This window comes from Helianthus annuus, chromosome 5 (assembly GCF_002127325.2).
Source record: "Helianthus annuus cultivar XRQ/B chromosome 5, HanXRQr2.0-SUNRISE, whole genome shotgun sequence".
NCBI classification, from domain to species: domain Eukaryota; kingdom Viridiplantae; phylum Streptophyta; class Magnoliopsida; order Asterales; family Asteraceae; genus Helianthus; species Helianthus annuus.
This window is the reverse complement of record NC_035437.2, coordinates 139654502-139726369: the sequence shown is the minus strand read 5'-3', so window position 1 is coordinate 139726369 and position 71868 is coordinate 139654502. Positions and strand designations below refer to the sequence as shown.

The 71868-nt window shown below is 39.7% G+C and overlaps 4 protein-coding genes and 1 non-coding gene across 5 annotated transcripts; 3 read left to right on the top strand and 2 right to left on the bottom strand.

Moving 5' to 3' along the window:
• Nucleotides 1-11529: 11529 nt before the first annotated feature.
• On the top strand, nt 11530-11635 carry LOC118492729. The gene has a single exon (XR_004894731.1). It is a non-coding gene; the product is annotated as a small nucleolar RNA R71 (small nucleolar RNA).
• Nucleotides 11636-28877: 17242 nt separating this feature from the next.
• On the top strand, nt 28878-29693 carry LOC110914450 (heat shock cognate 70 kDa protein). The gene is made up of 3 exons (XM_035989996.1): nt 28878-29088; nt 29207-29636; nt 29681-29693. Exons 1-3 carry the CDS (start codon nt 28878-28880, stop codon nt 29691-29693), a joined length of 654 nt encoding a protein of 217 aa, XP_035845889.1.
• Nucleotides 29694-29727: 34 nt separating this feature from the next.
• LOC118492176 (heat shock cognate 70 kDa protein-like) lies at nt 29728-30558 on the top strand. Its single transcript, XM_035989995.1, has one exon. It carries the CDS (start codon nt 29728-29730, stop codon nt 30556-30558), a length of 831 nt encoding a protein of 276 aa, XP_035845888.1.
• Nucleotides 30559-33777: 3219 nt separating this feature from the next.
• LOC110912843 (patatin-like protein 3) lies at nt 33778-36983 on the bottom strand. Its single transcript, XM_022157657.2, has 7 exons — nt 36772-36983; nt 36131-36312; nt 35846-36032; nt 35538-35699; nt 34612-34914; nt 34119-34294; nt 33778-34018 (listed from the first exon to the last, which is right to left on the bottom strand). Exons 1-7 carry the CDS (start codon nt 36898-36900, stop codon nt 33940-33942), a joined length of 1218 nt encoding a protein of 405 aa, XP_022013349.1. The 5' UTR covers nt 36901-36983; the 3' UTR covers nt 33778-33939.
• A 1389-nt stretch (nt 36984-38372) lies between these two features.
• On the bottom strand, nt 38373-40032 carry LOC118492175 (leucine-rich repeat extensin-like protein 3). The gene is made up of 2 exons (XM_035989994.1): nt 39372-40032; nt 38373-38464 (listed from the first exon to the last, which is right to left on the bottom strand). Exons 1-2 carry the CDS (start codon nt 40030-40032, stop codon nt 38373-38375), a joined length of 753 nt encoding a protein of 250 aa, XP_035845887.1.
• Nucleotides 40033-71868: the final 31836 nt, after the last annotated feature.

Here is a 71868-nt window from a genome sequence, read left to right as displayed (position 1 = left end):
TGTAAATTCTTTATTTTATTTTATTTCATCCCATAAAAACGTCACACCAGTTATCACACGGAATCCCAAGTAAAGTTTTTATATTTCTTTTATTGAAACTCTGACTTCTGCCTATAATAAGTTAACTCTCGTGTTTCTACTTCTTCTAATAAGCATTATACCATGAGGATTTCTTTCATAGTAGCAAATTTTAATCTATTACATTTCTTGGTAAATCCACACGTTCATTATGCATATGGTTCATTCAAATTATGAAGACCATAGAAGAACATTATTCCAAATGTTGTTTTATCAAAAACTTCGTTTTACAAAGCAATGACTCTTTAATATTAAATCAATGAATTTCTTGAAAAACCCAATTTTCCATGGTTTCTATTGTAATTATGTCCGAACTTCCTTATTACAACTCGTTTTATTCAAACCCAGTTAAATTGCTCACAATCCGTATTCAATTCAAAGTTCCCTATATTTTAAGCCCTCATATTCAAATCCAAAATAATCCCAACAAGCACTTTGAGTCTCTTGAACTATAACATGTTTTTGGCCTCCGATTTCACTAAAATGTTTCTTTGAACACAATCACCCTATGGTAACATTTTCACAAAAATCTGAAAATTGCGCTAATCTTGGATTTAACCATTTAATTATTTATATTAAATTTGCCTTGTTCATTTATTCTATATAAGCAATCTTAAAACAATCATATGCTCAGATAATGATACACAAATTCACCTCATATTCCGATAAACTCTCACTTAAATTTATATTATTTGTAATAATATATCAGTATTTTAATACTCTGGTTATTGTCAGGAACAGATATTGAGTAGCCTAGCCTTAGTTAGGCATGGACTGATCACCTATGCTTAAACAAGGCAGCACTAACCAATATCCAATCATAATAATAACCACTTAATATATATAAATTAAGTCATCATAATTATTTAATAAATTTTATAAAAAAAATATATATATAAATACTTTGTAGGCACTTCTTCTCTTACTTACAATATTTCAAGTTGGATGAGTATCATAGTACGTCATCCTTCCCTGAAACCTTATCGATTAGCACCTACTGAAATGCTAAGAATTGAAAAAGCAGTTAGATGAATTACTAAGCAAAGGATTCATACAACCTAGTTCATCCCCTTGGGATGCACCAGTGTTGTTTGTGAAAAAGAAAGATGGGTCGATGAGAATATGTGACGTGATGTCGTGGTCACGCAAATTTAATCCCCAAAACAACTATAGATAGTGGTAAGAGGGTATCGAACTCAGGGAGTATGTGGAAGGTATATCGGTTGTATAGCTTTGTACTTAAACTACTATTAAACTAAAATTTCAGAATTTAAAATTCAAGAGTTTGGATTGTTGTTTTAGAAAACTAAATTAAAAACTAATTTCAAATCAAATGTTGGTTGTAAAACAGATTAAGAGAGAACAATGACCATCTTAGGTTTCAGTTTCTTTAAACAATTGTGTGTAATTCCAACTAGAAAGAGTTACATAGACATAACTCGTGTATAGATAATTGAAGTGATAAAAGCGAACAAAGTACTCGGATTAAATAAACGCGAGGTTGTTTCCCGATGACCAATTAATCAATAACCGACCCTAACCCTTCCCGTGATATCTCGATTGCCAACGGCACCAAGAACGTACGATTAAGACTAGAAATTGCAATATCGATTAACAAGTTACAAGCAATCAAACATACACCATGATATTCAAGCAATGCAAGTTATCATTCTAGAAATTCAGAAATAAACACACAAAAGTTCAAAAGAAACCTTCACCTAAGATGATCACCGAAAAGTTTAGCCGGACATAGTTTGGTGAATCATCATACCAACAAATCTAATGTTCATAGGAATCATAAACACAAACCGAATGTTAGAAATTGTTCAAAACCAAGCAAGCACAGCCAAATTCGCCCCTAGTGAGTTCCAAAACCGTCCAATGATGAGGAATGATGAAAAGACCCCATCAAAACTAATAAAAGTGGCAGTTACACTTTTCCCGTCAGGCTCCACCGTAAATTACGGTATCACCGTAATTTACGGTGAACATAAAAGTTTTACGGTGATTTGAAACTGATTTACGGTGAGCTCCAGATGAAATCCAGGTCCACCGTAAATTACGATAGGACCGTAATTTACGGTGGTGAGCTGATATGTCTTCTTTGTTTCGTCTCTTGTTCCATGCTCGACCCGTTCATCTCCAAACTCTCCAAAGCTGCATTTAATCCATCTTTTAACTCCTGAACCGCACCTGAAACATAAGCAACGGTAGTTATCTAATTCAAGATAATTACACGATTAAGTGAAGGATTATTTCGTCCTTTAACATGATTAAGGGTTGTCCAACGGACCACCCGTCACATCCCCACACTTAACCGTTGCTTGTCCCAAGCAACTCATCAAATCAATTACAAAACAAGTGATCAAATTAAACCAAGAAAAACAAGCAATCCTTTTACTAACCCCTTTTCAACACCCAACCAATGCACCCCTCTCTAAATCTCTCCTCTCGGCTACAAGTGAAAACTAGCAAAGATAAGCTAGATACACACTAGGCAAACGGGTGGTTGCACAATCATAGGCTTGTACCTAAATCGATCATTCTCCTAAAATGTGTCAAACATAAATGCAAATCAAAGGGACTTTCAAGGTTGTAACGCGGCTAGGTGTATAGGTAGGAAATGGAATATATATGAAGTAGCGAAAACTTGACCCGATCTTTTATTACAAAAATAAACAAACAAACAACTATCAAACTTAACTACTATATACAAGATAACTAACATCACTTTTTTTTTCTATTTTTCATTGCTTTTTCTTTTTCTTTTTTTTTTCATTTTTTTTTTTTTGCAAACAACAATACAATAACGCATTAACCATATCTACTTCAAACTAGCAAAACTACTAATACTATCACTAACACTATAAGACCGGGTCAAATTTGGGTAAATTTTTAAGTAAGTAGCTAGGGGTAACAAATGATAAGCTTTTAAGGCACAAAATGGGCAACTAAATGTCCAAACCCCCGCCCCTCTCACTACCATGCTCATATATATAACTTATGAGGTCCAACCCCCCAAATCCCACACTCGCTCACACCAACGACGAGGCTACCTAAATGCCCTTATCCTTTTTGCATTCATGTCTAACTAAGGACTCAAATCGCATTCAAGCACAAGTTCTAATGCACCCCCTCCCGTAGCCTACTCTCATCAAAGATAAGTATTATTTATGTACAAGTGTGGCTACAACTCTCACCAAGACTGAAAAAAAAAATATCAAGGGTTGCCGGTGCACCAACTTGGGGTTAATCTAGGGTGTTCAAATTTTCACATCGTTTCGCTTGACTCAAAATTTTTCAAAATCTTTAAAATTTCCCCCCATCCCCACACTTGGGATACATTGACCCCAATGTATGGTTTTAGGAGGCTTTGATCACTAAACTCATTCAACATCAATATAAGCTTCTCCACTCAAACCACAAATTTATTTTTGTATTTTTTTCATTTTATATTTTTTTTATGCTTTTCTTCTTTTTAACACACAACACCACCAACAAGCACCAACCCAACAAACGACACAATCATACACCACCCAACCGCCCAACCATAAACAAAATAAAACTAAAACTATGCACAAATTATACAAAAGAGAGAACACCACCTGACTAATAGTAGCGCGGTCCTGGAGGTCCAAAAATGGATGACATCATGTCATTCCATTCTCCGAATCAAACGCGCCGCTGCTACTCCCTCCTTGTTGTTGGGCTCCCTCTTGCTGCCTCGGGTCAAGCCATTGAGAATGGTGAAGTGGTGGAGTAGGATATGAGACACTACCGTCATAAGGCGGTAATGAGGCATAATCCACATGTTGTGGATCCTCAACAACCGGCCTTCCGGCATGCCAATCTGCATGCATCCTCCTCGCTTGATCGTCATGATATCTATTATTAGTTTCCACCTCTCGGGAATACACCAATGTGCGGTTCCACGACTCATGGCGATCAAAGCTATGTTTTAACGACCGCTCTATACTTGCACTATTCCTCGTGTTTTGATCGTACAACGTCCTCTCCGACCCCGACCATGTATCAAAAATAGATGCCGGAGGACGTTGACTTTCAATCACTTCTTGCATTGTACCATGATAGGCCCAACCCGGCTCATAAGTTTGTTGCGCATAGTCGTAAAACATACCACCGTGACCTCCACCATAACCCCCTTGACCAACATTTTCACCACCATGCGGCTCGTCCGCATAGTCCTCATCTCCACTCGGAACTGCTTCTGCATCGCTTTCTGGCTCGTCCGGCTCTCCCGGTAACAAATCTCGTGCACCCAACTTTAATGCCCTCCACCTTTGACCTTCAGACTTCAACTTATGATAACGCTCTAATTGAGTATACGTCCAAACATTCCCCAACTTATCCAACGTAAAAGGCTGGTGCCTTTTTGTTGCTCCCCGATCTTCAGATGTTATCGCCTTCTGTTGTTTCATCAATCCCGTAATTATTCGACAATACGGGACGATGTCTCTTCCATACTTATTCTGGCAGATCCATAAGTGGTTCATGATAAGATAACGTATCGGGAAACGTGGAGCCCCATGCATTAACGAATAAAGAACGGGTACCTCCGGAAACCTCACCTGTTCTTTGTCTCCCCTTCTTGGAATGACATTGAGAAGACAGATTGTATGCAACAATTTAGCTTCTATCTTCAAATTCTTCCGGTATAAAATACCACTGTATCTACCGGGTAAAAACAATGCTGCCAACATATCATTCCATCGAACGTGTTTTTCCGGTTTAAGCAAGAGGTCATCGAGTGTGGGAACCATGTACTCACGAGCCGGAAGACTGTCATACTTCCCAAGCTTCTTCAGTGTGTCAAATGACATCTCCACCGGTACCCCGTGTACCTCTCCAATCAATTTCATCTGTGACGGCTTGTTAAAATTGTAACATTTCAAGGTTGCCATCCATTCTTGTATCTCCGTCATGAACAGGTTACTCTTGTCCTTATCGAAGCATTTAAGCGCCCCTTCCCAACCTAGAGCGCTAAATTTAGCAAACACCCCGAACTGGCCAAACTGAGCCTCATTAACTTCTCATTCACAAATGAAAGCGGCTGCCTTGTTCTTAAGCTTATTCATGCAGTCGTGGTAAAGTGTCGGTTGCCACTCCTCGGGTTGATCATCCAAAGAACCCGAGTTCCACACCGGCTTATCACTCGGATCTAACTCCATTTCTTCTTCGCCTTCACTTTCGCTTTCACTAACCCGACCCATATATTGCCTTTTCCTTGGTTGTTCCTTTTGTTTGCCTTTGCCTTTTGATGACGATGAACTCGATCCCGCTTGTTCTTTCGTCTTAGCCATTTCCTGCACACATTAGACAATCAACAAAAGCAAACACAAAATTAAACCCTCTTTTCCAAAACATCCCCACACTTGCTTGTTATCATGGTTGTAGATGTTAGTGAACCAAAAGTATCTCAAAAAATTTTTCAAAAATCGGGCATGGTGTCTCTACAATGTAGAAATCCCCAAAAGTTCACTACTTTAACCACAACTCCTACATCTACAACCATATCCATGTTCAAATAACCCATTTCATAATCATATCTAAGAACAAGCAAGTGGGTATGAGCAAACACCTAAATAACCTTACTTTTCACAATGTAGCATCAAAATACAACAAATAAGCTTTCATACCTTTGCTTGAAGATGCTAAAGTGCTTGTGAAACAAAAGCTCCAAAAACCCCCAAATTTTTCGAACTAGGGTTTGGGATTCGGACCCAAAAACAGTGTTTTCTCCTAAATCTCTTGTCAAAATCAGAAACTACGTGAAAAATTAGTCAAGATAGACTCCGATTTCACTTAGTTTGGACAAGGATTGAAGAAGTTATGGAGGATTGAAGGTTTGGGGAAGAAGAAGAAGTTCTTGTGGTGGGTCTTGAAAGATAATAGTGATAAATGAAGAATAGATTATGTGGCCAGGGTATACTCACGTGGTTTTGCATTTTATTATTATTTTTTTTCTATGTATAAACCGGAACCCCAAACGACGGACATGAATTTTCTTCGCACCGTAAATTACGGTCTCACCGTAATTTACGGTGAGACCTGAATCACCAATCTTCACCGTAAAACAGGAGACCTATACCGTAAAACTCAATAATTTTCATAACTCACCGTAAATTACGGTATGACCGTAATTTACGGTGAAAACTGAACATGAAATTTTACCGTAAATCAGTAGAGTTTTACCGTAAAGACCAACAACATATCCTTTCCACCGTAAATTACGGTAGAACCGTAAATTACGGTGGATACTGGGCGATCCTGATTCATGTAAAATGCTGTTTTAAGGTATCATTTTTTATGATTTTCAATTTTTTTCGATTTTTTTATGTTTTTTAATTTTTTCAAAAACTTGTAAAAATTACCCTACCCCCTCAAAAATCCCGTGTTGTCCTCAACACAATGTTAGAGTAATTCGTGACCCGAACATCCCCACACTTGTTTCAAACACGGATTTCGAGGAACTATGACAATTGTGCAAATTATACAAAACAAAACAAAACAAAATACTACTATGTACACTACCAAACCTGGGCCTCTCATGGTTGTTCCTCATCGACCGGGCGCAAGATGTAACCCGCTTCGTCCAGCTCCAAGTTGTTGATGTCATTCCCCTCCAAGTACGGCTTCAAGCGGTGACCGTTCACCGTTTGTTGTTTCAATGTTTGCTCGTCTTGGATGTCTACATCACCAAATCTCCCAACTCTCCGAATGACATACGGACCCATCCATTTGCTTTTAAGCTTGCCCGTGAACATCTTCAACCTTGAGTTATACAACCAAACTTTTTGCCCCACTTCGAATGTTTTCTTTCTCAATTTCGCATCATGCACTTTCTTGAGTTTATCTTTATAGGCCGATGCACATTCATACGCCTCATCTCGAATCTCTTCTATCTCGCTCAATTGCAACATTCTTAACTTACCCGCCTCAACATAATCCGCGTTGACCGTCTTGATCGCCCAATGTGCTCTATGCGCCAACTCCATTGGCAAGTGACAACCCTTACCATACACCATCCGGTAAGGTGTTGTGCCAATAGGAGTCTTGTAGGCCGTTCGGTATGCCCACAATGCATCGTCTAACTTGCTCGACCAATCCTTTCTATCCGTTCTTACCGTCTTCATGAGAATCTCTTTGATTTGACGGTTGGACACTTCGACTTGTCCACTTGTTTGCGGATGGTAAGGTGTGGCAACTCGGTGATTCACGCTATACCTTTTCAATAATTTCTCGAAATTGAAGTTCTTGAAATGCGAACCACCATCACTTATAATAACCCGCGGGATTCCAAAGCGAGAAAAGATGTTGGATTGAACAAATTTACAAACAACCGAATGGTCGTTCGTTCGTGTTGCAATAGCCTCAATCCACTTCGAGACATAATCCACCGCTACCAAAATGTATAAGAAGCCATTCGAATTCGGGAAGGGACCCATAAAATCTATACCCCATACATCAAATATCTCAACAACCAAGATCGGTTGTAACGGCATCTCATCCCTCTTCGATATACTACCCATTTTTTGGCAATTTATACAATTTCTGGCGAATTCAATTGCATCCTTGAAAATGGTGGGCCAATAAAACCCACATGAAAGAACCCGATAGCCTGTTTTGTGCCCACTAAAATGACCCCCACAAGCAGACGAATGGGCATGGGTCAAAATTTCCAACACTTCCGTTTCGGGCACACACCTTCGTAACTTGATCCGGTCCAATCTTGAAGTGATCCGGTTCATCCCAAATGTATTGCTTCACTTGAACCATGAATTGTTGTCGACGCTTTTTGGTCCAATGACTTGGAATGGCACCCGTGGCTAAGTAATTGACATAATGAGCATACCACGGTGCAACGAAAGTGGAAACGGCTAAAAGTTGCTCGTCGGGAAAACTTTCATTAATTTCACTCACATCATCGGTCCCTTCCACCGGAATCCGAGACAAGTGATCCGCTACTACATTCTCACTTCCTTTTTTATCTCGGATTTCTAGATCGAACTCTTGTAATAATAAGACCCACCGAATCAAACGAGGCTTCGCGTCTTTTTTCTCCATCAAGTACCGGACCGCACTATGATCCGAATAAACCACTACTTTGCTCCCCCAAATATACGAGCGAAACTTATCCAAAGCATACACCACCGCTAGTAATTCCTTCTCGGTTGTGGTGTAGTTAAGTTGCGCTTCGGATAAAGTTTTGCTTGCATAGTAAATAACCACCGGTTTCTTGTCAACCCGTTGACCCAAAACTGCACCAATAGTGGTGTCGCTCGCATCACACATTATCTCGAACGGCTTTGACCAATCTGGTGGTTGCAAGATAGGAGCTTTGACCAAGTGTTCCTTCAAAACAGTGAAAGCTTGCATACATTCGTTAGTAAAATCAAATGGGACATCTTTTAATAACAAGTTGCATAAAGGTTTGGTGATAACACTAAAACCCTTAATGAACCGTCTATAAAAACCCGCGTGTCCCAAGAATGACCTTACACCCTTAACATTTTTAGGAGGTGGCAAAGATGATATTACCCGTATTTTTGCCTTATCCACCTCCATCCCCCTTTCAGAAATCACATGACCCAACACAATGCCCTCTTGCACCATGAAATGACTTTTCTCCCAACTTAGCACTAGATTTTTCTCAACGCACCTTTTTAAAACCTTTTGTAATTCGTTGAGGCAAGCATCAAAAGTAGTGCCAAAAATGGAGAAGTCATCCATAAATACTTCGAGCGACTCTCCAACCATGTCCGAGAATATACTCATCATACATCGTTGGAAAGTTGCCGGAGCATTGCACAAGCCAAATGGCATTCGCCGAAAGGCGAAGGTGCCATATGGACAAGTGAAGGTGGTCTTGTGTTGGTCATCCGGGTGTATGGCGATTTGGTTGTAACCCGAATACCCATCCAAAAAACAGTAGTATTTTTTACCCGACAGTTTTTCAATAATTTGATCAATGAATGGTAGCGGGAAATGATCCTTAGAAGTGGCGGCATTCAATTTTCGGTAGTCAATACATACACGCCACCCGGTAACCGGTCGGGTGGCAATTTGTTCACCACTTTCATCCTTGACTACTTGAATGTCGGCCTTCCTAGGCACAACTTGGGTGGGACTCACCCAAGCACTATCCGAAATTGGATAAATAATTCCCGCATCCAACCATTTAATTACCTCCTTTTTAACTACCTCCCGTAGGTTCGGATTCAATCGCCTTTGAGCCTCTCGTGTCGGCTTTGCATCTTCAGTGGTAATGATTTTATGCATGACAATGGATGGACTAATTCCTTTGAGGTCGGCAATCGTCCATCCAATAGCTCCCTTGTTCTCTTTTAAGACCTCCATCAACGCTTGCTCTTGTACCAACTCCAAATTAGAGGCAATAATGACCGGTAAGGTGTCATTATCCCCTAAAAACACATACTTCAAGTGGCTAGGCAAGTCTTTGAGCTCCAACTTTGGCGGTTCCTCCAATGATGGTTTTGTACCCGAATCAATCTCCACCGGTAGACCTTCAAACTGGTGGGTCCATGGTGGTCGACCTTCTTTCAACGCCATCGCATCTTGCGCTTCCTCTTCAACCCGGAGTGCATAAGCATGTACCTGTTCAGAAAAATCACACAGGCAAATATCCAAACCATCCTCCTCATACTCATGCGGGTTGCATCCGTCAACTATATCTGCCATGAAACACTCATCAACACCATTAGCATTAGAATTGTTAGTAAAAACATTCAAACGCATTTTTCTATTTCCAAAAGCCATATCAACTGTACCAAATCTAAAATCAATAATAGCATGTGCGGTGCTTAAAAACGGCCGACCCAAAATTATATTTTGTTGTTGCTTAGGGTCCGCCGATGAGTAATCCAAGACTAAAAAGTCAATCGGGTAATAAAACTCATCAATTTTCACAATTACATTTTGAACCATACCCCGAGGTAACTTATGAGACAAATCGGCTAAAACAACCGTTGTCTCCACCCTTGCTAACGGACCAAAGTCATATTGATTATATAAGCCCCCCGGTAAAATACTAACTCCGGCTCCAAGATCTAGCAACGCCTTAGCCATTTGAAAATTTCCAACTTGTATATTAATCAATGGCGTGCCTGGATCTTGGAGCTTAGGAGGAAGCTCCCCATTTAAAACCGCACTCACTTGCCCGGTTAAATCCACCCGCTTAGGCACTTTCTTTTTGTTTTGCCTTTTTTGTGTACATAATTCTTTTAAGAATTTTGCATAAGCGGGGACTTGTTTTATTGCGTCGAGAAGTGGGAGATTTATTTTCACTTGTTTAAACATGTCCCACATCTCCTCTTTTTGAGGACCTCTCGACACAATAAAATTTTTCTTTCCCGGGTCAAGTAGGGCCGATGGAAACGGGACTTGACTTGGTTCACCCTCAACTTTTTCATTCTTCTCGTTTTCACCCAAACCCGGTTTTTTAACAATCATTTCTTTTGGTTTAACCGGTGAAATTTCATCATCACTTTCATTACCCGTAACATCCTCAACTACCCCCTCAACCAATTCGAGTGACAAATTGGCTTTAAATTCTTTTCCACTCCTCAAAACACTAACATGATTAATATTAACATTACCTCGTGACGAACCATGCGAAGGGTTTACCTTAGTATCGCTTGGAAGTTGACCCTTGCCTTTCTTCAACTCCGCCACATCGGTTGCTAATTGACCCATTTGGGTTGTTAGTGATTGAATGCTTTTGTCACGAACCTCATCCTTTTGCATTCGCACTTCATCAAGTTGGTTCCGTTTTTGCATCTCCATTTGCATGCTCTTTAGCATCTCCATCATCTCATTTCCACTCAAAGACCCCCTTGTTCTTGACCCGTTTGATATTGTTTTTGATATCCTTGGTTATTTCCGCCTCGGTACCCACCTTGGTTATTGTAAGATTGGCGTGAACCAAAGTTACCTTGGCTACCTTGAAAATTCGGGTTTGCTTGATTTGAAGGGTTCCCATATCTAAAATTCGGGTGGTTTCTCAACCCGGGGTGGTAGGTATTAGAGTTCATGTTGTTGTAACTCCTACCACCTCCTCCTTGACCTTGACCTTGAACCGCATGGACCTCCTCGTATTGCCCTTCCAACATCCCTTGGCAATTTTCAGCCGCATGACCTATTTCATTACACAAAGCACAAACATCATAAATTTGGTTAGTGGTTTGAACATTACCATCATCTATGGCGTGCACTTGAGGTCGGGTAGTGGTTGGTCGGGCTCTTCTTGAAGCTTGAGCTTTCCTCTTTGATGTAGTTGCCATGCTTTCCAAGAACTCCCAATCATCGTTCTCATAATTTGTTCCAAAAGTCCCACTGGTAATAGACATCAAATCACGTGCATCTTCGGCACTCAACCCCTCGTGGAAGGCATTCATCAACTCCCACAATTCAATTCCATGGTGAGGGCAATTTTTAATCATCATATTGAAACGCTCGAATGCCTCGTGAAACATCTCACCATGTTGTTGTTGGAAGCTTCTCAACCCCTTTCTTGCATCGTTGGTCTTTTGGGCGGTGTAAAACTCATCCAAGAAAGTTTGTTGCATCTCCCCCCATGTATATATGGATGCCGAAGGTAACGTGTAAAACCATTTCTTCGCCTTATCTTCCAAAGAAAATTGGAATAATACCAATTTGATATCGTCGCCTGAAAACCCTTGACTCCCAAGAGTGTTGCAAATCGAGTCATAAGCCTCTAAATAAAAGTAAGGCTCCTCTGTTGCCAACCCCTTGTACTTTGGTAAACTTTGCAAAGAGTTGGTTCTTACTTCAAATGTTCGCCCTTGATCATTATGAGGAATGACTACCGGTGAAGGGTTTTGAGTGATTACCGGCCGAAAATGTGCTTCGATGCCCCTCACATTTTCTCTAAGGTGTCTCCTTGGTACACCATACCTACCTCTTGGAATAATAGGAACATTTGGCCTTGGTACTTGCCCTTGTGGTGCGATTGGTTGTTGAAACTGTTGTTGTCGCATCGGTGGGCGTTGAGGTGGCCTTTGGAATTGTTGTTGTACATGTTGTGGCCGGACTTGTTGCAATGGGATAGGTTGTTTCATTGGTGGCCCTTGTGGTCTTGGCCGAATGTGTTGTGGTATGAGTTGTTGTTGTGGCATCCCACCAACACTTGTCATCCCTTGAGATTGACTTTGCACATACCCAAACTCCCCTTGATCACCATAACCTCCATATAAATATCCATCCTCATCGTAACCCTCAAATTCTTCAAACCCTTCATCATAACCATCTCCTTGGATTCCCGAAGTTTGCCCAAATGGAAGGGTCGAATACTGAAAACCCGATTGTTGTTGTTGTGGTCTAAAAGATGAAGTAGTATGCACAATAGTTGAATTTGGTGCAATTGTGAAAGTGGATGATGATTGACCCGTAGTTGGGGGAAAGAAGTGGGATAATGGTGGGATTGTGGTGGATGGGTTGGGTGACATTGGATGGTGTGAATTCGGCGGTGGTATTAGGTAATGTGGTGTTTGGTGATGGTTGGGTGGAAGTAGGTATAAAGGATGAGGTCGTTTGACCCGTTGTAGGTGGAATTTGTGAATCAGCCATGATGTTTCTCGGTGTGACGGGTGAAGCGGGTGAACCAATGATCTTGTTTTCTCGTACTAAAACTATGTTTTGTCTTAGCATTCTTTCAATTTCCGGATCAAACGATAGCGGTGATGACCTGTGAGAGCCCCTAGTATGCATACACCTGAAGTACCTGCACACTAAAACACAACCAGCGTAAACCCGAAAATAACAAAACAAAACTAATAAACTGACACACGTTGCGCACTACTCCCCTGCAACGGCGCCAAAATTTGACGTGATGTCGTGGTCACGCAAATTTAATCCCCAAAACAACTATAGATAGTGGTAAGAGGGTATCGAACTCAGGGAGTATGTGGAAGGTATATCGGTTGTATAGCTTTGTACTTAAACTACTATTAAACTAAAATTTCAGAATTTAAAATTCAAGAGTTTGGATTGTTGTTTTAGAAAACTAAATTAAAAACTAATTTCAAATCAAATGTTGGTTATAAAACAGATTAGGAGAGAACAATGACCATCTTAGGTTTCAGTTTCTTTAAACAATTGTGTGTAATTCCAACTAGAAAGAGTTACATAGACATAACTCGTGTATAGATAATTGAAGTGATAAAAGGGAAGAAAGTACTCGGATTAAATAAACGCGAGGTTGTTTCCCGATGACCAATTAATCAATAACCAACCCTAACCCTTCCCGTGATATCTCGATTGCCAACGGCACCAAGAACGTACGATTAAGACTAGAAATTGCAATATCGATTAACAAGTTACAAGCAATCAAACATACACCATGATATTCAAGCAATGCAAGTTATCATTCTAGAAATTCAGAAATAAAAACACAAAAGTTCAAAAGAAACCTTCACCTAAGATGATCACCGAAAAGTTTAGCCGGACATAGTTTGGTGAATCATCATACCAACAAATCTAATGTTCATAGGAATCATAAACACAAACCGAATGTTAGAAATTGTTCAAAACCAAGCAAGCACAACCAAATTCGCCCCTAGTGAGTTCCAAAACCGTCCAATGATGAGGAATGATGAAAAGACCCCATCAAAACTAATAAAAGTGGCAGTTACACTTTTCCCGTCGGGCTCCACCGTAAATTACGGTATCACCGTAATTTACGGTGAACATAAAAGTTTTACGGTGATTTGAAACTGATTTACGGTGAGCTCCAGATGAAATCCAGGTCCACCGTAAATTACGGTAGGACCGTAATTTACGGTGGTGAGCTGATATGTCTTCTTTGTTTCGTCTCTTGTTCCATGCTCGACCCGTTCATCTCCAAACTCTCCAAAGCTGCATTTAATCCATCTTTTAACTCCTGAACCGCACCTGAAACATAAGCAACGGTAGTTATCTAATTCAAGATAATTACACGATTAAGTGAAGGATTATTTCGTCCTTTAACATGATTAAGGGTTGTCCAACGGACCACCCGTCAATATGTATCGATTATAGGGAATTGAATAAGGTTACAATCAAGAATCAATACCCATTACTTAGGATTGATGATCTTTTTGATCAATTACAAGGAGCTAGGTATTTTTCTAAAATAGACTTAAAGATCCGGATACCACCAGTTGAAAGTACAAAAGGAGGACATACCTAAAACTGCTTTCAGAACTAGGTATGGCCATTATGAGTTTACAGTCATGCCCTTCGGATTAACAAATGCTCCAGCCGCATTTATGGACATCTGTAAACCATACTTGGAGAAATTTGTAATCGTGTTCATTGACGACATACTAATTTATTCTAAAAGTCAGGAAGAACATGGTGAACACCTGCATGCACTCTTAACTTTGTTAAGAAAGGAAAAGCTCTATGCCAAATTCTCGAAGTGTGAATTCTGGCCGCAGGAAGTACAATTTTTAGGTCATATGGTGAATCACGAAGGAATTCACGTAGATCCTGCTAAAATAGAAGCAATTACTAACTGGAAGGTTCCACGAACGGCTACAGAAGTTAGAAGTTTTCTAGGATTAGCTGGATACTATAGACGATTTATTAAAAAACTTCTCTAAGATAGCTGTACCTTTGATTAAGCTAACCTGTAAAGCAGTTAAGTTTGAATGGGGACCCAGATAAGAGGAAGCTTTTAGGATTCTAAAGCATAAATTGACGAACGCTCCAATCTTAGCTTTACCCGAAGGAACCAAAGATTTTAAAATATACTGTGATGCTTCAAAATTAGGATATGGATGTGTGTTGATGCAACGCAAAAAGGTAATTGCGTATGCCTCTAGGCAGTTGAAAAAGCACGAAGAAAATTATACAACTCATGACCTAGAGTTAGGAGCCATAATTTTTGCCCTTAAGATTTGGAGACATTATCTGTACGAAAGAAAGTTTACTATCTATACAGATCATAAAAGTTTAAGGTATATATTTAGGCAAAAAGAGTTAAACATGAGGCAAAGAAGGTGGATGGAAATCCTAAGTGATTACGACTGTGATATTCAATATCACGAAGGGAAAGCGAACGTAGTAGCAGATGCCTTAAGTCGTAAGTATCATGAAAAGCAAAAAAAAAAAAACGAGTCCGTGCTCTTAGGTTAAACCTACAATTAGATTTAATGGAACAATTGAAGAAAATTCAGGAAACGACAATCAAAGACGATGCCGAAGGAATGAAAGGTTACCTAAAGGAACTAGAACAAGGAGAGGATGGAATTTGGAGATTCCACAAGAAACGAATTTGGGTACCTAAGCAGGAAGAAGTAAGAAATAAGATTTTAGAAGAAGCCCATAAATCTAGGTATACTGTACATCCAGGAAACAATAAGATGTACCAAGATTTAAGAAAATAATTTCTGGTGGATAGCTATGAAAAAGGATATAGCTAGTTATGTATCTAAGTGTTTAACCTTTTCACAAGTTAAAGCCGAACCCCAGAAACCTTCAGGATTACTCCAACAATTAGAAATGCCTATATGGAAATAGGAACTCCTAACAATGGATTTTGTTACTAAGTTACCCAAAACTAGAAAAGGTAATGATGCTATTTGGGTAATTGTGGATCGATTAACCAAATCAGCTCATTTTTTTACCAATGAAGGAAACCTTTAGCGTGGAAAGGTTAGCCAAGTTGTATGTAGATGAAGTAGTATCCTTACATGGAGTCCCACTCTCCATTGTATCGGATAGAGATAGTCGTTTCACTTCCCGTTTCTGGACAAGTTTCCAAGAGGCAATGGGAACTCGACTTAATTTAAGTACTGCATATCATCCTCAAACTAACGGACAAAGTGAAAGGACAATACAAACAATGGAAGACATACTCCGAGCATGTGTAATTGACTTTGGTGGTAATTGGGATAGCCATTTACCATTAATTGAATTTTCCTATAACAATAGTTATCATTCGAGCATCGAAGCTGCTCCATTTGAAGCACTGTATGGACGCAAGTGCAGAACTCCCGTATGTTGGGCAGAAATAGGAGAAAGTCAATTATCAGGTCCAGAGATTGTGCATGAAACTACTGACAAGATATCACAAATCAAGGAAAGACTGAAGACTGCTAGAGATCGTCAGAAGAGCTATGCAGACAATCGCCGCAAGCCGTTAGAATTCCAAGTCAGAGACAAAGTACTATTAAAAGTATCTCCTTGGAAAGGAGTAGTACGATTTGGTAAGATAGGAAAACTGAGTCCCAGATATGTTGGACCATTCCCCGTGATCCAACGAATAGGACCAGTAGCTTATCGTTTACAACTACCAGAAGAATTATCTGGAGTACATGATGTGTTTCATGTATCCAATCTCAAGAAATGTCTATCAGACGAATCCCTGGTAGTACCTCTTCAAGATATAGAGGTAAATGAAAAGCTGAAATTCATTAGAGAAACCCTACAAATAGAAGATTGAAAGATTAAGTTTCTCAAACGCAAACGACTAGTGCTAGTAAAAGTCAAATGGGAATCCAAGAGAGGACCAGAGTATACTTGGGAACTGGAATCAAAGATGAAGCGAAAGTACCTTCATTTATTTAAGTAAATCTCGAGGACGAGATTTTTCTTAAGGTGGGGAGGATGTAACAACTGTCACTAAAATCAATAATTAGGACGATAATTAGTCAATAAGAAAACCCTAATTGAGACACCCAAGTAATTCTGCACTAACCCTAAAATTTTCAGAATAATCGGAATCCGGATCAGGGCCCCTAAAACTCGAGGGGGGGCAAACCCTAGTTGATAATTATCTAAAAGTTTTGTTGCTATGTTCTGATTGGCTGGATTTTTAAATCACCAAGGCTAGTCCCGAGTCTAGGCAGCCTATGAATTAGACTGCTTAGCTTACGGACCGTAAGGGGGTCAGGCATACGGTCCGTAAGGGAGACCCTAAAATTACTATAAATAGCCGACCTTGGGACTTGCACAGAGGAGTTGAAACGACGTAAATAGCTTCTGTGTACGTCGAGTTAAGGCTGTTATATCACAATTAAACACACACGATCACGAGGTGCTGCCGCAATCAGGATAATAACTCGATCGCTATTACGATTCAACGTCCGATCGACTATAACTATCCAACGATTGTCCGAGTGCTGCTCAAATTGAGCTTATACTTTGTTATTCATTGTGATTTCGACTTGAATGTTTGAGTGCTGTTCGAATTCGGACTATGCTCTGTCATTCGTTGTGAATCCATTGGATTGTTAAGTATCGCACTTGATAATAGTTGTGAGGGTTTAATCTCGTGAATTGACGTAACTGCTGAATTAGTTACCAACCCGTTTGTGTGTGTGCATTTTATTTAAAATTAGGTTAATCACAGGCAAATCAGTAAAGCTTATACTCTGCTCGTAAATCTGCAATGTGAGTCATTCTCTTTTTATCAACTGTTTTACAAAACTCCAAATTATTTTCAAAGTTATAGTTACAGTTATTAAGTCTATGTAATCACCAAGTTACAGCCGGTATGTGGGGTTTTGTATACATTACTTATTTCCCGTCAGACTTGGACAACGAGTTAGCCAAGGGGTGATCTGACCACAGTCACAGACACCACTTGGACAACGAGATAGCCAATGGATAGTCGAGTGACAAATACTGTGGGTAGTTGGTTTGATATCAGAAACATTGTAATTCCCCTTAATACTGTAAATTATAACAAATATGTTTTTGTATAAACCTGAATGAACTCACTCAGTATTTCCCACTGACAAAACCTTTTTAAAACACATTTCAGGTAATTACAGTAGATTGGAGTAAGAATTGGATCCAACACTGAAGGACTTCAAGAAGTGGCTTATTTTATTAATTAAATCAACGTATGAAATATTGTTTTTATTAAAAGCTACCTTTGTAAAACATGGAATTTATTCCATCTATTTAAATAAAATCCGGTGTTTCTAAACTCTGATATTTTTCCTAACTCACGGTCCTGATGAAATTTCTGCTGCAATGTTTTTCAAAATAATCACCGGTACCACTGGACTGCTCACGGCTTCCGATTCCGGCCAGGATGGGGTCGGGGGTCGTGACAGTTGAACCCACTGGTTTACAGTTGGACAGTGGTTACATCAATAAGACTTCATTGGAGGCAATTCCTTTTATAGCACCTCTGCCAACCACCTGTGGATTTATTTATCCTACTGGCAACATCAAAAGGTTGTCAAGTGTTGAAGGGAGAAGACCCCAGTACCAAGAAAAAGGGGCATCAGTGGTTAATGTTTGGAGTATACTCCCTACCTCTACCACTGATAAAACCACTGTTAGTGGGAAATCAGATGATCCCATTAAATTGGGTGATGATTTAAAATATCAGGATTTGACGGAACAAATTGAAAAGTTGGATACATCTGTTGCAGATCTTAAAAACATGCTACAGCAGGTGTTGAAAACTCAAAAGATGCAATCCACTGCTGTTCCACCTCAAGCACCTGCTCCACAACAGGCACCTGCTACAAATGAGCTCTGGAATCTATTTCAACCTTTTCTCCATCATCAAGCACAAATAGTAGATCAGCAACATGAAAAACATGTTCAACAGCTGAGAAATGCAATGGAGTCAAGGTTCAAGAACACTCAGGCTGATCTAAAGGCTCTCAAAACTCAGATCCTGCACACCACTGGCACTGCTCCTCCAATAGTTCTCTTCATTGATCAACTTCCCCCAGATAATGCCAAAAAGGGGGAGAAAATTCAGGAGTGGAAAAAGAAGGGAATCGAGGATGGTCTCTTCATTGAACCAGAAAATGCAAACATGACCAAACAGATCCCTTTGCCAGATGGAAGCAAGAAAATTGTTGTGACCACAAATGCACTGGCAGAAGCAGTTGCAAGTGTAAAAAGGGATAGAGAGGCCAAAAGGAAAGCCAGGGTGAATTATCCGGATCAGGGTACTTCAGGGTCAAAAGATGATGAAAATCTTGTTGATGAAAAGAAGAAGCCTACAAGAAGAGTAAGGCTACCCAAATCCATTCAAACCAGACGTTCAAAGTCTGTTCCAAAACCACCACCTAAAACAGCTGTTGTAACTCCTGTTGTACCCACTACTGTTGGTACTTCAGTGGTTTCAACATCTGCTCCCACTTCAACACATACCACTTCAACACACACTACATCCACTACCTTATCACCATCACCACTAAAAACAAAATCACCTCCTGCCAAAAGGCAGAAGACAGCAATTGTTACAACATCTGCTGTAAAGACAACAGTGGTTGGAACACCAGTTGTTTCAACAACTGTTAGTCAATCACAAATCACTGCCACTACATCCACCACCACTGTTCCATCCAAAACATCATCAGCCCCTCCTCAAACAAAGAGGAGAAGGCTAATTCTCAAAGATGATGACACTTCACCATCTCAAACATCTTCAAAATCTTTAGCTCTTGTCACAATACCAAAACCAGTTACTCTCTCTTCAGTTCGAATGCACAAGCCCTTACCTCCTGCAGTTGTTCAGTTTCCTCTTGAACTAGCAGCTGTTAGAGAAGAAATAAAATCTTTTTACTATGAGGATGACCCTGCCAAAAGGAGTTTGCCATCAATAAGAGGATATCCCTGGCCTAAAAATGTTGATGAATATTTGAAGATCAAGGCCAAGCAAGCAGAGGATATCTCAAAAAGAAGCACACAAGGGAAATCTGACAAAGAAATTTCTAGAAACTATCAATATCTGCTCACACAAGTCAGTTCCTTAGAACAATTTGCCAAAAATGTCAGTCAACAAATTTCAGAAAGAGCAGCTGAAACTTTGAAGAAAGACTACATTGAAAGCATCATGGCTCACAAGAAGTACAAAGGAGAGAGATACATGTACAAAGAGTGGACTGTTCCTGGCTTGAAAATGAAGCAGCAAGAATTCAAGACATGATAAAAAGGAAAGTCGCTCACACTCCTTCTGACTGGGCAAAGTTTAGAAAGAATGTACCTGACAAACAGGTAGAACTGAAAAGAATGAAAGAAGAACTGGTTGCTGCTGAATATGGAAACAAAAGACAAATTGCTAGATGGAAAGAAGATGTGGTCAGGATCACCTACAAAAGGTTGGAGGAATTAAGAAAGAAAGATCCAAAAGTTCCTCAAAAGCCTGACTATCCTGAAGCTGAGGTTTCAAAAAGACCATCAAAGCTGCAAATCAGGAGAGCCACTGCTCCAACTGGTGCTGCCATCTATAAAAGAAGGACACACAAACAGTTGGGAGCTGAAACCATCCAAGAGATGATAAAAGGAGATGACCTTGTAAAAGAAGGCATAAAGAAAATGATCATAGAAACTCTTGGTTTGGATCAAACTGCAAATACTGGTCAGCCAGTTATGAATAGGCCAGCCTCACCAAATACCTCTGCTAATAAACATCTCCCAAGAAACCCACCAGGCTCAAAAATACAAAAGTGGGAAACTGACAAACAGACTTGCGTATTGACTTTGCTCAGGTCTGGGGGAGAAGTGGAGAAAATATCAAGGGAACAAGCTCTTGGCCTGAGTCTTGAAGATTTGCAGGATCTCCTTGATCTTCCACTTAGCAGGGATGATGAAGACACAGATGCCCTTGACTTTGAACTACAATTTAAAGGACAGATAAGGGAACTGTTAATGAGGCAATAAATGTCCACAATAATGAAGAGTTTTGGCATTATCTGTTCCAGGGGGAGATTGTTGGGATTGAACCCTATCAGAGGAACAGATAATTAAAGCCAAAACTGGATCAGAACAGTGGATTCACAATAAGCAGATGTTTACACTAAGCTCTCCCCTTGACAGTGGTTACCTATCTGCTGATACACTCTAAACACTGCTCAGAAGAATAACTGATGAACCAAACACTGATGAAACAACTAAAGACTGCTAAAAGGCAAACGCTGAGCTCTATCTACTGTTGTCTCTTAAGTACTGCTGAAGATCCAAGCACTGCTCATTCAAAGACTGATCACCTTTTGAAGAAAGCACTGATGTTCAAGTAATCAGTGCTTAGGCTACAACAGTGGAACGTGAACAGTGTTAGACTTGTTTTGTATTGTTGATGTGCGTAAAGTGTGTTATGTTTTTAGATGTATATTTAAGCCCTTTTTACACTTTTAGCCAAGTTTTAAATTTATAAAACACGATATTCACTAACACTAAACACACATATGGGCAAGTGCACCCATCGTGGACGTAGTATAGTGTTGGTAAGATACCGAGGTCGTCCAAGGACACAAGAGCTTTTAGTACCGGTTTATCCTCAACGTCTAATCAAATCAAAAAGTTAGAAAAATGTTTTAAACTAAGAAAAATAAAAACTAACTAAATGCTAAAAATAAAAATAAAATAAAAACAGATAGACAAGATGAATCACTTGGATCCGACACGTGTATTAGTATAACCTTTGATTATTTTCGCACTTTTGCACTTGTTTAAGAGATTATCTTAGTTATTGTAGTAGGCCCCTCTTTTGAAGGCGACGTTACCCTCAACCCAGTAGTTTGAGTCAGCAAGGATACAGTCCTAAAGGGTCGGATTATTGAAAGATAATGAATTAAGTTATTAATGCAAATTATGGTAGGCCCCGCTTTTGGCGGTGACTTTACCCTCGGCTAAGTAGTCTGAGTCAGCAGGGATACAGTCCTAAATAGCCGGGTTATAGTATTAATAGTAGTTAACTTATGAGGGGGTCAAAGAGTTTGGATCCCCGCCATCCAATACCTATGGGCATTGAAGGAGATCCTACTAAATTTGACCCAGGTCCCAAGCAGGACCTCTAAACGCTGAACAAGGGCAAGACCCTTACCAAACCGTTCCCTTAACCCCCGACCAGGTAGCCAACATACCTCCATATAGACCGTGGAGATATGAATGGTGAAAATCTTTTATTTTATATAGACAGTAAAATAATGCCAAGACACCACGGACAAACGATAAGGAAAGATCACCTTCAACATAAGTAACTAGTTATTAAAGTCATTAATACAAAACCAAATAAAAAGTGCAAAAGATTAAAAATAAAAAGTATTATACTAAACACTTGTCTTCACCAAGTGATGTAAGAGACTTAGGCAAACATGGCCTTGATTGTCAAGAACTCTTACGATCAATCTTGGATCCCGAGACGACTCGCACACTCTACGATGGACAATGGATGATGGTGGTGGATGATGGTGTTATGGTGGTGGTGGGTGGTGGATGAGGTGTGAGAGAGGTGGTGTGCCAAGGGATGAGAGAGAATGAAGCCAAGCTCCTCTATTTATAGGCTGAACAGAAGGCTGGACACGGCCCCGTGTCCGCTGGACACGGCCCCGTGCCCGCCTGACACTCTCTCTCCTCATTAATTGTAATTGCGAATTACAATTAATGCGCCTGCTGTACTTTCACCACGCCCCCGTGCTCGCTGGACACGGCCCCGTGGTGGGCAATGGAAGCTTCTACTGGTTTGTCTTTTCTGCTGCTTCCTGGGCACGCCCCCGTGTTCGCTGGACACGGGGCGTGTTCAGACTCTGTTTCTTCTCTTTTGCCTTGGGAGGTGCCGTTGAGGGTCCGGGCAATCCACTTTTGTTCCTTTTTCTTGTATTTATGGTAGAATTAGTAGTCTTTTTGCTTCTTTTGTGATTTTGAGCTCATTTCATCCTGAAAATACAAAAGGAAGACAAAAACACTATTTTTCCAACATTAGTACTTAAAAAGGGTTAGTTTTATGCCTTAATTGATGTGTTTTATATGTTGCATTTTACACACATCAATTGTATTATCAATCAGTTGTTAGACATCAGTAGTTTTGTATAGATCAGTGTTTATAGGTTGTTAGGCTGTTAGATGTCACTATCATGGTGACGTCAGCTGAGGTACATCAGTAGTTTGGTTTGCCTATAAATATGACAGTACTCTATACTGTTATATTTGATTCGTTTTGAGTGAGTTCTTCTCCTCAATTCAATCCTTTCATCTTGTGCAACCAACCCTGGAGTATCAGGCTGAGGGGGAGCTTTAGTCTGTAAGCTTGCATTGTAACCTTTTGCTTTTAATGTAATCTTTCGACTCTATGAAAAAGCAATTGTTTATCAAACTATATTCTCCTTTGATTGTGTTTACAAAGTTTGTTATCCATTTCCGCTGAACTTAAAACTGCTCATATCTATTTGATTTGTTCAAACATCACAAACAAGCACAATCATGAGAGCCTCGGATCCTAACAAGTAGTTGCCGAAACTAAGTCCGTAGAGTAAAACCTAAAGAACTATGTAAGAAAGGTTTCGGGGACGAAACCTCTTTAAGGGGTAGACTTGTAACACCCCAAAACGGGTTTGGTAATCAAACCCCGTTAATTCTAAAAGACGGGTAAAGTACCGTTAGTGGTAAAAGTAACCCGGTAAATATTATGATTAAAATAAATAATCCTAATATTAACTACAACGTGAATAAAAGCTTTTAAGGAAATGCGTTTATAAGAGGCCCGAATTAACGGGACTTAAATTAAATCAAGTCATAATTTTCCTGAATTCACCAAGTAGCTAGGAATATTAACCTAGTTAAAAAGGTGTCTTAAAACAATGAAGAAAACATGGGTAATAACCCTTTTTATAAAGTTACAAACTAGAGGGGCTAAAAATGGAAGATTCGAAACTTATTTATTAAAAACAAAACACTACACACACACTAGTGCGTGTGTGTGTGTGTATATTATCAGGAGCAGAGCTCCCAATGGAGTAAACCCTAGTTCATCACAAAATTAACAAATTGAAACTCAATTCAAATCCCAAATCAATGCATGAACACATATCAATGATCACCTAGTCGTGGGGATCACAAGGTATGTTGAATTTTATGATTTGGTGATACTTTGAGATTATGATGAACAATCATAATCGAAATTCTGGAATGAATGTTGAATCTATGAGTGTTATTGTGATGAAATTTTCGTTTAGAAACAAACCCTTGTTGAAAACTTGATGAATTGTTGTCAAAACTAGGGATTTGATAATTACCCTATTATGTGTTAAGTGGGTTTTATGATAATATGATGAACACTCAGATTAGAATGTTAAATTGATGAATATTGATGTTATGATATAAGTTCTAGGTGTAGTTCATGAACACAAGACATAGAGGTTTGATTTTTTGATGTAAATCTTGGTGAAAATAACTAGTTATGAACTAGTTAGTAAATATGTAAAATTATGCACATTAGGTGTTCATTAAAATGCCTAAATGAGAACTAAAGTGTTGAAATTTGGGGTGAAACGCATATTTGAATGACATGGCAACTATGCCTAATATGAAGTGACAAAGGTTCTAAACATCATGTTGAATTAGACTCAATTGTGTAAACCGTGTGATTGAAAGTAATTAACTTTTGATAAGTTAATCTAACCAATGATGAAGTCGAATGGTAGTTTCGACATAGAGAACAAGTAGGGTGGAATGGTCACGATTGCTAATGACTAGTATAACCACCTTGTAAATGTTGACAATATTTTGACGCCTAACGAGCTAGGTGGAGGCTTGGGAAAGAAGCGGTCAAACGAATCAAGCACGAGAAGAAAAGCGTATTCGGGATGCGAGGTAAGTGAAACTTACACACTTATGTAGAATACTTGTTTATTTTATACGTTATGAATGCGATAACGATAACATCAAAAATACGGATTTCCGTTAAGAATATCTTGTAGTGTAATCTAATAATGAGGAAAAAGGGTAAAAATGGAAATTAGTCAAGTGTTGACTAATGTAAATCGAAGTTAAAAGGATACCCATGGCGTAAGCCGAAATGGGTTGAATTTGTGAGAAAAAGATTTAAGAGAAAAAGGATTTGGTAATAAAATCCGGGATGGGATGGATGTATGAATTGGAAATCAAAAACCATGTTTTTGATTAAATAGCAAACGTTCGGCATATAGGCCAAACGGGTCGAATGGTGGTGATAACACCATATGACAATATCGACTAATGTGGTTGTCGAGTCTTATGTTAACAGGAGCAATTAGCAAATCGGATAATTGCGTCGCCATAGATTGTGTGATAATTAAAGCGAGATGTAAATCGGGTCTATTTGTTGACCCGGGCCAGGTACGCTTATATGACTTTATAGTTAAAAGTGCAGTAAGGTCGAATATTTAGTGAAGTCTTTCATTGCAAAATGAAGGATTAAAAATGACCATAAAGCCCTTGATGGGTAAACCGGGTAAAACAACCTTTAGAGGTTGTTTAGAAATTATTATTATGATTTTATAATCCTTAGATGCGTATAAAATCTGAATGCATAAACTTTCAAGGGTTGAATGCCCTAAATGTGTCTTGCCGTAAAACACATTTGAGAGGTAAAAACTCGGAATAAATAGTCTATTACTTTAAATCCACCACAATCATAGTTGTGGTGGAAGCCCAATCAATATGAATGGTTGAAATTATGAGGCATACGAGAAATGGGTGTGATTTATGCTTAAAAGGACATAAAAACCCTTAATGGGTCAAAGTAAGATTATAAGTAAAATGGGTAAATAATGCGTAGGAACCCGTGGCTGGAACCTTATATGATAGACAATGTTGGAGATAAAGGGTTTGTGAAAAATGGGGGTCGAACAAACATGTTTGTTTGATAAACACATAGACGGGTCAAAATTTAGTAAAAAGATAATAAGTCGAAGGCTTAAAAATCTCAAATTTATTTAATCCAGATGTCGGATTTTAACTCCATGTGATGGAGAATTAAATTACGATCACGTAGGAAAAAGAATCGTGTAAATCGGATCAATAACGAAAGAGTTATGCTCGTTTTCGTAAAATCAAGCTTGGCTGGGAATATGCAACAACTGATGCGAACATTCTGTCAAAATGAGGCCGTGGCGTCGCGCCATGGCCAGAAGGGTTTGCCGTCGCGCGCGACGACGGACTACATTCTTGAAATTCTTGTTTATTTTGTTTATCTTGATTATTTGACCCAATTACCTTGTAGTACTTGTTATTTAACTATCAAAACTGACTTTTAAGTTGGTTTTGATCATAGGTGAATGTCGAGAGTCCCGGGTGAAGATCAAGCGACGAGCAAGAACCGAACACACGTTAAATGAAGCTTCCGCGTCAAATCTTGATTTGTTTAGTTATAAGTGAATTATGTAAACACTTATAAATATGTTTTTTTTAAATGTCGTAAACATATGGGAATGTTAGTATGAAAAGTTTTCGTAAAGTCACATTTTAGCATTAAAATGTGTATTTTATTTTTAAAATCTTGATTAATTGAGACGGTCGTTACAAGCACTGCGAAATCTGAAAGAATGTGATTTTTGTAAGGTAAGACTGGCGAACGATGAGGTTCTTGATGTGACGAGCATGGGTGACTTAGATCTGAAGACTCCAGTCGGTTCATGAACTTTGAAGGATGTCCGGGTAATTCCAAGTCTGAAGAAACAGTTGATTTCTGTTGGGCAGTTGGATGAACAAGGGCACGAGGTTAAGTTCAGGAACGGGCAGTGGAAGGTTCTAAAGGGAAACCTAGTCATAGCTCGAGGAAATAAACGGGGTTCGCTGTATATGGTCAGTGTACCGTCTGAGGGAGTAACCGTCCCAGTTCAGAAGAATACCAAGATCCGGTTCACAGAATCTCGTGGGCAGAAGAAGGTTTGTTTTGCAGGAGACAAACCCAGAGCCACAGGTCAGATTCAGATTGAACGTGCTAGGAAAGGTTCAGAGAAACCAGTCAGGGGTTTTCGTGGCAGTGGGAGCACAGGTAGTGCTTCAGTCAGAGCTCCCAGACGACAGTGGGTTAAGAGAACCTGTATTCCAGCGGTGAAAGTCTCTCCAGTGAATTACCTGCTTATGATGGAGAGTGTTAGTTCTCAGGTTTTCTCAGAATCTGGCAGTTCGTGTCAGTGGGAGCCGGTGGAGATAGAGAATGGGTCTGGGGCAGACTTAGCCATGACTGATGTGTTGAAGCTAATGAAAGCTTCAACGGGCCTTCGGGATAATTGAAGAAAAGGTCGGGTAACTAGGAAGGGGCTAAGATCAAAAGGTTTTTACAGAAATGCAGATGCACAGTTGAAGCACAGGTGAACATTATCCCGTGGCTTCAAGTGAGAGATTGTTGAGTATGAAGCCACTTGATCTAGTGGACATCAGACAAGCTTCTCTGATTACAGGATTAGAGGATAAGGGGCAGGGGCCATTATTCACGGATCTTGTTTTATTTTACTTCTTTCTCTTTCTTTAATCTCTATATAAGAGATTCATATGTATTGTAATTCCTGTACCTCTCCAAGTATTATAAACTCCTAGTTACCCATGGACGTAGGTCAGTTTAGACCGAACCACGTATATCCTTTGTGTTCTTGATTGTGGCAGATTGTGTGAGAGCGTTCGATCCTAACAACAACAACCCGTCGCCGGTCATTAATAGTTACCAATCGAAACTGGGACTCGATATGATAATTAAAACCCTTGTGTTTCCCAACTCAAAATTGAAAACTCATACCTGTGGTCCGCCGAATGTGTTGAATAATCTTGCCTCGGTTCATCTTCAATCAGTCCGCAAACAACAACCATCGACGGTGGCAGTGGGGTTGGCAATGACGGTGAAGGCAATGGCGGTGAAGGGAAACCTCACACCTCACCCTCCTTTATAACAAACTAATGAAACTGGATATAAATGGATGAAAACTTACTCGTTTGTACGGTTCGTCTTCTTCACCGGGGAGAATTAGGGTTGTTGCCATCCAATAGTCCAGGGTGAAGAATTGATTTCAATGATGTGACCGATTGTAGTAGTAATTGCACTGACGCTTTTGAGCCATCTTAGCAATGTTATTCAGGTGTAGACTTCACTGTGGGCGTAATTGAGGGGGGGGGGGCAAAATTGAGAGAAGAGGATGAAAGAATAGGGAATAAGGCATAACCTTCGTCTGCCATATTAAAATTTCAAGGGGAAATTACCTTTTAGTACAGAGGAGATATATTATATAGATTGTATAATGTATAATATAGATATAATATAGATAAACGGTTTTTCAAACAAGCTTACTCGAATTGGCTTTGAATTTAGGTCTATTTGAATAAACCCAGTTACATGAAATAAAAGTTCGAAAATCAAATATATTAAAAAAAAAAAAAAAACTAACCGAAAAGGATTTTACAAAAGAGTTGAAATAATTAAAAGGTTGTAAAAAAATATACGAAATAAATTTAAAAAAAAAACTAACCGAAAAGGATTTTACAAAAGAGTTGGAATAATTAAAAGGTTGTACAAAAAGATAAAGAAAACTATTTATTTAATTTCTGTGTGAACGGTTCACTGAAAAAAGACGGAACCGAAGAGTTGTTTCATTTTCCAAGGTGTCCCTTGGTTTTTCCTGTAGATTTAATATTTGATCACAACTTATTTATATTCATGTGCTTTCAGACTATCGACATCAAAGATGTTTGTAGGTGATTCTTGACCTATGTGGAGGGCATTTGTGAGAGGGATGGATTATTGAGTGTTGTAGAGGATGACATGGAGGGTGTTTATTCTTAAGGATTCTTGGGGAAGAATAGTGAAGAATGGGGGAATGGTGGGTCCTTTCTTTTTTTTATTTAGTTTAAATTTAATAAAATAATTATAATAAGGTTGTTTGTGGGAAGGATATATATGTTATTGTTGTGGGTAAAAAGTGTTTGTGGGAAGAATAAGTGAAAAGCTGATGTGGCATGCTGATTAGACTGTTTGTAGAAAGGATAGCCTTTCACTGATGCGGATAGTCTTACAAGTTTTTACAAGTTTGAAGATGACCAGGAAAACTGCAATTGGTATTGATCTTGGAACAACATATTCATGTGTTGCAGCCTGGTTCGATAAGCACAATCGTGTCGAGATCATCCCTAATGAACAAGGTAACAAAATTACTCCGTCATGCCTTGCATGGGATGCAATAGAAATGCTAGTAGGGGAAGCCGCTAAAAACCAAAGCATCTGGAATCCTAAAAACACTGTTTTTGGTAAGTTTCATTTGATCAATAAGTATTATTGAACTCTAGCCATTTCATGTGTGTAGTATTCATTATTATATTTGATGACATTTTTAAACTTTTTGTTGTTTAAAATAATAATATTCAGATGTTAAACGTTTAATGGGAGCTAGATTCAGTGATGGTATAGTGCAAAAAGACATTGACACAAGACCGTTTAAGGTTATTGAAGGGTCTGGGGAGAATCCAATCATTGTATTTGAACACGAGTCCTTAGAAAAGAAGTTTTCAACAGAAGAAATATCTTCAATGATTTTAAAAAATTTGAAAGAGGCTGCTGAAGCATTTCTTGGAACAACAGTTACTGATGTAGTGATCACTGTTCCTGCGTATTTTAGTGATAAGCAGCGCCAGGCAACCATGGATGCTGGTGTGTTGGCGGGCCTTAACGTCATGCGCTTGATCAATGAGCCAACGTCAGCCGCAATTGCTTATGGTTTAGATAGGAGTGCTGACATAAACTGTCCAGAAGAGAAAAATGTTTTGATATTTGATTTGGGTGGAGGAACTTTTGATGTGTCTCTTCTTAATATCACCAAGGATGGAGCCATTGCTGTTAAAGCGGTGGGTGGTGATACTTACTTGGGAGGTGAAACTTTTGACAAGTTGATGGTAAAACATTGTGTTCAACTATTTAAGAATAAACAAGAGAAGAATGTGAGTGAGAATGCAAAAGCAATGATGAGGTTGAAGATTGCTTGTGAGAAAGCAAAGAGGGAATTGTCATCAACAACTCAAACACCGATTAACATTGAGTTCTTGTATGAGGGACATGATTTCAAAACAAGGTTCAGCAGGGCAAAATTTGAGGAGATAAATGCTGGTTTTTTCAACATGTGCATGAAGCGCGTGGAAAATTGTTTGCGTGATGGAAATATGCACAAGAGTGATGTTGATGATGTGGTTATTGTTGGTGGGTCGACTCGGATTCCTAAACTACAACAAATGCTGATGGAGTTTTTTGATGGGAAACCACTTTGCAAGAGCAGTAACGCCGACGAAGCTGTTGCTTATGGTGCTGCAGTGTTGGCTGCAAACTTAAGTGGTTGTGGAAACCAAAAGGTACAAGATTTGATTCTGTTAGATGTGACCCCTCTTTCTCTTGGATTCGGAATTCGTGTGGATGATATGAATATTGTGATTCCTAGGAACACACGCATACCAACTATGAAGGAAGAGGTTTATGTTACATGTGTTGACAACCAAGTATCTGTGTTATTAGATGTATATCAGGGTGAGGGCAGAAAAATTAATGAAAATATCTTTCTTGACGAATTCACTCTTCATGATGTTCCAGCCGCTCCTAAGGGTGAACAGAAGTTCAAGGTTTGCTTTAACATAGATGTTAATGGAATTCTCCATGTTTCAGCTGAGGTTATATCCACAGGTAATAGGAAAAGTATCACAATTGCTAGGAGTGGAGTTTTAACTCAACAATGACTTCAAGAAGATGGTGGAAGTTTTTTGAGCAACGACTATGAGCAAGAAAATCAGATCATCGATGGTGTTTCTGTTTTTGAACTTTTGTATGAAGACAAAATTTTGATGTATGCTGCCTTATGAAAAACTAGAAACAACTCAATCTTGTTGAAACAATTTTATTTTGTTGCGACCTCTCTGCTTTTGTCATATTGGCTTCTGAATTTTCGTACCATCTATAATGTTATGAGCGGTGCATGGTTCGTTTTTACCAAATTACATACGCATCTAGTCATGTATCATATTAGCAACCCCTTCTTACATTCTTGTGATTAAGGGTGTAAGGGGTGCTCACCTAACAGGTGAGTCCCCCATCTTACACATAACCAATCAGATCAAGCCACGTCAACTCCCCTAATACACTCCCCTAATACCCCTTTTTGATGGCGGCACTCACCTATTAGGGGAGTTGTTTTTTTTTTTTATTCTAAAATAATGCATGTTTTATAAATTAAAAAAAGATTAGTAAAAGCTTTTCTTCATTCTCCCGTCTAAGCCTTCTTGAAACCACTCGTCATACGCTTCCACGTCACTAACAATTTTTAGGAACAACGACTTGGACATACGAAACCTGTGACGAAAAGTATCTTCACTAAATTTTGGATTTTCATCGAAATAATCGGCCATGAGTGTCTCGTGGCCCCCCACACGATCCCGACGGACATAATTTTTTTTACTAGACGATGCCGTGTCTAGTAGCTCCGCTTGCTGGATGATATTTTGGAAGAAAACTAAGCTACTATCGCTTGACGACGCATCTCCATCGTCGGGAAAGTCGGGTATGGTAGAAAGAAACGGGAACTTGGAATCCATTTTGTGTTTGAAAGATATAAATTTGAGAATTTTGGTGTGGGTTTGTTGTGAATGTGGTAAAAAAATGAATTAAGATTGGTTAGTATATATATTGTTTAAAAAAAATTGATTTTTTTTTTTTTATAAATCCGACCGTTTACCAACGGTCAATTCTCGATCAATGTGCAAAATCATTCGGCAAGCCCACACCCAAAAGCCACCCCGATTCGGGACCCCGCGGGGATGGCGGCGGTGTTCCCGATCGGGGAAAGGCTTCACCGATCGCTTCCCCGAATGCGCCCCGTACACCCTAAGTATTATATAGGGTGTTGTTAAATACACCCAAAAAAAACTTTTTTTTATTTTTCCCCACAAGTCAAGTTATTTCAGGCAACTTTTCAACTTTTTTTCACAAACCAACTTTAATAGAACAATTTTCTATAAAGCAACTTTATTTCATTTTCTTTCCATTTAATTTTTTCTTTTTTTATCGTTTTTCAGTTTTCTTTCTATTTCAATTCTTAGTGAAGCCAACTTGATTTAGTGATATTTTTTTTTTAATTTTATTTAATGTATTTTATCTGTGAAAATCTCCTGGTTTATATATTATACATGCTCAATTTCATTTAGTGATATTTTTAAGCTTGGATTTAAGTTATACGTACTAAATTTTTTGTAATATTAGTAATGGAGGCCAGAATGGTATTAACCAACCCAATGCTTCGAATTAAGCTTGACTCCACTCAATTATATACAATAATTGTGTACAACGCATACAAGTAAAAAATAACACAAGTTGGCTTCACTCGAATAAGTAACAAGTTGGCTTCACTCGAATAACTGAACAAGTTGGCTTCACTCGAATACATCCTCCCTAAAAGCTCTCTTGCAACATTTATATATGACTAATACTTGGAGAGACAGTTATTCAAAAAGAATACATCCTCCATAAAGCAACTATATTTCATTTTCTTTCCATTTAATGTTTCCTTTTTTTAATCGTTTTTTTCATTTTCTTTCCATTTAATTTTTTCCGCTTTGATAATTCTCTTATCAAAGCGGTTCTTGAGAGTCTTCCTATTTACTTTTTCTCATTGTTTAGAGCGCCGGTCAAAGTGGAATTACAAGGAGGGTACTCGATGCCTACAATCACGCCTTATTGGAATTTTCGCAACATTAGCATGTCTGCGGCTGGATGGGAGACCATGTATAGGTGGCATCTAGAATTACATACCAAGCTTTATCGTCGTGAAAGTGGTTTTGTCGATCTAGGTGATTAATTGTTTTAATATTTAAACGTTTACTGTTTTATTAGAGACTCGTTATTTATTTATGATTAACTTTTTCACTTTCGTATTTATAATAAAGTGTCTTGATTATTTATTTATTAATACTGATATTAATACTAATAATAGTATAACAAAATATAAAAAAGAAACAAAAGTATTATAAAATAAAATAAGATAAAAAACATGATTATTACTTTTGACTTTATAATAAAACATAATTATTATTTTTAACTTTATAATAAAATAATATAATAAAGTAGTTAATCATTACTAAATTTGATTTTTGGGTATATTAATCTTTATGTTGGGTATATTTATCACACCACATTATATATACGTCTTAGTCTTACGAATGATCTTATTATAAAACTAAAATCTCTGATTCTTTGCCATCTAGGTCTCCCTTTCTTTCGAGTGAGCATAAAAACAAGGTATTTGACTCACTTTTATTTCAGGCCCTTTAAAATTTATAAGTAAAAAAGCTTTTAATTGTTTATTAACCTCGATGGCTATCATAGAATTGTATTAATATACCTGTGGTAGTCAAAAGATGAAGCATTTGAATTATTTTATAAGTTTTGAGTTAATAGTCATTTACATCCCTTATTTGGATGTAATAGACACTTTAAAACTTAAGCCACTTTACATAGATCTTTTATTTTGCATTTTACATAGATTCAATTCCTCTCATGTTTAGACCACACAGTGTGGGCGTGGAAAAGTGGTGTGACCGTGGTAGCTTTTCCACGCTGGGAACACCACCCCTTTGGGTGGCGTTAAATGGTGTGGTGATGAGGGCTGAGAGTTTTGGGTGGTGGAGGCTCTTGATTGATGGGTGGATTTTTGGTATATTTTAATTGTTGATGTTTATTATTTTTTATAAAAAACGACACTAACTATGATGCTCCCGCTCCTACCTTTTTTGCACCACACCACTTTTTTGACGTGCGCTAACGTGGTAGCCACATGTCGAATAACGTTAGACTTTCATGCCCCCTTCCATATAGTCTTAGATTACATCAAATTAACACACATGAACTGTTGATACAACACATCACATAGAATCAAAGTCTATGATCAAACCATAAATGCTTTATAATTACAAAACAAACATATTATCATTGTAGAAAATACAAAAGAAATAGCAAGCCATACCAGACCTAATAATTATTTACATGTATATTATTGCTTTAGCTATTATACATGCATGTGTGTTTAAGCGTGTTTTTTATCATCTATTATATCAGGAGTTTGGAAACTTCTAAGTGAAACCATTGTATGACTTTGAAGGTGTTTTCAGTGATCGCTGCTTCTTCTCTTCCGAAAGCAATTTTGCAAATCTACATGTATGTGTGAATATAATTGTATTAGATTATTAGTTGTAAGATGATATAATTTACCAAGAGTTTTCGTGCATAATTCAAACTAAAATCTACTGACCGTTTAAGAGCTTGGGCATTGGTCTGACCATTTCCCATCGGCTCAGACAACCCAGTCTTTAGATTAACTCTTGAAGCAGGCTTTGCTAGTAGGTTTTGACCAATTTCTTCGAGTTTCAGCATGTTCTCTTTCGTTGCAACATCCACTAATGCTTCATCACCGCTTAATGTATCTTCCTGGTTAAATTCATCGGTTATTTTGTGTTTGTATGTGGTTTAGAAACGAGTCTTGTACTTTTAGGTGTTTTCTGGAACTTCTAAATGCGGTTCGCTACCTTCGGAGGCAAGCTAGCAAACTCTTTAGTTTGGTAAAAACTATATGGAGCTGGCTTGTCGAATTTTCTTACAAGGTAGAGAACCGACTAGAAGTACAAGATATTTCTGTAAAGTCGAAAACACATAGAAGTGCAAGTCTTGTTCCTGACAACCTGCTTAAGAATATTAACTCAATTATTTTATAAATTATAGCTTTTAGAAAAATACTTAAATATTACTTGAATTCGAAGGTAGTTTTGTTGGGAATGAACTGCTTGAAAGAAAACTGAAACATGGCCGTCGACCATATCTCCGCTTGCATGAGTGAATACATCGATGATAGGGTTAGAACCGTTGTGGAGCAGCCAACCTAAAAGACCCCATTTAGATGCCATTTTCGCGTTGTATGGTTTCGATTCTTTTGGTGCACCGGTGCCGATTGAGATCATGAGGAAGCGACCATAATCCACAGGGTTAACCGGAAAGAATTCTGGATCTTCTCTAGAAACTTGTTTTGTTACTTCACTTATTGCAATGAGCATCTAACATAATGAAAAATGAGATCATCTCTTTTCTCAATGAAATAATAAGAACATAAATTTCAATAGTCTCAGTTTCTATTTCCTCATAAAAAGAAGTATATCCGTACGTTTCCAACAATCAAAAACAAAACTTATATACAAATTGTTTTTCGTTATAACAAAACGAACAAAATAAATCATGTATTTTTCAATATTAAAATCTTTTAAAATATAAGCAAATCATTTATGTTCATGTATCTTTCCTTAAGATTAAGAAAAAAAAATATGAAAATATTTAATTTATCTATGAATGTGTAGATTATGTTATCTACATATAAACACACATGTAGGTAACATTTAAAAATTAAAAGAACAAGTGAACAAATTACTTCAATGGTTTATATGTATATAACATACATATTTTTGTTATGTAAGAAATAACCTTACTTTAGAAAAACGAATATTTGATAAAATAAAATTTTAAAATCCGTCTTCTTCTCCAGGACTTGAACACTTCTCAAGAGTAGCAACACATTAACTCTAATGCATTTGCCAATTGAACCTAACCACTACCCTTAAACGATTTAGGTTTGTTTTTTGTTCTCACGATAATTTTGTGTTCTATATATGTATCTATAATATACCGGATTATTAGCAGCAACACCACCATCAATTAGATTATATTCTTGATCATTTCCACCATCATCGTTGTTCTTGAAATAATAGGATGGGAAATAAGTTGGAGCTGCTGAAGTAGAAATGCATATATCTGATAACTTAGCATTGTAGCATGGATTAACTTCCGCCTGTAAGCTCATATAACATTCATTACCGCACAAGTTTCAGTACTATATAAGAAAAACGACATAGATCTAAGGTTGTTAAAGCTAGTACATAATTCAATAATATTGTCATTAGAGCATGTTATATTCAAAGTTTTTGAGATTGAGACCTCGTAAGTTGAGAAAATGGTAGGTTGTAGACGTTGGATATCGAACGTAGGGATGACAACATTGGTTAAGGTATCGTTCAAACGAGTGTTTCCTAGTTTCTCCCTAATTATCTTCCGAAGATACTTTCCATTGTACTTTGGTCCAAATAGCCTTTTAACGGTCTTGATGATTGATCCCCATATACCCCTATAAATGTAAATTAAAACCTTGTTAGATTGTATTACCACAAAGTTATAACATTAGATGAATTAATTAGCACAATTTAAAATCCGTCATAGGTTAACCATTGTTGTGGAAATATTTTTGGGCCATGTTCCATATAGAACGGTACAATATCTTTGGCTGTGTAGAGAGGTCGATTGTTTTCGTCTGGAGCGGTTAACATGGATGTCAAAAGACCGCCGGTGCTTGTTCCTGCAATGACGTCGAAGTAATCTGCAAGTCTTACATCGTTTCCATCCAGTTCCTACACGATCATCACATATATTTCGTTATGCATCGTTACATGAGTGAAATGTAGAAGTCTGGCGTTTCACGGTGGTGTAACCAGGGGTGGTTAAGAGTGTCCGATGACCCACCAGTCACTAGAATTTGGTGGATTTTTATATTTAAAATGTGAGTTCTTTAGGAAAAAATGAGTTGGACCCTTTATTTATAAATGGTATAGAAGAGATACTTATGATAGCTTACACTATACGGTTTTGGCTCACCATTTTTTTCCTTAGGTAACATGATAAACATATACCGATGACCCACCAGTCACTAGAATTTGATGGATTTTTATATTTAAAATATGAGTTCTTTAGGAAAAAATGAGTTAGACCCCTTATTTATAAATGGTATAGAAGAAAAACTTATGATAGCTTACACTATAGTACGGTTTTGGCTTACCATTTTTTTTCCTTAGGTAATGATAAACATATACCTGAAGTTGAGATTCGAGTGAAGCAAGTATAGTGCCAGGAATGATTCCTCTAATACCTCCCCCGTCGATGCTAAGAATGGTGATCAGTTTTCCTTTTGTGTGGCGTGCTTTCGCCATTGATATCTGCATAGAGCCGAAACGCCGAGAAAAGTTCAAACTATGGAAAAGACAATTCAACAAATAATGTGATTTCGTTTGTACAAGAGAAAATCATGTGTTTGGTGTTTATATAGCCATATTGCTGCTTGATGTGATGTAATCAGAGACATCCAATTTGGAGAGTGTCTTCTCATGCAACGTGAAAACACATAATTTATTAAGAGTTGTATTAATTATTTCGGGAGAATAATTCAGAGTTTACAACCTATCGATATCAATGCCAAAGAGGCGTACGGCAAGTTTCATTTTATATTTGCTACTGTATCATATACAAAACTACACTTTTATTTTAATTATCACGAAGAGATGTGGTCCTAGCATACATCTAAAAGATACACATATAGGTTTTATAATTTGTAGAGCCTAAATGTCTTATTATCTATTTAAATCACTTTTAAATTGAAATATTTCGACCGTACTCTAAAAACTTTAACTAAATAATTCAAAGAGAAATACAAATAAGTTTAACAAAATTAGACAAAGGCTTTCTATATATAGGTAGAAAACTGTCATAATTAATGTTTCAACTGGCGGTTGATAATTGTAGTTGTCGGCAATTATTCGGTAACATAAGTTGAAAACCCTCAAAATAAAACCTATAGAAAATGGTATCTTGGTGGTGGGCTAAGGCTTATGACCATTAGGTCATGGGTTCAATTCCTATAAAGGGGTTTTTCCTAAATTTATTAGGTTTCCTCCTGAATTGGTGTATAGGCATTATTGCCTAGTGGAGATGGATATGATCGGGTCATTCTGCTGGTGGCACGATGATACTCCAGTAGTCCGTCAGTGATCCAAATTTGCCGTTCAAAAAAAAAAGTTACTCGGATGAACATGCCAGGATGCACAAGCTGTTATAAGGTGTTATTAATAAATAACTAGTGGAGATGGATATGATCTGGTGGTTCCGCTGTTGCACGATAATACTCCAGTGGTCACTCAGTGATTTAAAATTGTTGTTAAAAAAACTAGTTACCAATTGTCACTTCATGTTGATTGGTAGTAACTTGCTACAATCCATCACTTGCCACTAATAAACCAAGTGGTATCTTGGTGGTGGGATAAGGCTTATGACCATTAGGTCATGGGTTCGATTCCCACAAAGAGGGGGTTTTCGCAGATTTATTGGGTTTCCTCCTGAATTGGTGTATAGGCATTATTGCCTAGTGGAGATGGATATGATCGGGTGGTTCGGCTGGTGGCACGATGATACTCCAGTGGTCCGTCAGTGATCCAAATTTACCGTTCAAAAAAAAAAAATAAATAAACCAAGTTGCCCTTGCCTCTTGGATCGCACCTAGGGTGTTGTTGCTCCTGATCCCTCACCGAGGATGGGGTAACGCAACCCATTGGACCTCCTGATCCGTTGGTTCTTAAAATTACAATAGTTTCAAATAACTATGAACCCTACACTTCCTAACATGTATTAATATGTTATACTTTCACTTTGATCTTAGTAAATCCACCGATAATAAAATGATATTCATGACAATGTTCATAGTGGTTTTCATCTTAAGTGGTGAGAGTTTTAGTCCTATAATAGACAAAGGTGTAGATATAAGAGTATAATTCATAAGTGCATGAATTTGTCGTTTAAAAAATACAAAACTTGATTAATAAAGTCTTTGGTCCTCAAGGGCATAGCTAGGCCTTAGCAAGGACTGGGTGAGCAACGAGTTAGGGTCAAAAACCTCAGGAGTCCCACAAAAATTTTAAAATATATATATATAGGATTAGAATCATGTGAGAAGTAGTAAGCTAATTGAGAAATTTGAGAAGTATTCTGTATTACACATTTTCCCTAAACAAATAAATGCAAAAAAAAAATGTATATATGGTAGAGATCCTTAGGGAAGTTCACCCTATTTGAGAAACTTGAGAAGCATTCTGTAACACACATTTCGCTAAGCTTTTCGTAATATACACATATGTATAGTTTAAAATTGACTATATATATGTATATTGTCAAATCTAGAATTATACACATATGTATATAGTCAATTTTCAACTATACATATGTGTATATTACGAAAAGCTTAGAGAAAATGTGTGGTCCATAATACTTCTCAAGTTTCTCAATTAGCACAGTGCTTCACTATTTCTCACACGATCCTAACTCTATATATATATATATATATACATATATATATATATGTATATATATAGCGATGAGTTAAAATAAGAACCACCTTGAGTTGTGAGAACCGTGAGAACTAGACCATCCAAAAAGTTTTTCCGAATTTTTTTGTCAAAAGTCTTAAAAAAATCACTTGTTTCAGCAAAAAAGATATTTAAAAAAATGCCGCATACCCACATTTACATGAGGCGTAAAAAAATATTTATCTTCGTACAAAATTTACACCAACGCGTAAAAAAACTTGCATCAGTCAAAACTACCGACTCGACAACTTTTTCTACTTTTTTTACAAGAGTCCAAGTACCATGACGCACAAGAGACGAGTACTCCTCAGCCATAGCCTTACGCCAGTTTGGGTCTGCATTAGCGACGGTAAAAGTAGTAGGTTCGGATTCGACAGTGGAGGTGTGGAAAGAGGCATTGTAAGGCTTCGTTTGCTTAGGGTTGGAACGAAGATTTGGTGGACGGGTTCTAGTGGTGGTGGAAGAAGGTGGCGGTGGAGTAGTAGATGATGGAGGGATAGGAGCAGCTTTGTTTGTAGAATATTGATCAAAGGCCGAGGTGGTGGAAGAGCGAGTGGACTTTCGTGAGTAAGTGTAGGCAGGAGGCGGCGGTGGTGGTGGTGGGGGCGGTGGTGGTGTAGGTGGTGTAGAAGTGGGTTGATTGGACGACGGTGGTGTAGAATCGGGAGGTTGTGGTGGTGAGTTGAGTGTTGGGGATGATTGTGGTGGCGGGGTAGGTTGTGTAGTTGTAGAGAGATCGGGTGTAGGATAGGCCGAGACATAGGGAGTGGGGTCGGGTACCGGGGAAGTGTTTGAAGTTTGTTTTGAAAACGGAAAAACATGTTCAATGAATCGAACATGACGGGCAATATAAATACGATCAGATTCAGGATCAAAGCACCGATACCCATGATGAGAGGTGCTGTAGCCAAGAAAGATACAAGGAGTGGATCGAAGATCCATCTTGTGTGGGTTGTATGGATGAAGATAAGGAAAGCACAAACAGCCAAAGACACGAAGGAAGGAAAAATCAGGCTTATGTTTAAAAAGGTGCTCGAAAGGAGATATGTTGGAGTTATTGCGAGAGGGCATTCGGTTAATGAGATACACGGCAGTGTCATAGGCAAAGTGCCAAAACCGTTGTGGAACATGAGCTTGAGCCATGAGAGTGAGCCCCGTTTCAACAACATGGCGGTGACGTCTCTCAACTGTTCCATTCTGTTCGCTAGTGTGCGGACAGGAGAGACGATGAATGATGCCAATGGAGGCAAAGAAGGAGGAAAGATTACGAAACTCCCCTCCCCAATCTGTTTGTACGGATTTTACCTTGGTGGAAAATTGTCTCTCGGCCATGGTAACAAAACGTTTAAAGGTTTCGAAAACCTCAGATTTCCGTTTTAGAGGAAACAACCACATGTATTTGGAAAAATGATCAACACATAAGAGAAAATAGTTATGACCATCAAAAGAGGAAACACCCGAAGGCCCCCAAACATCACAAAAAACTAATTCAAGTACATGAGAACTGTGATAATCCGAAGATAACAAATGGAGTTTGGAAGATTTTCCAACTAAACAAGAAGAACAATTAAAGTCAAAATTCTTGTCTGAAACAGGTAAATGAAAGCTAGAAAGCATAGAACTAAACAGTTGAGAATGTGGATGTCCAAGGCGTTGATGCCATGTGGTTGTCGAAGCCCGATACGTGGAGAAAGCAACTCTGGGAAGTGGTTGAGCAGAGGGAAACCGGATAGTATAAAGACCACCGTCACTTGGACCCGTGAGGAGGGTAGTGTGTGTAGACTTGTCCTTCACAGCAAAGAAAGTAGAGTGAAATTCAAAATAAACATTATTATCATGACAAAATTTTTGAACAGAAAGAAGGTGCCGTTTGATTTTTGGAACATGAAGGACATCTTTAAGATGAAAGGTTCGTGAGGGTGAAAAAATTTTGGCCGAACCAATGTGTAAAATGGGCAGAGATTTACCATCACCAACGCGCAGATTATCCTCACCAAAGTAAGGCGTAGCTGAGTCAAAACCCGACATGTCTGGTGCTACATGATTGTTGGAACCTGTGTCATTGAGCCAAGCAGGTGTGTCAGATTGGGAACGAAAATCAGCATAGTTAGCTGAAGGCTGTCGTGATCTGATGGTAGACGGATCCCGGTTTGGACACTGAGATGGCAAGTGACCAATACCACACCTGTTGCAAGTGCCATAAACTGTATTCTGATTTGAAGCCCAACTAAACTGACCTTGATTGCGGTTGTTGTTCACCTGTGAGCGATTGTTGCCGCCCCGGCCTCCACGACCACGACCCCCGCGGCCCCGATTGTTAGGACCCGATCTGTTTGTGTAAAAGGGTTGTGGCGTAGGAGCCGGAGACAAACCAGTGGTTGGTTGTAGCTGAAAACCAAGACGTCCAGCAATCTGTTGAAGAGCTTGAATAGTGTCATTTGATGCTGGAGAGGGTTGGGCTGCTGTAGTAGCCGTAAAAGCCTGAGCCGGAGAAACATCAGGAACGTGTTTCTTAATCAGGAACTCGTGATCAGCAAGAAGACCAGGAAGCTCTGAAAAGACGGCTGTAAATTCTCTAGCAAGGAGATTTTGTTTGACTCCATTGTATTCTTCACGAAGACCTGCAACAACAAGCATGATAATATCCTTTTCCGGCATTGGCTGGCCGATATTGGCAAGAGCAGTAGCATATTCATGTGCTCTGGCCAAATAAGCAGCAGAGGATTCATCCCCTTTCATTTGAATCTTCAACAATTGTGTTTTTAACGTAAATTCCCGAGACGAGGTGTGTGGGGCATAAGCACGTTCAAGGGAAAGCCAAAGGTCACGTGAAGTTGTACCTTGTACATGTTGAAAAGCAGCCTCTGAGATTGTAGAGAGAAGAAGCATACGTACATGAGCATCGTTTGCAAGCCATGCAGCATAATTAGGGTTCACAGTGGATGATGCAGGTGCCTCTTTTTCTTTTCCAGAAGCTGCGATCACAGATGGAGGGCAAGGAATTGAACCATCAATGTATCCGAACAGGCCATTAGTAACGAGGAACGGTTGAATCATGAGTTTCCAGAAGCCATAATTTGTTGGTGACAATGTGAAACCGAACTTGTGAGAATTGTGTGCAGTTTTCTCGACTTGAGTGAAGGCAATAATATCGGTTGACATGTTTGAGGATTGCCGATGATCAATTTAGGGTGGAAGAAGAGGGCGATCGGCTGTAGCCGATGAAGAAGGAAGTCGGCAGCTAGGGTTAGGGATTCTTGGCTCTGATACCAAGATAAACTTGGTAAAGACGTATTGTATTCGATTGTTGTATAATCAGAATAGGTTACAGGAATATATAAGGAATATATTTACATCTACACCCTCTAACTAATCATAATTAACTATTTGTCTAATATCGGCAATTATTCGGTAACATAAGTTGAAAACCCTCAAAATAAAACCTATAGAAAATGGTATCTTGGTGGTGGGCTAAGGCTTATGACCATTAGGTCATGGGTTCAATTCCCATAAAGGGGTTTTTCCCAAATTTATTAGGTTTCCTCCTGAATTGGTGTATAGGCATTATTGCCTAGTGGAGATGGATATGATCGGGTCATTCTGCTGGTGGCACGATGATACTCCAGTAGTCCGTCAGTGATCCAAATTTGCCGTTCAAAAAAAAAAGTTACTCGGATGAACATGCCAGGATGCACAAGCTGTTATAAGGTGTTATTAATAAATAACTAGTGGAGATGGATATGATCTGGTGGTTCCGCTGTTGCACGATAATACTCCAGTGGTCACTCAGTGATTTAAAATTGTTGTTAAAAAAACTAGTTACCAATTGTCACTTCATGTTGATTGGTAGTAACTTGCTACAATCCATCACTTGCCACTAATAAACCAAGTGGTATCTTGGTGGTGGGATAAGGCTTATGACCATTAGGTCATGGGTTCGATTCCCACGAAGAGGGGGTTTTCCCAGATTTATTGGGTTTCCTCCTGAATTGGTGTATAGGCATTATTGCCTAGTGGAGATGGATATGATCGGGTGGTTCGGCTGGTGGCACGATGATACTCCAGTGGTCCGTCAGTGATCCAAATTTGCCGTTCAAAAAAAAAATAAAAAAATAAACCAAGTTGCCCTTGCCTCTTGGATCGCACCTAGGGTGTTGTTGCTCCTGATCCCTCACCGAGGATGGGGTAACGTAACCCATTGGACCTCCTGATCCGTTGGTTCTTAAAATTACAATAGTTTCAAATAACTATGAACCCTACACTTCCTAACATGTATTAATATGTTATACTTTCACTTTGATCTTAGTAAATCCACCGATAATAAAATGATATTCATGACAATGTTCATAGTGGTTTTCATCATAAGTGGTGAGAGTTCTAGTCCTATAATAGACAAAGGTGTAGATATAAGAGTATAATTCATAAGTGCATGAATTTGTCGTTTAAAAAATACAAAACTAGATTAATAAAGTCTTTGGTCCTCAAGGGCATAGCTAGGCCTTAGCAAGGACTGGGTGAGCAACGAGTTAGGGTCAAAAACCTCAGGAGTCCCACAAAAATTTTAAAATATATATATAGGATTAGAATCATGTGAGAAGTAGTAAGCTAATTGAGAAATTTGAGAAGTATTCTGTATTACACATTTTCCCTAAACAAATAAATGCAAAAAAAAAAAAATGTATATATGGTAGAGATCCTTAGGGAAGTTCACCCTATTTGAGAAACTTGAGAAGCATTCTGTAACACACATTTCGCTAAGCTTTTCGTAATATACACATATGTATATAGTCAATTTTCAACTATACATATGTGTATATTACGAAAAGCTTAGAGAAAATGTGTGGTCCATAATACTTCTCAAGTTTCTCAATTAGCACAGTGCTTCACTGTTTCTCACACGATCCTAACTCTATATATATATATATATATATATATATATATATATATATATATATATATAGGGAGCCGCTAGAATGAGAACCACCTCGAGTTGTAAGAACCGCGAGAACTACACCCCACGGAGCGCCGTTCGCCATGATTTTTTTTTTACAAGTAGATGTGTATATTATAAACACAGCCGTAAAAAATCATGGCGAACGGCGCTCCGTGGGGTGTAGTTTTTTACACCACAAGTTTGGTGGAAAAAAAAAGAAAAAAGAAAAAAAATTAAAAAACACCAAACTTGTGGTGTAAAAAACTACACCCCACGGAGCGCCGTTCGCCATGATTTTTTACGGTTGTGTTTATAATACACACATCTACTTGTAAAAAAAAAATCATGGCGAACGGCGCTCCGTGGGGTGTAGTTCTCGCGGTTCTTACAACTCGGGGTGGTTCTCATTCTAGCAGCCCCCTATATATATATATACATATATATATATATATATATATGTATATATATAGCGATGAGTTAAAATAAGAACCACCTTGAGTTGTGAGAACCGTGAGAACTAGACCATCCAAAAAGTTTTTCCGAATTTTTTTTGTCAAAAGTCTTAAAAAAATCACTTGTTTCAGCAAAAAAGATATTTAAAAAAATGCCGCATACCCACATTTACATGAGGCGTAAAAAAATATTTATCTTCGTACAAAATTTACACCAACGCGTAAAAAAACTTGCATCAGTCAAAACTACCGACTCGACAACTTTTTCTACTTTTTTTACAGATGTGTTAATAATATTTTCATCTATGTTTGTGCAAAAAAAATTTGGTCGAACTCGCGCGGGAAGAAAAAGTTCTCACGGTTCTCACAACTCGTGGTTGCTCTACTTTGAACCGAGCCCCATATTTATATAGAAAAAGTGTAACGTACAATAGGGCTTATCGTACGCGATTGCCAAATCGCATGCTATAAAAAAACATGTTGGAAATCACATGTTGGTATTCTTGATGAAATCGCATGCTGGTATATAAAGCAATTTCGCATGTTGATTTTTTCAGCACAAATCGCATGTTCAGGAGTGAATTCGCACCAGATCGTACAGCCGGGATGATCGCGTACATTTTGTACAATAAGAGCCATTGTACATTAACCTGCCTCTATGTATGTATGTATATATATATATATATATATATATATATATATATAGAGAGAGAGAGAGAGAGAGAGAGAGAGAGGCTTCGGTTCAATTAAGAACCACCACGAGTTGTGAGATCCATAAGAACTACTTCCCGCGCGAGTTAGGCCTCAATTATTTGCATAAACATAGATGAAAATATTATAAACAAATCTGTAAAAAAAACAAAAAAAATGTCAAGTTGGTAGTTTTGCTCGATGTAAGTTTTGTTTAAGCGTTGATGCAAATTTTGTTACGACGATAAATTTTATTTTACACCTCATGTAAATATGTGCGTGCGGCATTTTTTTTTAATTTTTGAGAAATTCTTTTTTTAGAAAAACCTTTTAGAAGGCCTAGTTCTCATTAGGGACGAGCGTGATACCGTACCGAAAATACGGATACGCAAATTTGCCAAAAATGGGTTCCGGTATCGGTACCAAAATATTCGGCACGGTACAGTACCGTACCGGTATTTGAAGGTAAAATTTGGTATTTTACCGGTACCGTACCGAACCGCTACCGATACCGAAAGTACGATACTGAAAATGAAAAAAAAGTGGGTACCGGTACCAAAAAGAATTCGGTAGCGGTACCCAGTACCAGGGGCGAAGTATAGAAGGGAGGGGGCGCCCGACCCCCCGTACTTTTCGCTCAGTAGTGTTATATATGTAGTTTTCGTATAGAAATTTTTTGGTGTATACGTTTCGACCCTCCAGTTCTATAGAAATTTTTAGGTATGTACGTTTTCGACCCCTCCCCCCCCCCCCGGTCATTCGGGTCAAGCTTCGTCACTACCCAGTACCAAATGCCATCCCAAGTTCTTATAATTCTCACAACTCAAGGTGGTTCTCATTTTATTCTAACCATATATATATATATATATATATATATATATATATATATATATATATATATAGTGTCAATGTGGTTTGAAATTCATAGCTTCGAATTCAATTGGAAAACTGAATTTAGAATTTCGTGTGTGAAGATCAGAGATTAGGGCCGAAGCCTGTTACCTCAGTTAGATCTTGGTGATACGTCGAAGATCCGAACCTGCAAAATGACAAATTGCTAGGCTCGCCGAAGAGATGGGAGGACCCCTCTGCGACCACCCTCCGGTGTGAGGATAAGTATTTGATAGAGAGAGAAAGTAGGACAAAGGTTCAGAAAATCGTACTTGGGTTGTACTTAAAGGGGGTATTTATATTGGTCAACCGTGATGACGTCATCCAGCTGGACGCACCTATTAGTGGCCCGTCTGTTGGGAATTGGGGAACAGAGCTTTAGGGATGTTCGTCCCTTATGATCCGGTTCCGTCCTTATGAGGCAAGTCCGTCCTCGGATATGTATCATCAAGTCTCCCAGTTTAGCAAGTTCAGATCTGGACTTGGTAAAATTGTGTCTCGTTCTGGACGGATGGCGTAGAGGTTTTGGTGTGGTGCTGACGTGGCGTCTATGAGATAAGAATGTCTTGTCCGTCAGTCACCGACCGGTAGTTCTATCATTCCCTACCTCGAGAATGGTAAACGGTGCGTGACGTGACCCTTGATTGGACGTTACAGCTGTCACCGACTTACTTCTGCATATAAAAGGCAGTTTTCGTTTTTATTTTTCACTTTTACCTCTCTGATTTTTCCTCTTGTTACCCTCCTGGATTTCTTTTTCTTGACCATAAACCCTTCTTCTTCAACAAGGTGCGTATATTTTTACCTTTAACTGTAATGGCTCCCGGGAAGGATAACCTTTCCGAGAGCTTCAGCATTATGACGCATAAGCAATTAGACAAGTTTGTCCGAGAGTTCCATATCCCGACCGATCTTAATCTGGAGCTTCCGGCCCATAACAAACCAAAATATCCATTTTTATCTGGGAAATTTCCTCTTTATACACACGTCTGTAATTTCGCCAATTACCGCGTCCCTTCCACGAAATTCTTAGTACAGGTCCTTCAGTTTTTCTGGGTTCATCTCTGTCAGGGGAACCCGTTCAGACTTAGTCGAGTCAATCACTTTGAGATATCCTGTAGGGCTTAAGGTCAGAAGCCGGATTTGAACGTGTTTAGATATTTTTACGAATTCATCACTGCCGGAGACTGGTATACCTTTGCCCATCGGAAGGGTATTCCTAGTCCTGCCGGAGAGGAGAAGTCCTATTTGAAAAACTGGAAGGATAACTTCTTTTGGCAGGACGATCTTTGCCTTCTGTCCGATATGGCATGGAGGTTCAAGAATCAGTCCATGGACTTTGAGCTCGGAGAGAATTTTGTGTTTAATCAGAATTTGGCTCGCGATTTAATTGATAATCGGAGCCCTATCCGTCCCTTTCCCGAGCATATATTACTTTTATGACGGGTGTGACACATTTGAGCCGAGGGGATAGGGAATGGCCGGTGATCCGTAAGAGTGGTGAAAGTAAGTAACCCGGTCTATTTTCCTCCCTTCAGTACCTCGTGATTTTTGTGTTTTGCTTATATCTTTTCTTTTTTGACTTGTAGGAGACGTCAAGGACGCGTTGAAGGTGCCTAACTTGTCTACTTTGGACTTCGATTTTGACGAAATAGCTGCGGATGAAGAGCTCCTTTTTAAAGCAGATATCTTTAGCTGCTCAAGAGATCAGACCTCTAGATGAACCGGAAGCTTCTTCGGTCATTCCTTCTGGACCGGAATCTAAAGCGGAGGCGGTAGGGTCCTCGGGTGTTCAAGTTAGGGTGGATCCCCCGGAGGTGACCGAAGATAGTGATCCGGAGATAAGGGATTTAGATAAGGAGCTGCTCTACCCATCTTCCACAATAGTTGGTAAAGGCAAGGGTACTTCATCCGGTTCGGAGTTTAAAGGGTTGGTTCATAGAAAACGGAAAGCTGAATCCCTCTAGATCAGATCCAAGGATCCCCTTCCCCTTCTGAAGATGGTTAAGAAAACAAAGAAAACTCCTTCATCTTCCGCGGACAATGTTTTGATAGATCTTACCAAACACCTTTCCGGTGGGAAGTCTTCTAGGGAGGAAGCCGCAAGGGCCCGATCAGCTCCATCAACTACCTTTTCTGGCAGCTATCTTCCGGTGGATGAAGCGGAAGTCATGGAGACGGGGGAGGCAGGGGTTACAAGCAAGGATGAAGGGAAGGTTATGGGAGGAGGCAAGGTTGTGAGTTTTTCAGGTACTATTCTAGGTTCTTCTTTGGGTCCGGACTGTTTTCTGGAGGATGATGAGGATCAGGTTTCCTTTCTTCCTTCATCTTGGTTCGGACCTGAAGTAATAACCTTTTTCTGGTATGAAGATGTATTCTCTGATGAGATGGAAGTTGATCCGGCGACGACCGAGGAGAAGTTTATCCCGGACTTGGATATAAAAAATAAAGATTCGGTGATGGATGCCCTTACGGCAAAGATGTTTTTGTTCAGCATAAATACTCTGGTGGATCACTCCCGGAGTCGGAGGATGAAGAGCCAGGATCTAGGGATGGCGGTTTTAGCCAATCAGACCAATCAAATGTGTATGTGGTTGAGCTATACCGGAGGTGGGTGGAAGCGGAATCGGTTAGGGAGAACATGGAGAAGGAAATTCTTTCTATGAAGCGTAAGTTGTAGAGAACTCCCGATACCGAGAAAAAGCTAGCCCAACTTTCCCAAGACTTGGTAGCTCATAAGGAGAAGATAAAGTCCCTGTCAGCTTTGAATCAATCAGCTTAGGCTGCGGCTCCTTCGGCGTCTGAAGAGAGAGATAAGACCGCGGCCGAGCTTGCTGGCTTTGTGACTTCAATGAAAGAAAAGGATGAGGAGCATAAGTGTGTCTTGGCTAAGGTGGAGGTGGTCATTGATGCAGGCTCATGACGAATATGACCGGATGATTGCAGGTTCGGTCCTTTCCCTTATTTTCCTTATTTTTGCCTTGTATATTTTCTAACATGTTTCATAGAGAGGGATTTGTACAAATCAGGAGAGGCCGATCTGAAGGCAAGGATGGAGGAGATGAAGAAGAACCATGAAGCTGAGATTGGGGATTTAAAGCTGGAAAGTGCTGAGCTGAGTAGGAAGGTGGAGGAGCTTCGGTTGACGAAGATTTGGTTGCTAACCGAGGGAGCTCAGCTTCTGGCAAAGCACATTCATAAGGGGCCGGAGATGACCAAAGCGGTTGTCGCGTTTAATAACGCAATGAGCGTCGTTGGTGTTAATACCGGGGTTCATGGGGGTATGTTCATGCCCTAAAGAAAAAGACTCATTATAGTGAAGTCCCCCTTCTGAACCGGAATGCTGAAGCCGAATTGAATACTACCATTGCTTGCTTCGACACCCTTAGCTTCCCCCTGATTAACGGCCTTCCGAACTTGATTGACGAGCCTCTTCCCGGATTCAAGAAGCTCTTATTTTCAAGGACGAAACTGCTGATGACAAGTGAAGTTTGAAGTGGACATGCCCGGCTCCTTGGGGTATGCACCTTTGGTTTTTGATGAAGATGAACGACATAGGTGGACATATCCGGCACCTAGGGATATGCACCTTAAAATTTTAGTGTTGTTATCATTTTTCTCATTTTACTGATTGTAAATATTAATTATCCTGGTTTGAATAGTTATGTAATTTCCGGATCTTTTGAGTCCGGTTGTTTTGATGCAAACTTTTATTTTTGTAAAGTCATGCGTCCATGCTTTGTTGTGATTGCATTTTTACTGATTTTGGAACGTTCATATGCTTGTGAGGAGTCCGTCTTGATTTATAACTTAGGATAACTTTAAGTATTTCTTTTTTGAAAATAAAGGACGGACGTTTGCCAGTCCGTCTTCATTTTTTAGGGTTTGAATACCTTGATAGGCCAATAAATAATCTACGTTGCAACTTATTATGAAATAGAAAATTCATTCATTCTCTTAATCCTAAAGATATTCCGGGGCATGTCCATCCAGGTGATTACAATATCGGTAAATAAAAAGGTGCGGGCATAACCATCCGCAATACATTGAAAGATGAAAAATACTTTATTTTAAAATTCTAAGGAAACTTAGGAGATTCTTCAGATGTAGCACTTCTTAAGGTGCGTCTGTTCGGGGAACGGGAGTTCCATCTACCTTGATCAAGGTATATGCTCCATTCCTTCCGGATGTTTTTACCACGGATGGTCCTTCCCATTTCGGGGCCATTTTTCGGTACCTTCGGCCAGGCTAGCATCGTTCCTCCGCATAACTGATGTGCGTTAGGTGTAATATAATTTAGATGTATATTTTAAGCCCTTTTTACACTTTTAGCCAAGTTTTAAATTTATAAAACACGATATTCACTAACACTAAACACACATATGGGCAAGTGCACCCATCGTGGACGTAGTATAGTGTTGGTAAGATACCGAGGTCGTCCAAGGACACAAGAGCTTTTAATACCGGTTTATCCTCAACGTCTAACAAAATCAAAATGTTAGAAAAGATTTTTAAACTAAGAAAATAAAAACTAACTAAATGCTGAAAATAAAAATAAAAGTAAAAACAGATAGACAAGATAAATCACTTGAATCCGACTCGTGTATTAGTATAACCTTTGATTATTTTCGCACTTTTGCACTTGTTTAAGAGATTATCTTACTTATTGTAGTAGGCCTCTCTTTTGAAGGCGACGTTACCCTCAACCCAGTAGTTTGAGTCAGCAAGGATACAATCCTAAAGGGTCGGATTATTGAAAGATAATGAATCAAAGTTATTAATGCAAATTATGGTAGGCCCCTCTTTTGGAGGTGACGTTACCCTCGACTAAGTAGTCTGAGTCAGCAAGGATACAGTCCTAAATAGCCGGGTTATAGTATTAATAGTAGTTAACTTATGAGGGGGTCAAAGAGTTTGGATCCCCGCCATCCAATACCTATGAGTATTGAAGGAGATCCTACTAAATTTGACCCAGGTCCCTTGCGCTACCTCTAAACGCTGAACAAGGGCAAGACCCTTACCAAACCGTTCCCTTAACCCCCGACCAGGTAGCCAACATACCTCCATATAGACCGTGGAGATATGAATGGTGAAAATCTTTTATTTTATATAGACAGTAAAATAATGCCAAGACACCACGGACAAACGATAAGGAAGAATCATCTTCAACATAAGCAACTAGTTATTAAAGTCATTAATACAAAACCAAATAAAAAGTGCAAAAGATTAAAAATAAAAAGTATTATACTAAACACTTGTCTTCACAAGGTGATGTAAGAGACTTAGGCAAACATGGCCTTCATTGTCAAGAACTCTTACGATCAATCTTGGATCCCGAGACGACTCACACACTCTATGATGGACAATGGATGATGGTGGTGGATGATGGTGTTATGGTGGTGGTGGGTGGTGGATGAAATGTGGGAGAGGTGGTGTGCCAATGGATGAGTTGCAATGAAACCAAGCACTCCTATTTATAGGCTGAACAGAAGGCTGGGCATGGCCCCGTGTCCGCTGGGCATGGCCCCGTGTCCGCTGGGCACGGCCCCGTGCCTGTCTGACAGTCTCTCTCTTCATTAGTTGTAATTCGCAATTACAATTAATGCGCCTGCAGTACTTTCGCCACGCCCCCGTGTTCACTGCGCACGGCCCCGTGGTGGGCAATAGAAGCTTCTACTGGTTTGTCTTTTCTGCTGCTTCTTGGGCACGGCCCCGTGCTGGCTGAGCACGGGGCGTGTTCAGTCTTCTGCCTTCTCTGTTTTGCTTGGGAAGATGCTGTCGAGGGGTCGGGCAATCCACTTATGTTCCTTTTCTTGTATTTATGTTAGATTTAGCTGCCTTTTTTCTTCTTTTGTTAATTTGAGCTCATTTAATCCTGAAAATACAAAAGGAAGACAAAAACACTCTTTTTCCAACATTAGTACTTAAAAAGGGTTAGTTTTATGCCTCATTTGATGTAATTTATATGTTGCATTTTACACACATCAAATACCCCCACACTTGAATTTTTGCTTGTCCTCAAGCAAAACTCTTTAATATGTGGCCTTCACTCCCAAATGGAATGGGTAGAAGAGAAGGTTTTGGTTTGTCATAGAGTGTCGGGAATCCAAGATCTTTATTGGGTTTTATTTTTATTTATTTACAATCCTATTCGTTATGATTTATTTAGAACGTTTCATAAGAGGAATTACTTATTTGGGCATAGCATGCCTTTTTTTAAAATTCCATTTATATACAAGTTCACATACCTCACGGGAGAAATCACTCACACTCGGCCGAAGGTTTATTTTTTAGTGAATCACTCGAGAGCGGCATGGAACTTATTCCTACCATAGGCTTGCCAAGCAATCAATCCTCCTCCTTTTTAACTTTTTACCTTTGTAAATATCAAGAGGACTTTTTGGGTAAAGGCTTGGGCTAAAGGTGGGTAGTTGGGTTAGTGGTTAGTAAAAGGGCGAAAAGCGTAAAAAGCGTCGGTTTTCGTAAAACATTTTGTTTTAGTGACTTTTTATTCTTAATGAAGTGTTTCTTCAAACAAGCTTTTGTTTTAAGAGCTTTGTTTGTTTATTTTTAACTTCATTCATTTTTTTTAGTCACACGAAAACCGAGCTTGTTACTAAAATAAAGGAAAAATAAAAAAAAGGGTTTTTGGTGGGTAAAAAGGGTTTTGGTTAAGAAATGAAAAGGTTTAGGCTCAAAGGGGTTAACTACGGGGAGTTTTTGGGTAGGTGAAAAGAAAAATAAAAATAATGGTTTTGAAAGAAAAAGGGTTAGTCCTAATGCCTTCATCATTTACTTACTTGGGTTTAAGTTGGTAAGGACCGGGAATGAATTGTCGTGGCAAGTTCCAGAGTCGTAAGAACCAAGCGGCTATTCACACAAGAAACGAAAAATGAGCATTTAGCGTAAAGATGTATATTTGTATGCTCAATAAAGGCTCAAAACTCACTTTTTGTGGGAATGGGTTTTTCTATGTGATCAAGTATATATAATCGAATTTTAACTAAGCTTGTCATGCCGTTTCATAATTTTCTTATGTTGGTTCTTTTTATCACGACGCTATCGGTTGTAAATTTGTAAAAATATAACCTTGTTAGTCTTAGAATTCCCAACTTAAACTTTAGACAAGTAAAAAAAATGAAAATTTTTGAAAAAATTTGGGGTGATTAGCGGTTCCAATAGAGTTTTGTGTAAAGCTTGTTATTAGCACTTGCAAAATTCAAGGTTTTAGCATCCCCCCACACTTAAATTATACATTGTCCTCAATGTGTCCCAAAAATAAATTTTTAGGTTGATTGAATGTGTAACATGGTGTTAAAAGCAAAAATTTATGTTACTGGCAGTCTGGACACGGCCCCGTGGGGACCGGGCACGACCCCGTGTTCAGGTGCCAGTAACGATAATTAAAGAAAAGAAACAGAAGCCTGGACACTGGGGCGTGTCTGGTGAACACGGCCCGTGTCTGGTGAACACGGCCCGTGTCCAGTTACCTGAACTGGGCATTTTTCTGCAGGGTGTTCAGCACGGGGCCGTGTGGGCTGGGCACGGCCCGTGCTGAACCTACTGTAACGGAGAAAATGTTGACGTGTGGCCTTGTTCTTGTGCATGGGGCCATGTTTCTCATTTCCCTTATCATCCTTTACCACCATGAGTGTGTTTTATTTATTATGAACCATTCAAACCTTAGAACCATCATTCCATTAAAACCATAGAGAGATCTTACATAGTCCTAAATTTATATTAAGCTAGATAAGAAAACAAAGAAGCATTAAACCATGGAGTTCTAGCCTATACGTTATTTTAATTAGCAAAATTTCCAAGAAGCTAGTAGTCTTGGTTAGATGTGGCCTTATAGAACTCCTTCTTCCGGGTGTGGCTTTCCTCATATGTCGGCAAGCCACTCCTCCACCTCCCTTGGAAGGAGAAAAGAAGGCTCATTAGTGTTAGTTTGAGGAGTTGCGATTTCCACCGGGATCTCTTGTTGGTGTTCCATGGGAGGTTCCATCGGAAATTCGTCCCACCCCGCAGGGTTGTTAACTCCGAGTGCCAGGTTCCAATCCTGTTGAGGGAGGACCGGTTCCATCGGGGGTGTTACAAGAATATTTAACCTCTGGTGCAAGAGGTTAATCTATTGAAAGCTACTTTCGAGTCCCACCGTAAGATCGTTAATACGGTCGATTAAGACCTCCTCTACTAACGCCATTTCGTCGAGAGCCTCGCTTAATGCTATTACATAGTGCACAAGTGTAGCTTCAATGGAGGGCCTCCTTCCTCTTCGGTTGTCTGATGAATGCACGGAAGATGTTTCGCTGTTTTCACTTGACATTCTACGAAAAATAAACTGAAAATAGTTTATTTGTTGAAACAGTAAACCGGACACGGCCCCGTGCTCATTGAGCACGGCCCCATGTTCATCTTTCTGCAGCGTTTTGAAGCAAGGAAACTTGAGGTTTTAAGTCACTTTCTGAACTTGTGGGGTCTTTTTAAACATTAGTAACTTAAAACAATGTTATACAACATATTTTTACTAAGATTCCTTGAACAAAACTCATCAATTCCTACCACAAAGCTTGAAAAATTCAAACTTTAATGGAGGTTCTTGGAGAAAGATGAAGAAGAAGGAAATGGCTAAAAGAGGAAAGGACAAGATGGGTTGTTGGAACCTTCTTTTAGAACTTACCTAGGATAGTTGAGAGAAGATTCCTTCAAATCTCTGTCCTAAGTTGGTCCAAATGTGCAGAATTCTTGGCTGCATTGAAAGAAAACGACAGCATCCTGGACACGACCCCGTGTTCAGTGGGCACGGCCCCGTGTGCAGATGGAATTCTGACACAGTTTGTCCGTATTCTGATGTAAAGATCAGAAGGGAATCTTTTGGTGGGTACGGGGGCGTGTTGGCTGGACACGGCCCCGTGTCGAGAGACTGTTTTATGAAGTTTGTCTAATTTTAAGGAACTTAATAGAATCGGGTGGCTCCTGACTGGTTGGAACAACCCCAAAGTGCTTAAGATACCTTAATTGTCCTAGACTAAGGCGTGAACGCAAGAGGTTGTCGGTGAGGGAAATTCCTATTTTCATTCTAGGTGGACAAGTCCAACCCTTTCCCGGGCTCTCGTTAAAGAAGGTATATGCCTAATCACTCAGGTCTATGTATGCACCGAACGAAGTCGATGGAGAGTCCGTCACGGCACAATCGGCACAGGGACGACTATCGTCCAAGTCTTCGCTAGGTATGAAGGTATTTTTGGGAGCAACGAGGTTGTTGGAATGCGGTCCCAACATTTCTTCATGGTCATCGTCTTGGGGTGGATCAATGAAATCCTTCCTAAGCTCTTTTGACCAATTTAAAATTAGATCTTCTAGTTGAAATAGCTCGTCAAGGAGCATTTCTCCTAGAATATCTGGCTGGGCGCATTCGAGGGAGAGATAGTGATTATTTTTACTTTCGCCCCTCTTAAGGTTATAAGGAGTCGGTGGGTCTATATAGTGGGGCTTATAGTTTAGAAAGTAACATTCTAATTCTTTATGTTCGCCTCCACATAATTGACACCACGTACCATAAGAGTGCCGAAAGTAAAAAGAATTACCATCACTCATGTTTGTGTCAGAAATTACCAACCGCCGGGATTTAACGGTTCTGTTTTCAGTAAGTGAATCTTGGGCACGGGGGCGTGTTGAGTGGGCACGGCCCCGTGTTCAGCTTACTGTCTGACTTAAAACAGGATTGCCAGTTCCAATAATTGGGCACGGGGGCGTGTTCAGCAGGCACGACCCGTGCTGAGCTCTGCAGAAGCTGAAAAACTAAGAAAATCCTAAAAAATTAAAAAGAAAAATAAAAAAATGATTAGACCGTTGATTCCTAACTTTCTTAAAATCCTTGTGTCCCCGGCAACGGTGCCAAAAACTTGATGTGCGTTAGGTGTAACATAATTTAGATGTATATTTTAAGCCCTTTTTACACTTTTAGCCAAGTTTTAAATTTATAAAACACGATATTCACTAACACTAAACACACATATGGGCAAGTGCACCCATCGTGGACGTAGTATAGTGTTGGTAAGATACCGAAGTCGTCCAAGGACACAAGAGCTTTTAATGCCGGTTTATCCTCAACGTCTAACCAAATCAAAATGTTAGAAAAGATTTTTAAACTAAGAAAATAAAAACTAACTAAATGCTGAAAATAAAAATAAAAGTAAAAACAGATAGACAAGATGAATCACTTGGATCCGACTCGTGTATTAGTATAACCTTTGATTATTTTCGCACTTTTGCACTTGTTTAAGAGATTATCTTAGTTATTGTAGTAGGCCCCTCTTTTGAAGGCAACGTTACCCTCAACCCAGTAGTTTGAGTCAGCAAGGATACAATCCTAAAGGGTCGGATTATTGAAAGATAATGAATTAAGTTATTAATGCAAATTATGGTAGGCCCCTCTTTTGGAGGTGACGTTACCCTCGACTAAGTAGTCTGAGTCAGCAAGGATACAGTCCTAAATAGCCGGGTTATAGTATTAATAGTAGTTAACTTATGAGGGGGTCAAAGAGTTTGGATCCCCACCATCCAATACCTATGGGCATTGAAGGAGATCCTACTAAATTTGACCCAGGTCCCTTGCAGGACCTCTAAACGCTGAACAAGGGCAAGACCCTTACCAAACCGTTCCCTTAACCCCCGACCAGGCAGCCAACATACCTCCATATAGACCGTGGAGATATGAATGGTGAAAATCTTTTATTTTATATAGACAGTAAAATAATGCCAAGACACCACGGACAAACGATAAGAAAGAATCACCTTCAACATAAGCAACTAGTTATTAAAGTCATTAATACAAAACCAAATAAAAAGTGCAAAAGATTAAAAATAAAAAGTATTATACTAAACACTTGTCTTCACCAAGTGATGTAAGAGACTTAGGCAAACATGGCCTTGATTGTCAAGAACTCTTACGATCAATCTTGGATCCCGAGACGACTCACACACTCTATGATGGACAATGGATGATGGTGGTGGATGATGGTGTTATGGTGGTGGTGGGTGGTGGATGAAGTGTGAGAGAGGTGGTGTGCCAAGAGATGAGTTGCAATGAAACCAAACACTCCTATTTATAGGCTGAACAGAAGGCTGGGCACGGCCCCGTGTCCGCTGGGCACGGCCCCGTGCCTGTCTGACAGTCTCTCTCTTCATTAATTGTAATTCGCAATTACAATTAATGCGCCTGCAGTACTTTCGCCACGCCCCCGTGTTCACTGGGCACGGCCCCGTGGTGGGCAATAGAAGCTTCTACTGGTTTGTCTTTTCTGCTGCTTCTTGAGCACGGCCCCGTGCTGGCTGAGCTCGGGGCGTGTTCAGTCTTCTGCCTTCTCTGTTTTGCTTGGGAAGATGCTGTCGAGGGGTCGGGCAATCCACTTATGTTCCTTTTCTTGTATTTATGTTAGATTTAGCTGCCTTTCTGCTTCTTTTGTTAATTTGAGCTCATTTAATCCTGAAAATACAAAAGGAAGACAAAAACACTCTTTTCCAACATTAGTACTTAAAAAGGGTTAGTTTTATGCCTCATTTGATGTTGTTAGGGCTGGATTTTTACAATACATGATCCTCACATGTGATCCTAACCAGTGATCCTTGTTTCTTTGGCAGATAGTGATCCTCAGCAGACTCCCAGGATCTGGATCACGGACCATCATAGGATCCTCATGCTAACAGTTGCTTTCGTTGAATTTAATGTTGTTTTGCAGGAATGACTAGCAGGATCCGCTCTTAGCATCACAATTAAAGGACACGTCTTCACAACTATGGCATGTGCTTAATCGGAGATGGACGTTGTGAAGGATATGGAAACTTGGCATGATTTAAGGGCGATAATGTAGGCTAGATTTACTTTTATTTCTAAAGGGGTAATGAGCTGATTATTAGTCTTTTTACCTAAAATAGGTCACCTACACTTGTATATATAACACTCTTCCTCATGCGGAAGAACGGACAACACAATTCTCACACGCTTAGACACTCGAAACTATAGTGATCCTTGTACTCAGCTCATTATCATCCGAAGTTGTAACTATATTTTTCTTATATTGAAGTTGGTGATCGGTAGTTGCCATCACCCGAGGTTTTTTATGCCGGAGATCATACATTGATCAAGGGCTTTTTCCTCGTATAAATCATTGTGTCTTTGCATATTTCTCATAAAAGTGATCCTTTACTTTTATAATTAACCAAGCATCATACCCCGTTTACATAAAGTTTGGTTACATTATCCTTGTGTGATTTTTGACCAAAACAGCTTGGCGCCCACCGTGGGGCAATTGGTGCTTCATTCATAAGAAAACCTTTTGTTCGAAATCATTTCAAAGAATTACATGGCTTCATCATTGAAAAACATGTCCACGGTAATGTCTGCAGTCACCTCGTCCCAGAACATTCTGCCTCCACCACCGGCAGGATCCCAGAAGAATGCTGAGAAGAGACAAACTCCTACTAATTCTAAAACTCCATCTCCTTCTGCTATGAATTCTTATATTCCCAGTACTAGTGATGTATTTACTTTGATTTTGCAGATGAAGGATCGTATGCAGCGGCAGGATGAAACTAATGAAAGGATCCTCAGGGAAATTGGAGATCTCAAAAGACAAAAGAAAACGGCAGAGGATCATTCCCCACTGATGCCCAAATCCTTGAGCTTTGATACTCCAATGATTACTTCTCAGCCATCAGGAATTCCAGACGTGCAAATTATGGGAGAATCAAGAGGATTGCACCTCGGATCGACAGCAATGACTCAGGCATCAGGCTCACACTTTCAGCCGGCAGGATCCTATCCCCAGCATATGGGATCCTTCATGAATTCGGGAGCCTATCCGGGAGCACAGCAGTTTCAAGGATCCTACTTTATTCCAGGATCATCCCAGGTTCAAGGATCCTCCTTCGTTCCAGGATCATCCCAGGTTCAAGGATCCTCCTTCGTTCCAGGATCATCCCAGATACCAGGATCCTTCCAAATACTAGGATCCTTCCAAATGCCAGGATCCCTAAAAAGTTTGCAAACAGGAAGTCTAGATGTCCATCAAGGGGACTTCATTCCAATGCAGACCATTGCTTCCACTGGTCCCTCCGTTATCCCCGAATCCCAGCAATATGGATTCACTAACTTGAACTCAATGGGAGGTAACACTTTAAATAATCATCTTACTACTAACCATGGATTCATGCAGGATACAGGTGTCAATCATGCTATAGCCAGAGAATTGCAGAAGCTAAAAGATATGATCTCAAGTGTTCCAGGGGTAGTCAAGCCTATCCCAGAGATTGCAGATGGAAGCCACAAGGTATCTCGCTTTGCACCACCAATTTGTGATGCAGAGGTACCCAAAAGGTTCCATATCCCTACTATGAAGCTGTATGATGGTACAACGGATCCAGAGGAGCACATAGCACAATACAGGGAGAGGATGGAGATCAATCCTATCCCAGAAAAGCTGAAGGAAGCATGCCTATGTAAAGGATTTGGATCCACTCTTACTGGATCAGCTCTTAAGTGGCTGCTAAGTCTTCCCCCTTACTCTATTACTTCATTTGCTAATTTAGTTAATTTATTCAATAACCAATTCTCTTGTAGTAGAAAATTTGAAAGATTAACCAGTGATTTATATAGAGTAACTCAAAGTCATAATGAATCATTAAGGGATTACATAACTAAATTTAGTAAAGAATCCTTGGACATTCCCAACTTGGATATGGCTACGGCTGTTGAAGCCTTCAAAATGGGACTGCTTAAGGATTCATTATTCTATGATGATCTTGTTATGACACCATGCAGGAACCTAGATGAAGTAAGAACTCGGGCACTCAGGTTCATCCGGCTAGAGGATGACAAGAGGATCCAGGAGAGACAAGTAGGATCCTCAAAACAGGAGAAGCAAGGATCCTCCTTCAAGAACAACAAATTCAAATCCTACCATAGAAATGAGAACCAGAATGTGCATGCTGTTGACCAAGAAGAGGATGATGAAGATTATCCTCCAATCTCAGAATATTGTTTTTCCGTTGATAATCAGGAACTAATCCTTGCAATGCAGAATCTAGGTGAAAAAGCTAGGTGGCCCAGGAAGAATGATAAACCATCCGGGACTAAAGACAAGTCAAAATGGTGTGCATACCATGAGGATTTCGGGCATCTAACCGAAGAATGCATAGCTTTAAGAAAAGAGATTGGATATCTGTTAAGCAAGGGGCACCTAAAAGAACTGTTGGGAAGAAAAAAGCAAAGGACTCAGGATCCTGAAAGGATCCCTGAAAAGGCTCCAGCACCTCCGGCAAATGCACAAGTGATCAACTTTATTTCCGGAGGATCAGACATCTGTGGTACATCCTTCTCGGCGGCCAAAAGGCATGCAAAGGAGTCAAAAATGGATAATGGAGAAAGACCTATTAGAACATCAAGTGTCTCAGAGGGGAAGATGATAACGTTTGATGAGGATGATCGCATTAACATTCAGGATCCTCATCATGATAGTTTAGTTATTACTCTCTTTATCTCTAACAATTTTGTCCGCAGGATCCTTATCGATGGAGGAAGCTCAGTAAACATTATCCAGCTTGATGTTCTGAAGAAAATGGGTATCCCAGAATCAGACATCACACCAAGATCCTCCGTGCTTGTAGGATTCAGTGGAGAAACGAAGAAAACTCTGGGGGACATCAAACTCCCAATCTACGTGGAAGGATTACATAATTATCAAAAATTTTGCGTTATTGACTGTTTATCTTGTTGCAATGTTATCCTTGGCAGGCCCTGGATACATGATATGAAAGCAGTCCCATCCACCTACCATCAATGTGTGAAGCTCCCTAGCCCATGGGGAATAATCAAGATCGACAGTGATCAGCAGGAGGCTAAGGATTGTTATACCTCATCCATGAAGCCAACCTCGAAGACAAGGGAGCAATAGCAATTACAGTATCCTCCGAGGAATGTCTTGGAGGCAAGGGAACAAGATGTGGACGAAATCCTCTTGGATCCTAGTGATCCTGAATCAAAAATCTATATCGGATCAGGGATCCTTGGCAAGATGAAAGAAGACTTAATATCCTTCCTCAAAAGAAGAAAATCTACCTTTGCTTGGAAACATGAAGATATGACAGGTATATCTAAGGATATTATTACTCACAAACTTGGCATTGACAGGTCTATCAAACCAATCCATCAAAAAAGGAGGAAGTTTGCACCGGAAAGGAATGCCATCATCCAAGAAGAAGTATAGAGACTACTTCGAGCAGGTATGATCAGAGAGGTAAAATATCCAAAATGGTTAGCCAATGTGGTCGTTGTCCAAAAGAAAAACGGAAAGTGGAGGGTATGTGTCGATTTCACTGATTTAAATAAGGCATGTCCCAAGGATCCTTTCCCATTACCCCACATTGACTCCATGGTGGATGCAACAGCGGGGCATGAACTGTTAACCTTTATGGATGCATCATCTGGATTCCAACAAATTCAGATGGAACCATCTGACCAATAGGATACAGCCTTTATGACCCCAACAGGTTTGTATTGTTATATTGCCATGCCTTTTGGATTAAGAAATGCAGGTGCAACATATCAAAGGCTGGTGAATATGATGTTCAAAGATCAAATTGGACAAACTATGGAAGTATACATAGATGATATGGTAGTCAAATCAAAGAAAGCTGAGGATCACCTAAGGGATTTGGAGGAAGCATTTGATATCCTTGATAATTATAACATGAAGCTTAATCCTTCAAAGTGCCACTTTGGTGTTAAGGCAGGTAAATTCCTAGGATATATGGTAACCCAGAGGGGCATTGAGGCAAGTCCGGAGCAAATTAAAGCACTAGTAAACATCAAGTCCCCTGCCAATGCTAAGGATGTGCAAAGGCTAACAGGCAGGATAGCAGCTCTGAACAGGTTCATATCAAAATCCTCAGAAAAATGTAAAGAATTTTACGATATCCTAAGGAAGAACAAGAAGTTTGAATGGACTGAGAAACATGAGAATGCTTTATGTTTTGGTCAAAAATCACACAAGGATAATGCAACCAAACTTTATGTAAACGGGGAATGATGCTTGGTTTGTTGAATAAAGTAAAGGATCACTTTAAAGTAAAATATGCAAGTGACACAAGGATTTATACGAGGAAAAAGCCCTTGATCAATGATCTCCGGCATAAAAAACCTCGGGTGATGGAAACTACCGATCACCAAACTTCAATATAACAAAAGATGTTTACAACTTTGGATGGTAATGAGCTAGGTACAAAGATTGCTATGGTGTGGTGTGCTAGAGTGTGCAAGAAACGTGTGTTTTCTTCCTAATGGCGAAGAGTGCCTTTTATATAAGTGTATGGGGTTGTATTTTAGGTAAATTAGCTAACTACTAGCTCGTTACCCCTTTAGAAATAGAAGTAATTTAGCCTAACTAATTGCCCTTGAATTGTGCTAAGTTTCCATATTCTCCACAGCGTCTATTTCTGGTAATACGTGTGCAAGATTAGTGTGGAGGATTCCTTGATTACGTTGCCAAGACCAGGTCCAACTCGTAATTCCTGCAAAACAACATTAAATATAAAGAGAACAATCGTTAGTATGAGGATCCTTAGGATGATCCGTGATCCTGATCCTGAAGCTCCTCTGAGGATCACTATCTGTCAATGAAACAAGGATCACTTGTTAGGATAACATGTAAGGATCATAGGTCATAAAAATCCAGCCCTAACAATTGCCCCCAAAATATAAGGAGTTTTTATGTGATATAAACGAGTTATATTTTGCTGAATCTTATCTATAACTAACTCAACGAATATATAGCCGTTAAGATGGAACTATCCGTTGCGATCTGACGTCATGGAAGTGACAGCCCTGCACAAATCATCATTATAAATGGAAATAGGGATAGGATCGAATGTGTTTAAATTCAAAGAAACTCCCTTTATAACCGTATTTAGAAGATCAACCAGGTATTCTCTTTTTCATCTTCTTCTCTCTTGTTCTGTTTTTCATATCTCGTTCAGTATGTTGCTCCGGAATTCTCCTGCCAAGGATCAACAGAAGGAAGGCCCCTTTAAGAGCCAAGGGATCTTCACAAACACTGCTAAAGAACGTTGTATCTTTGCTGATCCTTAGATTGATAGGATTCGGTGCTGTTTTCCTGCAAATACGGTGTTCAAAGCTTATGATCCTTCTGCCCTGAGTGACCACACCTCCGATTCATGGGTTGCCTTTCCTGTGATCCCGTTTTCCATAGGTTATACGTATCCCTTTCCAGCCTTTACTCAAGCATTCTTCTCCTTGACCGGCATATCTTACGTTCAGGCCATGCCGATGATCTGGAGGGTTTTGTTTACCCTTGAAAGGATCATCGAGCAAGAGGGGATTGACTTAGGTATGGCCGAGTTGGGTGAGCTATACGATCTGACCACCTTTGGTTCCTATCGTTATCTGTTCAAACGTAGACCCGGGGAGGAGCATCCAATCTTCAAGGTTACCAAGAATGATACTAATTGGAAGCGGCGATTCTTTTTTGTTAGGAGAGATACCATCCCTAACGGGAAGGATTTGCCCAAGGAGTGGGCTACCCATGGTAGGATAGAGGATCCTGGAAGGATCACCATAGAACATATTCCTTGATAGAAGGATCACTGATATTCTGTTGTTTTCTTGTCGTGCAGCTATCTCCGTTTCACATCTGAAGTTGACTCCTGCTGCAAAAGAGAGACTCTTAGCCTTCAAGAAGCTTGATCCGGAGATTAGAACTTTCCAGGTTGCCACCCAGGATTCTCAAGAAGTATCCTCTGCCTCTGTCACAATGTCAAGTAAGTATCCTGATTTAAAAAGTAATTCTGTGTAGGATTTCAAATTCAGTTAGAATACTTATCTTATTTTGGTTGTGTAGGTGCTGGAAAATCCTCTAAGTCTGCTTCCAAGTTCGGCATCGATGATCTTACCAATGTCAAATCTGCAAGGAAGAGGACTCCTGCTAGCCCCAGTGCTTATGTCCCCAAGGCACCTGTTAGAGGGAAAGGAGGCAAGAAGAGGAAAGCCTCTGAAGCTGAGGATCTTCAAGGTCTGCCCCTGCTCCGCCAACAATTTCTGGACTACTTTATTGAGGTAAGGATCACTGCCCCTGCCTGCGTATCCTGATAGTTTTGAGGATTGTTTCTGATATCATGCCTCGTTTTCCTTGCAGAAATTTGCTGAGATAGAGACGTATGTTGGCCACGTCGAGGATCAAGATCGCCAGATTGCTGATCTTCAACAAATGGGTGTGCTGAAGGATCTTAAGATAGCTGACCTTCAGAAGGAGCTCCGGGCCACTAAGGACGATGCTGCCAAGATGGTGATTAACTTTGACTACGAGAAGAATGATATCACCCAGGATGCCAAGGTCTCTGCTGCAATAGCCATGTACAAGATCCAGCTGTAGATGGCTATGGAGGCTCAGGATCCTGCCTTCGACAAAAGCACATGGGATGTGGAGGGCTGGAAGGCGAGGCTGGCAGAGTTGGAGGATGATGAGGAGGCTGAGGAGATCCCGATGCTTGAAGGTGCTGGCAAGGATCATGCTGGAGAGGCAAGTGGAGCTGGTGGTGATGGTGCAGCGAAGGATTGAGCTGCAGGATTGGGCAATGATGGAAATTTCGAGATTTAGCCGGAGCCCAATTTTTTTGTGGTTGTTGATATTTTCTAGAAACAATTATAGTCTGTAATTTGAACAATAGTTTTAGGATTAAGGATCCATGATCCTTCAGACAATAGGTAGGATTGCAAATGGTGGAGGGATCCTCTGTTTGGGGAATGAAGCCATTGTGATCCTGCCGCCTTTAAATTTCCTGCATGCACAAACAATGGACACCCTTTGCCAACCCATGTGGACGGGCCACGTTTTGCTGGTAGAAACGTGGGTTGGATATTTTGACAACTTTGAAGGGTTTTAAACCTTTGTTAATAAAATAACTCTAATCTCTTTTGGCTTATCTTGTGTTGTTTCCCTTGTTTATCCTTTTAATTTCCAATTGTTTTGATTTATGTTTGTCTGAGTAAGAAAAGTTAAGAAACTTAGGATATGATCCAGGACCAAATATCCTATAGTCGATAACTTCCAAAAAAGTAGTTAATTTTGAGGATCATAGGTTTAGTTGTCAAAGTGTAAGGTGTTTTGGTCAAAAATCACACAAGGATAATGTAACCAAACTTTATGTAAACGGGGTATGATGCTTGGTTAATTATGAAAGTAAAGGATCACTTCTGTGATAAAGATGCAAAGACACAATGATTTATACGAGGAAAAAGCCCTTGATCAATTTATGATCTCCGGCATAAAAAACCTCGGGTGATGGCAACTACCGATCACCAACTTCAATATAAGAAAAATATAGTTACAACTTTGGATGATAATGAGCTGAGTACAAGGATCACTATTGTTTCGAGTGTCTAAGTGTGTGAGAGTTGCCTTGTATGTCGTGTGTTCTTCCAAATGATGGAGAGTGGTATTTATACAAGTGTAGGTGACCTATTTTAGGTAAAAGGACTAATTATCAGCTCATTACCCCTTTAGAAATAAAAGACAATCTAGCCTAAATTGCCGCCCATAAATCAAGCCATGTTTCCATATCCTGTGCAACGTCTATCTCCGATTAAGCTCTTGCCATAATTGTGAAGGCGCGTCCCTTGATCATGATGCTAAGAGCGTATCCTGCTAGATATTCCTGCAAAATAACATTGCATTAAGTGAAGGTGACCGTTAGCATGAGGATCCTATAATGTCCCATGATCCTGATCCTGAAGTCCTGCTGAGGATCACTGTCTACCAAAGAAACAAGGATCACTGGTTAGGATCACGTGTAAGGATCACCTATAATAAAAATCCAGCCCTAACAATTGCCCCCAAAATATAAGGAGTTTATTGTAAATTGACGAGTTATATTTTGTTTCGATCTTATCTCCAACGGGCGACTCCGAATAACTAGCCGTTACACATGGACTAGCCGTTGCGATCATTACGTCATAGATGTGACAATCCCTGCAGATCATGATTATAAATAGGAGATAGGGTGAGGATCACTCTGCATTTATATTCGAGATATCTTCCCTTTATAATCGCTGCCGAAGATCGATCAGGTATTCTCTTTTCTTCTCTTTTCATTCTTCCTTCTCTTGCTCTGTTTTTCTGCTGTGAGAATGTTGCTACGAAACTCTCCCCATAAGGATCACGAGAAGAGTAGTCCCCTGAAAAGCCAAGGGATCATTAAGGATTCTCCTACGGAGAGATGTTGCTTTACCGATGCTCATGTAGATAGGATTCGTCACTGTTTCCCGGCGGATGCTGTTTTCAAATCCTTCACATCCACTGCTTTGAGTGACTTTGTTTCAGACACCTGGGTGATCTTTCCTGCAACTCCATTTACCATAGGATATTCGTACCCTTTTCCGGCCTTCACCCAATCTTTCTTTTCTCTGACCGGCATATCTTATATCCAAGCTATGCCGATGATCTGGAGGGTCTTGTATACCTTCGAGAGGATCATCGAGCAGGAGGGGATTGATTTAGGGATGGCAGAGCTGGCCGTGCTTTATGATCTTACCACGTTTGGTTCTCATCGATATTTGTTGAAACGGAAGGCCGGGGAGGATCACCCTGTTATGAAAGTTACCAAAAATGACGCAAATTGGAAGCGTCGTTTCTTCTTTGTGAGAAGGGATTCCCTCCCTAATGGGAATGATCTGCCCAAGGAGTGGGCCACTCATGGTAGGGTTGAGGATCCTCGAAGGATCACTATCAGCCTTGTCTCATATGATGAAGATCACTTATGTATTTTTTCCTTTGTCTTTTGTGCAGCTATTTTCGTTGCTCACCTAAAATTGACCCCTGCATCCAAGATTCTCAAGAAGTATCCTCTGCATCTGCCACTATGTCAAGTAAGTATCCTTATAGAAAATAAATTATATGTAGGATTGTTTGATTAATAAAGCAACTTATCTTGTTTTTTGATTGTGTAGGTGCTGGAAAGTCTGCCAGGTCTGTCAAATCTGCTTCTAAATTTGGGATAGATGATCTCACCAACGTCAAGTCTTCGAGGAAGAAGGCTCCTGCTGCCAGTCCTTCAGTTTCAGCCCCCCAGGCACCTATCCGGGGCAAGGGAAAAAAGAGGAAAACTTCTGAAGATCTCCAAGGATTTCCCCTCCTCTGTCAGCAATTCCTTGACTACGTGAATGAGGTAAGGATCACTGCCCCTGTTGGTTATCCGTTTCGAATATCCTGTTTCTTTGAGGATCATCCGGTTCTGAACTTACCTTATTTCCCTCTTTGCAGAAACTTGCCGAGATCGAGACCTATCTTGGCCATGTTGAGGATCAAGAGAGCCAGATTGCCGACCTTCAACAAATGGGCGTGCTTAAGGATCTCAAGATAGCAGATCTTGAGAAGGAACTCCGGGCCACGAAGGATGAGGCTGCTCAGAGGTTGATCGATATGGATAACGAGAAGCAGGAGATCACCCAAGATGCCAAGGTCTCCGCAGCAATTGCTATGTACAAGATACAACTTCAGATGGCTGAGGAGGCTCAGGATCCTATCTTTGACAAAAGCTCGTGGGACGTTGAAGGTTGGAAGGCAAGGCTGGCAGACCTGGAGGACGAGGATGAGGCTGAGGATATTCCCATGCTGGAAGGCGGTGATGCTGAAAAGGATCAGGGTGGAGAGGCTGGTGGTGATGGAGCAGCGAAGGAGTAGGCTGCATGATTGGGCGATGATGGATATTGTTGACTAGGCCGGAGCCCAATTTTTTAGGTTTGGTAATAGTTTTTTGTGGTAGTGGTGTTTGTGAAACAATTATGGTCTGTAATCTCTGAACAATAGTTTTTAGGGTAAAGGATCTTGGATCCTTTGAACAATAGGTAGGATTACAAAAGGTGGAGGGATCCTCTGTTTGGGGGATGAAGCCTTTGTGATCCTGCCGCTTTTACTTTCCTGTACCTGCTAAGACCGCATAGACAATAGACACCCTTTGCCAACCCATGTGGACGGGCCACGTTTTGCTGGTAGAAACGTGGGTTGGCAATTTTGACAACTTTTTGCAAGGGTTAAAGATCCTTTTGCTAATAATATAACCTTAATCTTTCTGGCTTATCCTGTGTTGTTATCCTTTGTTTATCTTTTTGGTTTCCAAATGTTTTAGAAATATATTTGTAACAATAATTAAGCAAACCATGTTCAAGAGATATAGGATATGATCCTGGATCAAATATCCTATAATCGAAAATTTTCAAGGAAGTTTATTTTAAGGATCATAGGTTCAGTTGTCAAAGTCTAAAGGTTTTTCAAATGAATAATGAAATTAAAAATAGTTAAGGATCATACCTGAGGATCCAAGTTAGGATCCTAACCTTTAATCGGGATAACCACAAGTAAAACTTTAATGGATGATAAGGATTAAGGATCCTTATTTGTTTAACTTCGAGAACCTGAAAGATGGAACATATCTTGGGACTAAGCCAATGTAAGAGATAAATTAGTAGCTGGGGACATGCCCAAAGGATAACTGAGAATGATCCTGGAGGATCACTGGGGACAAGCCCATAGGATAACTGGGGACAAGCCCAAAGGATAACTGGGGACAAGCCCAAAGGATCGTATGTAAACTGGAGTATGGCCCTTTCTGGCGACTATCCAAACTTAGTGACATGAAAATGTCAAAACCTTAGCTAACGTGAAAACGTTAGAAACCTTAGGAACGGATGTATGGTACGTCTACCATTATACGTAGGATCCTAAATATAGCCAGTACGATGAGGTTGTCAGCCCCGGAAGTGGGTACTGGTCCCAAAGACGTGAACTATATCAGGATCATCGTGCGCTGCTGGCGGAAACTGGGGATAATCCCAAGGATAACTGGGGTTGGACCCAAGGATCTGCGGTGCTTTTGAAGATCTTTGACGATATACTGAAGATACCTGAACTATCATAACTCAAATGTTTCGTGAGTAGAGGATGAAGGATACATGATCCTTATCCTTAGGTAAAAAGTAAGAAAATACAATAGTTTCTAGGATAAGCATATTACAGAGTAAGGATCACTGATATCACCGGGATCCTTTAAGGATACTTCAATGTAAGGATCATGTGCATGGAGGATCATGTTCACATGAAATATTTCTTTAAGTGAACAGCATTCCAGGCTCTTGGCAACAAGTTTCCTTCCATGGTTAGCAACCTGTATGCCCCCTTTCCTGCTTCAGCTTCAATCAAGTAGGGACCTTCCCATTTTGGTGCTAACTTCCCGTCAGCAGGATTGATAGTATTTTGAAATGCTTTCCTCAACACCATATCTCCGACTTGAAATTTCCTTAATCTGACATTTTTGTTGTAGGCACCAGCCACTCTTTGTTGGTAGCTTGCCATCCTTATCCTAGCTAGATCCCTGATTTCTTCAATAGTATCCAAATCCTGAGCTAGAATTGTAGCATTTTCTTCAGGATCACGAGCACTTGTTCTAGCAGTTGGGATCACCATTTCTGTTGGGATCACTGCCTCTGCCCCAAATACTAAAGAGAAAGGTGTTTGACCAGTGGCATTCTTGGGAGTTGTTCTATCAGCCCATAGCACAAAAGGTAACTCCTCTGCCCATTTCCCCTTCTTGGATCCTAGCTTCTTCTTCAGATTGTTGATGATGATCTTGTTGGATGATTCTGCTTGACCATTGGCTTGTGGATGAACTGGTGTTGATGTTATCATCTTGATTCCCCAACTGTCACAAAAGTTAGTGGTTCTGCTTCCAATGAATTGGGAGCCATTATCACATACAATTTCAGAGGGAATGCCAAATCTAGTTATAATATTTCTTTTGATGAAGGATATGACTTCCTTTTCTCTGACTTGGGCGAAGGCTTCAGCTTCTATCCACTTAGAAAAATAGTCAGTCATGGCAAGCATAAATACTTTTCCACCAGGTGCTTTAGGAAGCTTGCCCACTATATCCATTCCCCATCTCATGAATGGCCAAGAGGATGGTATAGGGTGTAGCAGTTCGGCTGGTTGATGAAGGACATTGCTGTGTCTTTGACAAGGATCACATTTCCTAGCATATTCTACGGCATCCCTTTTCATGGTTGGCCAGTAGTATCCTGTTCTAAGGATCCTTGAGAATAATTCCCTGCCCCCAGTGTGGTTTCCACAATCTCCTTCATGGAAGTCTCTCAACACTTCTTCAATTTCAGGATCCTCAATACATCTTAAGTATGGTCCTGCAAGGGATCGTTTATATAGCACATTATTTAAGATTGTAAATTGAGATACCTTGATCCGGAAAGCTCTAGGATTTTCTCCCATTGGAATCTCTCCGTTTTGCAAGTATTTCATGATTGGTGAGACCCATGATCCTGAATAAGATTGAGCTTCTTCACTAGGGATTATTGCAGTATCCTCTTCTATTTCCATGGCCACTTGATTTTCAATAGCAGGAGCCAGGATATGGGTGATAGGGATACTTATGTCTCCTGGAATTTTTAAGGATGATCCTAAGTTGGCCAATGCATCAGCTTCCGTGTTATCCTCCCTTGGTACCTGTGTTAAGCTGAAAGAAACAAAAGAGAGTGCCAATTCTTTGACTATCTCTAAATATTTGGTTAGTTTTTCACCTTTAACAGCATAGGATCCATTAAAGTGATTGGTGATTAATAATGAGTCTACATATACTTTAAGATATTTTATCCCCATATCCTTAGCAATTTGCAAGCCAGCAATCAAGGCTTCATACTCAGCCTCATTGTTAGTTGCTTGGAACTCACAGGCTATGGAGTGGGGTATTATGTCCCCCTGTGGCGATTTTAGTAGGATCCCGAGCCCTGTGCCCTTGACATTTGAGGATCCGTCAGTGTGTAAGATCCAAGGATCCTTGGTTTCATCCAGCTGCTGGACCTCCAATTCTGCTTCTTTTTGTAGATCACTACTGAAATCAGCCACAAAGTCGGCTAAGGCTTGTGATTTAATGGCTGTTCTTGGTTCATATCTTATATCATGGGCACTAAGCTTCACTGCCCATTTAGCCATTCTCCCTGACATCTCCGGTTTCCTGAGGACATTCTTAATTGGAAAATTAGTTTTAACAACAATAGTATGGGTTTCAAAATAATGCCTTAACTTAGTGGATGCCATGATTAATGCAAGAATAAGTTTTTCGAGGTGTGAGTACCTGGATTCGGCATCAAGTAGACTTTTACTTACATAGTAGATAGGATATTGTGTACCTTCGTGATCCTTGACAAGGACAGCACTTACAGCGGTTGAGGATACCGCCAGGTATAAGGATAACACATCTCCTTTTTCCGGTTTTGCTAATGCTGGTGCTGAGGACATATATTCTTTAAGGGCTTGTAAAGCGTTCTCATGCTTCTCAGTCCATTCAAACTTCTTATTCTTCCTTAGGATATCGTAGAATTCTTTGCATTTTTCTGAGGATTTCGATATGAACCTGTTCAAAGCTGCTATCCTGCCTGTCAGTCTTTGAACATCCTTGGCATTGGCAGGAGATTTGATATTTACTAATGCTTTGATTTGTTGCGGGCTTGCTTCAATGCCCCTCTGAGTTACCATGTATCCTAGGAACTTTCCTGCCTTAACACCAAAATGGCATTTTGAAGGATTAAGTTTCATGTTGTAATTATCAAGGATATCGAATGCTTCTTCCAAGTCCCTTAGGTGATCCTCAGCTTTCTTTGACTTGACCACCATATCATCTATGTATACTTCCATAGTTTGTCCAATTTGATCTTTGAACATCATATTCACCAGCCTT

Excerpts from the sequence above, each read along its gene's own strand:
- LOC110912843 (XM_022157657.2), bottom strand. The coding sequence starts at position 36,900 with ATGCAGATATCAATGGCGAAAGCACGCCACACAAAAGGAAAACTGATC. Across the intron at positions 36,313-36,771 it reads CACTCGAATCTCAACTTCAG|GAACTGGATGGAAACGATGT; the intron begins GTATATGTTTAT and ends ATGATCGTGTAG. Across the intron at positions 34,915-35,537 it reads GTGTTGCTGCTAATAATCCG|ATGCTCATTGCAATAAGTGA; the intron begins GTATATTATAGA and ends TCATTATGTTAG.
- LOC118492175 (XM_035989994.1), bottom strand. The coding sequence starts at position 40,032 with ATGGATCTTCGATCCACTCCTTGTATCTTTCTTGGCTACAGCACCTCT. Across the intron at positions 38,465-39,371 it reads CTCGTCTCTTGTGCGTCATG|GACTAAAACTCTCACCACTT; the intron begins GTACTTGGACTC and ends TGTCTATTATAG.
- LOC118492176 (XM_035989995.1), top strand. The coding sequence starts at position 29,728 with ATGGTAAAACATTGTGTTCAACTATTTAAGAATAAACAAGAGAAGAAT.
- LOC110914450 (XM_035989996.1), top strand. The coding sequence starts at position 28,878 with ATGACCAGGAAAACTGCAATTGGTATTGATCTTGGAACAACATATTCA. Across the intron at positions 29,089-29,206 it reads TCCTAAAAACACTGTTTTTG|ATGTTAAACGTTTAATGGGA; the intron begins GTAAGTTTCATT and ends AATAATATTCAG.